Source organism: Chionomys nivalis, chromosome 5 (genome assembly GCF_950005125.1).
Source record: "Chionomys nivalis chromosome 5, mChiNiv1.1, whole genome shotgun sequence".
In the NCBI taxonomy this organism is placed as follows: Eukaryota; Metazoa; Chordata; class Mammalia; order Rodentia; family Cricetidae; genus Chionomys; species Chionomys nivalis.
The window spans coordinates 88352744-88413748 of NC_080090.1; the positions used below are offsets into that span (position 1 = coordinate 88352744).

A 61005-nucleotide genomic window follows, 5' to 3' on the forward strand; every position below is an offset into this window, starting at 1 on the left:
TTGTTTTCCCTGGAATTGAGCATGGTTTTGCTTTGGTTTACTCTGTTTGGAAAAATATGAACCTTGAAGGTTCAGAGTGAATTAAGAAGGTGGCTTGGACGACAGACAAGGGAAGACTCCCAAGTCAACACTACGTGAAATGAAGCTCAATGGTCGCTGTAGATCATTTGTGGAGAGATGCTGATGAGAGTTGTGATGAATTCTTGTTTGATGCTCTGAATCTGACATCCAATTACAGATCAGCTTCCAGGACTCTACGTCCATGGTCCTTGTCCTTGCGGGTACAGAGGTGTAGCATGATGACCTCCTTTAAGACTGCTTTACATTCCTTTCTCAGTCAGCCTGTCTCTGTGGGTGAGGCAGTCACTTAAGTGACCCAAGTATGGGCAGGTGTGTGTACACACACTCACTTTGAATCAAAATCAGTAACGTTGGCTCCTTGGGATTCTTTACAAAGTCAGATTGCAAAGCAGCTGTGGCCTCTATCCAAACTCCTCATACTCGATGCACATCGCCCTGGTCAGTGTCCTTCTTCCTTTTGTCTTAAAGAAAAACTGTTTTCTTCACTCTCAGGACACACTTGGTGTCCTGTCTCATGGTGCTATGTGTTGGGGCTCTAAGTGTGCCCTCTAACAAACTGGCAGGAAGGAAAATGTCAGTTCAAGTAGAGGCTGGGGGAATGAACAGCCGATTTTAAATAAGGAATAACTAGGAATGAGTTCAAAAGGGAGTATAATTTGACTATAAATTCTAGAATAGGCCATAGCTAATAAACCACCAAGCTTTCATCAAAGTATGAGTCTTATTAAACCTAATATAAAAGGAAACTAAGTCATATACAAAGTAGACTTTAGTTTCGGACACTACTTAATTTCTAAGGAGATTCCAGGAGAAGTTCTTTTCTATTTTTGGAAGCTCCACTAGCCCACCTACTATGGAAGTCTGGAGTTAATGTTTACCGATTGTATATGGATATCTTCTTCCTACTGAGCAAGAAGATGGCTTCGTATTTTTTTTACACAGTACTCTTTCTTCCTATCACATCTACGCCTGCATTCCCACCCCATATTCTCTCTCTCCTCTCTCTCTTGCACACACACACTCACAGTTTCCTATTATTGCACACACATTGACAGCTGACTATAAGATATGTGGTCACTCACCTTTCCTATGTACCTGTCTCTATACCTTTCACCCCACCCGTTATGTAAATTCCCTCTCAGTATACTCGCATATACATTGCTTTCTATCAATCTCATCCTGAAGAAAAATCTCATTCAGGCTTCACATCTGTATCAGTTTGGGAAAGACTGTTGTGTAAGCTGGTCAATGGCTGTCATTTTGTTATCTTCATCAATAACTGGGAGAAAGCCCTTTTCCCTTGAGTTATCTGGAGTGCAGACTTTCTTCCTTCTTGGCACAGCAGTTTCTATTAGTTTCTTAAGGACAAATGCTTAAGATCCTGTATGTCTGAAATAACTTTATCTCTATTTGATTGGGTGACTGCATACACAGTGTTGTCTGCTAGCTTCCAGCATTGTTTTTGAAAAGCCCCCAAAGTATTTGACTCTAAATTTTGGGCCCTTCTCCATTTCTAGTACTTAGAAATGATGATGAGATGTTTCTAAGAGTCAAAGACTTTATTTGAAGCTCTAGTTCTAGCCATATCAAAAGCTCTTGGACTTCCCAGTAAGAGCTAATAAAATTCCTTTGAGACAAAGTTCTGATGATTCACTGGAACGCCTTCATGCCCTTTTAGTCATTGTACGACAAACATCAAGGCCAGTGTCTCTTTCCTTAGACCCTGATTTTATTTATTCATATTCATTAATTCAAACATATATATAGAGTCTGTTACGTGCCCAGTATTTTACTAGAAGACAGAAGTTGGTCTGCTCACATGGAGCAAACTGAAGACAAATGAATATGCACACACCCGTATGGACACAAGTGCCTGGAATAAGGGCTTAAGACAGTGAAAGACAGCACAAATCTGGGTCCTTGCCACGTCTAAAAGCACCTATTTTCCTCTCCCCTCACTTGTACTATGGGCAGAAATTAGGGAAATACTTGGGTCCCTCTCACAGTACTGAGTTTACAGATGCTGCCACTTCCCAGTTGGGTGCTCCTCCTACTCTTTAAAGGACTAATTACGACACAGAGTTTAGCTTTCATCCTTAGTACTACCTTTTCTAAAAGGCTCTCCCAGACTCACCGATTTCAATTTGTTCTTCCCATTCCATTATTTTCTTCATGGAACCCACATTCTAATTTCTTTTTTTTTTTTTTTTTTTTTGATTTTTCGAGACAGGGTTTCTCCGTAGCTTTTGGTTCCTGTCCTGGAACTAGCTCTTGTAGACCAGGCTGGCCTCGAACTCACAGAGATCCGCCTGCCTCTGCCTTCTGAGTGCTGGGATTAAAGGCGTGCGCCACCACCGCCCGGCTCTAATTTCTTTACAGCATTGTGTCTATTTTTCCTTTCAGTGCATCTAGCATCCAGGGAAGTTTCTGACACAATAGTGCCATTCAAGAATGCTCATTAAATGAATCTGCATTTTTGCTTATTTTTAGTAATCCTGAGAAATGTGACATTGTGCCCCACAAGTAGAATTACCTGAAATAACTTAGCTTCTCTTAGATAAAAATCTTCTTCTCAGTTTTCATCTTTATAGTAAGAAAGACAAAACTGGAGAGTGTATGCCTATCCTTGGCACTCCTTTAGGAAACATAAGGCAAACTCAATGAGGTTCTCAAGTGTGAGCCTACAAACACACAAACAAAACCACAAATGGGATGTTTTGCTATTAAATGAACCTAGAGGAAGGGCACTTATGCAAAAGGTCCTAATTCAGTCTGTCTCATACTCTGGAGGTTTAAGAACCTGACTAGTGTCTCCTGTAGTAGTCATGTTGTGGGAGAAGGAATTCATGAAGACCATAGCGAACACTGATTTCCTAGCCCCAATAGGAAGCAGTTTCACTCATAAAAGGACTGTGGAATTCTAGTATCCGAATTTGTCTACAATTTGGATGACTATTTCAATACAATAGCCACAAGGATGAATGTGAACTGTGATATGTTCATGTTACTTGCTAAGCACTTTTCTTTCTGGACAACTCTACATCCCAAATTGACAAATTGTACTTTTCTCTTTCTCCTCCTCTGTCTGCCATTTCCAAGTTATAATCCCACCCCCAGCTTAAGTTTCATGATGGTGGTCTGTTGATAACCATAAGGTAATGTTACAGGCATCCATTTCTAGAAACTACATTCAGCAATGAAGAACCAAAAAGGCAATAAAGAATTTGGTAGATTACTAGGCCTGGGACAGGGAAAAGGAAGGTATGGTGTGATATGCCTAATACTTGGGGCCAGGTTTCTTCTGGAGATATGTCTATTCCAGACTGGGTAGCTGCCGTGCTGAAAGGTTGAGTGGTACTTGTGGCAGTTGAACAGAACAAGGGGAACAAGGACTATATACCCAGTGTAGGTTAAACTCCCGTGTGCTACACCCTGAACTGACCAGGACTTGTTTGATCTATAGGGTTATTTTCACATTTAGTTACTCTGTAACCTGGCCATTGCAAGAGAGACAAAGACAACCAGATCAGAACAAAATTTCAAAACAAAGTATGTTTGTGAACCTTCTGTTCTTGATTGCCTTATTTCAGGTTTGGAGATGTAAAATCTGTATCACTTCGGAAAGTATGCACCTGCCACAAACGGATGTCCTGCTTTGCACCTCTACCACAGCCAAGACACTCTTTTCCCAACTTTATCGGGATAAGGGGAAGAAAAACCCAGATTTGCGTGTGTATATTTTAATACCATTTGAAATGAGGAAGGTTTTTTGTAATTATTTTATAGCAAATATTAAAATATTTTTCAAGATGGTACAGACCGACTGACTTCTAGTATCATTCCCATAATGCAAAAATCTTCACAGTATTTGAGTCTTTAAAAAATATTAAGGCATCCATTTCTTTCTATTGTTGGTTTGTGTGCTGTGTATATTTGTGGACTCAGATCAAGTTAGAAAACCTAAGCTCTGGCCAACCCTAACAACTCCAGGGTTTCTAGTATTTAATTGCTGACACTTAAAAATTATAGAGACGTCATCATTTTCAAATAGGTGGAAGCCCATGCAGATCCTATTCCAGCATAAAACAGGCACACTCAACCTTTCCATTTAAACAATCCATCAGCAAAGGGTTTAAACTGTATAAATACAGTCAGCGAAGAGAAATTTTGAGTGACTTTCCTGCATGAGAAAGAGAAACACTTAGCTACTCAAAGGGCGTGGGAATCAGGTACACAAATCCAAGCTGTGGTCTGGGTTGGTAATATGTAACTTGAGTGTAGTATTCTTTGCTAGCCCTTTGCCCCAACCCCAAAACATGCTCACACAACAATGTTTTTACTTAATTTATTCCTTTAAAACAAGTCACTTCAGACATTTAGATATTGAAAAATCACATGTCATAAACAAAATGAATGCATCTTAATAACAAAGGCAAAATCATGAGTTATATAAAATGAAGCTAGACATCTTCCAGGCTGCAGCAATGCATGAACTTTGAAAACTTGCTGGCAAACAGACAAGGGAACATTTTGAAAGCAATACTGTCCATCTTCACTAAGAATACATTTTCTTATGCCAAGAAAACAACTCCTGGTTGTTTGGCCCCTTTGCAATTATGTTCTAGAGCTCTGTATTTCAGGCTTTAAGATTATTTTATTATTTAAGGAGCTCTGCCTCTTCTGTGTTAATACAGGCACTACAGACTATTTTTCATTCCTTATCATTTTAACATGCTATATGTACTTTTAGGCATTCTTAAAGGAAAAATGAATTTGGTATAAATATATTTCTTGTGACACCTTGAGTCCTGAATGGCACAAAATGTGAAATGGAAACTCTTGTCCTTTAAATAACTTGGGATTACACTCAACTAAACATTCTATACCAGTTCTGGTGGCAAGCCACATCAACTCAGTAGAAATTCTCAACCTCTTGACCTATAACTTAACCAAATAATACCTTCACTATCCTTACATTCCTACATACAGGCTAATGTGTTTAAAAACAAAAGTAAAAAGAGTGCCATGCAAAATGCTTACTTACATTCATTACCTTGTACATTTTCTTTTTAGTGGTACTTTTTTCTATTAAATTAAGACATATATCCATAATTCAGTATCAACATAATACTTTGTTTTCCTAATGAAATATTCAAAGCACTATAAACAAAATGCTAATTTTTGACAAAAAATCCTTTATTACAATCGAGGATATCTTCCATTCATTGAGTGGGATGTGCTGACATATTACAGTGGTTATTAAGAATACATCCTGGGGCTAGGGATGCTGATCAGCTAGCATTTACTTACCCTAGCAAGCACAAAGCCCTGGTTTGATGCCTATCTCTAGGAGAAACAAACTAGCTTATTCAAATCAAGTGTTCCTTAAAAATGCTGCTTGCATATCCTACTCAAAAAACAATCTCCCTAAAATATGCTTACTTTAAAATGAGCTATTTGATGAATCTAAAAAAGGTTTGATGAATTTTAAAACTCTGTGCTGTAAACAAATTTTGAATACTGTAAAACAAGTGATAGCAATCTCATTAGAGAAGTAGCATTTCTTATGTAAGGGCACAGACCACGCTCCCAACAGTGACTGAAATTAGACTTTCTCATAAGATACAGCAAATACTGATGGTAATAACTGATGAAGAGCTGATGGCTGGCAGCTCAAGGTTGCATCTTTCCTGTCCTCGGGATCTCTAGAAGGCTATGTAAACTCCTATTCTCTAATTTAAAGTGCTGCAAAAAAAAAAAAAAAAATTTCAACACATGAAAAATGTAATTCTTAGTATATGTAAATTTAAGAAGGCCACCTGATTTTTAATATATAACATGTTATATAATTTGTGTCTATGGATCATTGTTACTTAATTTCACATATATCCTACTGTATATTTTCCAAAAGGACAGAAAATTAAGCTAGGGCAGCTTGAAGGGAGGAAGCTAGACAGACAAGCAAGTTGTGCATGAGCAGTGAGGGGAATATATAGGTAGTAAGTAATGCAACTTTTGGATTCTTGTTTTCTGGGACTGGAACTCGACAGAATATTCAAACGGCATAATGGTATTAGTTTCTAAAAACAGGGTTAGGTTGGCCAGTAGCCATTTCATTATGCCCACTTCTCATTCATGGAGGTCAATTAAGAAATCAGCCATGAATCACTAGCAAAAGATGTGGTAACACCGACGTCTTCCTGTGGCTGCCACGTCACAAAATTTCCAGGTACATTAATTCGGGCCAATACCATGACTAGGGAGAGTATCTTCATAAAAACACACCGAGTCTTTAATCCAAAGAAGAGTGTGGGAAGGATGGGGTAGCAGGGGCAAGAGTATAATTTTTATTCTAGCACTAGTATTCTACCACATTAATATAAGTTGTGTCATTTTAATTAAAAAAGAAATTCTTGCAGGACAGACAACAACCTAACAAACAAGAAGGGTTTCAGTAGGACAAAGTTTCTTTTAGTTATGGTGCAACTAAATTCACAGATTCTTCAAAATTCTCAAAATGAGTTTACTCACATTAATAAATATTTCAAGAGCTTAATAAGCACAAGAAAAAATACAAAACAACAAACCCTTTATATTGAGACTTACTAGCTTGTATTTAGAATGAACATAAATTAATAATTAAATAATTTGCATATAATGCTTCACTTTGAATGTTCTACAACCAGAACACTACTCTAACACCAGTTCTCATGTCAAATAATTAAAACACTGTTTGAAAGCCATTTGACTATCAGTGCCTCCCTGGAAACTGGACAAACCAGAAAAGATTAAATAGGATAAGAAATTGTCCCTAAATAAATACTAAATAAGATGTATAAAAAACACTTAGAACGAAGGGTTTGATTTTTAAGACACCAGTGCTCATTTTGTTTCTTTACATTTACTAAACTAATCCTCTGTAGATGACATAGACTCAAATTTAAAGTGACAGGAATTTATTCTCAAAAAATAGAACATGCCTGACACATTATAAGTTATTCAATAAATACTTGTTGCATGAACAAAGGTCTGGATCCAAAATTTTAGAAACATTAAATTTGGATGCTCAAGTGGTACAGGAAGGAAAACTTTTTAAATATGAAGCAAAAAACTCGATTTGATGGATGTTACCCAGTGCTATATTTTTAATGTACAGTTTTAAATTAAATATCTTATTAAATTAAATTAAATATCACGAATGCCAAATGTTCAGTGTTCTAAGCTCATTGGTGCTATCTTTAAGGCTCAGTGAAAAAAAAAACAAAATTAAATATTTTCAATTTATATAGTAACTGTCATTGCCTGACTGGCTATGTGCACAAAGGGTATTCAAGAAAAGTCATCTGGCCAGGTGTGGTGGTCCCTGCTTGTACTCTCAGGAGGTTGAGGCAGAAGGATTACTTCAAGTTTGAGGAGCCTGGACGATATAGCAAATTCCAGGCCAGCTAGAAACACATGGGGAGACGCTGTCTCAAATCAAGAAGGACTGTCTGTCACCTGATGACTGAAGCGTACTTTGTGACTTGTTCAACTGTTCCTTAAAGGAACTTTCTCTAAAGTTAACATTCCTTAATTTTACATTAAGTTACCATTACCAAGTAAATGGCTAAGGGTTGACCTTAATTTAAAAACATTTGCTAAGATAGACGGGAAAAGATGCGTCTAAAGTACACCAATGTTTGTCTAAGCTACTTAATAAATATGGGATGGAAATAAGAAAACTTCACAACAGTATGCCTCTTTACATTGTATGACAGAATGCACAACACACTATAACGTAAAGATCCCTGATCTTTACAAGAATTAGGAGGTAGAAGATTTTACCTGGAAGATTCTGTAGAGAAGCTAAGTTTTGAGTGGGTGTGCCTTGAGGATCAATCCATCAAGCAAATGGCTACATATCTGATCTAGGTAGCAGGATTCTCAGAGAGCTGTATAAGGCAAGGATTTTATAACTTTTCATATTTTGGAAGCGAAACAAACCCAATCAGTTATTTAAAAACTGAAAGTCAAAGATCACAGGTAAAGTACTAACTTGCAGAAATGTGGAATGTCGAAAAGAACAAAGTGGAGCTAGGAACACTGCTATCTATGAAAAAGACTGTTACGAAGTTATCAAAGCCTGCACAGCATTAACACTTTAGAGGAAGACCTGTTTGGAGGCTTTGAGCAGGAAGGCTGAGGAAATGAGATCCCTCCAGACAAACTGATATGTAGCACAGCAAAAGAAAACAAAAACAAAAAAGCCACCACTCAAACTTCAAGATACTTCTTGAATTTTAAACTAAATTAGCAATTAAAAAGGCATACCCTGCTCATTTAAAAGATAAAATTATCTAATGTGACAAACAGCAACACATGAATTGCATTAAAACAAGAGGCCAACAGTCTTTTAAAGCTTCAGTAAGCTGCTTCAGGCACCTTTCCCTCTTATACATTCTACTTTTATATGCCAGAAATCTCAAACAGGACCCCATTCCTGTTTTAGACAACATTCTCAAGAAACACAGGCATCCCTGTAAAATTGCTTTTTATGCACTCAGAAGTTGTTAGATACACTTATAAAGTCTACCAAATTGCAATATAAAAAGTTTTGACAATTCTGAGCATCTTCATTTGATGAATCAATTCAGAATTTAGAAACTACCAACTCATTCCAAGTTATTAAAAGGAACCGATTACTGGAGACACTGTGGTGCATGTCCAGTGACCCTCCGCAAGGCTTTCACATTACCTACAATAAGATGTTTTCTTCTGTAAGTTAAAGCTGCTGGGTGCTGGTTTATAATAGACTTCAGTCTTCAGGTGGCCCAAGCCACCTATTCCATCACCCCAGTAGAAAGAGGGCATGCCACTAGCGTAGCCACACACCTGTAAACTTGCACACTAATTTTAATCTTAACAAGGAATTTCAGCGTCAGCCTTACTGGTTTAAGTCAAAAGGATGGTCCAAGCATGTGTTCTTCTACTCTGTAGGGTTATGAATAGCTTATTGGAGAACCCAGAGCCTTCTGGATCTGTGAGGTAGTAGGCTCCAACTCTTACCATGAACAGATCACACCTCTCCAAAGTTGGTGTGGCCTGTCTCCCTGGCATGGTCCCTTGCTTCCGCTTGTCCAGTCAACCCCTTCTGACATATCATGCATCTCAGGGTGAAGCGGTTTACGTCAGTAAACTGTCTCTTTCTTCTAGCTTCATCAGCTAATTCCAGTGCTTGGACAAGAACAATATCATCATTTGAGGAGAAAATGGTTAGAGGAGGAGTGTCTGGATCAGGGAAGTTACGCTGAAGTGGATCATAGTGGATGCCATCGTAGATGAGCAGAACCCTTTTGGTATAGCCCGCATCTTCCCCAAAACGATCAATTCTGACTGTCTGTGTATCTACTACACATATTTCACATTGGTAGAACTTAGACAGAATGGATATCTCAATCGCGCCCCCCCAAGTGTCATCCCTTTTGATCCATTCACAGTACTCTTCGTTTGTCTTTCCCAGGATCGCCTCGCTATACAAGTCTGGATTACTGGCTACAATTTGTGCTATGAGGCGTCTCATGTCAGGGGCACAACCTGGATTCAAGACTCCTCCTTCAACGACATAGTACACACTGGTAAAGAGGCAAGAGTTGTCCGCCGGGACTGCGGTTCTGGTAAGCACAGGCAAAGCTTCCCTGCCATAGCTAGGAGCACCACGTTTTGACAATGTAGGTGAAGCTTTTGGTCTGGTTTGGTCTTCTTCAACAATCAGCATGTCACCTGTGAAAAATAAAGCAGACCCAGAAGTGCAGAGGAATTACAGATGGGGTGTTTATTAGCCAACCTGGTAAATTATGAGCCAAGTGAGTTAAAGCATAAAGTGGGTTACCAAGGAGAACCCGATTCTGTAAACAAGAGTCCAGTAACACTTAAGTTTTGTTTGTTGTTTAGTCCACTGTGTCTTTGGCAAGGAAAAAGGAGCAAAATGCTTCAAGCTGCATCTCAACTTAGTGACAAAAACTCTTACGTATAAAGGTAAGCTGAAAACAAAATCTCCTGTATTCTGCAATTAAAAACCACGCACTTTTCAGATGTTCACCACAGACTCGGTAGGTGACTAGGGTGTTCTCCTGGCAGTTGGCATGACTAAACCAACTGATGTTTAGAGGGCCCTTGACACAGACTGGAAAAGCTCTTGATCAACACTGATGTTCAAGTTTTAATTCTGGGAACGAAACTCTACAGCTAATACAGTCCGAGAAAAGTTGTACACGTAACAAACTATAAAAACAAATTAACAAAAGGGAAAAACAATAAGACAAAATCGGTATCTCAACTGCTGGCCTGCTGACCAGGACCAGGGGGTAAAAAATCCAAACAAAACAAAAAACAAAAACATCGTACCACCGGAAAAGGGTCCTGCTGTCCTTTGGAAAAACAGAGAAAACAAAACGAATGAGATGGTCCCGAGGCTGACCTGGAAGCAGGCTTGGGGAACCGGGAACTTCAAGGCTCTGGGCTTTTTCTCCCAACCACACGGAAAGGACTTGACACTTGTCCCTGCCTTGCCGGAGCTCCGGTCCTCGAAGCCCCTAGCTGGCCCACCGGCACCTTGCCTTACTGGCTTCACTCCCCTCAACGTCCTCCAGGACTTCCCCGGCCGCAGCCGGTGCCCGTACCTGACTGGATGGGCAGGTCCCCAAGAGTGATGTCCCGGTCGCTGAGATCCAGGCACTCGGGCGGGTAGCCGACGAGGATTCGCTGACAACCCGGAGCGATGCCGGTGATAGCGGCGATTTGGCCCTGAAGTTCCCGTAAGCGGGTCCGGCTGGACAGCCCCTGCAAAACGTGGGTGCCACCCTTGGCCTTGCAGCGGAGCCGCCACATCGTGTCGGCCGGCCGGCCACCAGCGGGGCCGGCTTTGGTCCCAGCCGCAGCCTGGGAGACGCCGCCGGAGCAACCAGCGGGGGGGACCCCAAAATGGCCGCCTTTCGCGCCGCCAAACATCGCGAGAAGTAGCCGCGGTGGCGCTTCTCGCGACACCTCGGTAAGGGACCGGCTTCGGCTCTTCCCGGAGCACCGGCTCTTAAAGTGGCAAGGGCGCTGGAGCTGGAGGTTGGCCAGCTTTCCCGGGCGCTGCGGTGTGGTGTCCTTGGCGTCCGCGAGCCTTTATGCTCCGGGGAGGAGGGCGGGGAAGGAGTTCCCGAGTCTAGCCGAGCAGAGTGTCACCTTGCAGGGAGGTCGGAAATGATGAAAGCAGCCCTTCAAACACCAGGAAAAGCCGACTCATGGTTGAGAAGGTAAACACGTGCCAAGGAAGGTCACAGGACCTGCCAAGCAGTCAGGGACTGCTGACGAGCCTCGTGGCCGCACCGAACTGATTCATCGAGGCTAAGAGGACTGGACGACCGGACTTCCTCGGTGAGACGAACTTGAAAGCGTCCATCTGCCACCTCAGAAAGACTGTATGAGGTCAGCAGCTGTGCCTAGGGCGATTGCCTCACTCAGGTGGTGGCAGTGTCAAAGAGGACGAACTGCCGCCACCCAGATTCCAGTCCGATTCCTGGGATCCCGACAGGAAGTCCTCATTGTGGCTGAGAGGCAGAAGACGGGGAAGAAGACACACCAGGCACACTAGCCAGTGTCCAGCTTTGTATGCCGAGAGGCCGAGACTGAACACTTAAAAAAAAAAAGTGTGCAGTAAACGCCAAATAATGACAGGGTTTATAGCATGCTCTAACACGCTGGGGTTGTAAAAACGCATACTCGGGCTGTCTGGAAGATGACCTGATTCCCAGGTAAAGAAGAAATGAGTAAAAACATCTTCGTTCGTTCAGTTTTCAGCCTTTTAGTTAAAGCAGTAACCACCCCGCCCTGCTCCCACACGGGACTGTCATGGAATCAAGCACCAACGGTGTGCTGAGGGTAACTTTGAAAAGCAGTTCTGGAACGTGGAAAACCCACTGAAACAGCCTCCCCCTATGAATCAATTACAGCCAATCTTTTTCTCCCCACCCCGACACCAGGAGCAGGTGCACTTTTCCTCCTTGGTTCTTCAATACGACCATAGATAATATAGTCTGGGTCGGGGTAGTGGGAGGAAATAAGGAACGTGATTTGGAGTCACCTGGGTCCAGGAAAGCTCCCGGTTCCAAGCATGCGTGGGTTAGGTTCCAGGATCTAATCATAAGTTGTAGTTAGCTCTTGCACCCTAGTAGCCAGCAAGGCATATTTAAAAGCAAATGGCTACCTCCCCGGTCTTGGGAACCACCAAGTCTAGCTGGGATTCAGGAGTGAAGGCGTTAATCTTCGTTTTCACCGGTTACCCCCACTCAAGATGTCAGTCAAATAGGTCTCGCGAGAATAAGAAAAAAAGGTAAGACTTTTTGTTAACCCCGCCTCCTGCTCAATCTGTTCCCAAGCAACGATGCCACCAAGCTCCACTGAGTCGGCTGGTCTGGGAACTGGCAGCCTTAGGCGGTCACAGGTCCTCCCGGAGCTAGGTCGGCTTCTCCAGCAGCCCGCCTCCTGCCCTGCAGATGCTTCATTGGTCCAGCCTGCCTCCAGGTGAGGGCTGACGCGCGGGTGGGCGGAGCCAAACGGAGCACGTGATTTGCCCCCACCCCGGGAGCCGGGACTTGAGTCAGTCTGCCAGGTTGGTTCGCGGCGCTCCGGTGGTGACGCCGGGTCCACAGCCGGGAGGGCGAATAGGGCAGGTCGAATAGGGTGAGCGATAGTTGAGCAGTCTGGACTCGAGGATGGGGTGCTGTGCGGGCGCGGTTAAGGTGCAGAGCGATGGTGCTCAGCCCATTCGGGAAGTGTAGCTCCCCCGGCACTCCTGGGCGTGCAGACCCTCAGGGACGCTGAGCCCCAGCTGGTGTGAGCGCTGAAGAATCTGTACTGTCAGGCGAGGAGCAGTGCAAGGGTTTTATTTTATTTATTTTTTGGCTTTGTTTTGTTTTTTAATAGTACCTTTTGTCTTGAGTGAGCGAGCTCCTTGGTATCTATCTGGGTTTGATACCTGAGCCCCGGTCCTTCCCTCCTTAGTTGAGATTAGGACCCAAGACTTATTGTGCAGGTAAGTCATTTTCTTCCGCTGATCCCAGGGGGTGAATAGGAGAGGGTAGGGAGGAGGATTTGAGAACAGAGAACACCGGAGGAGAACTGAACCTGCTAAGGATATCCCAGTCCCGTTACAGTTCATCCTTCAGGGAACACGTTTCTGTCCCTGCCCTTCTATTCTCACCACTCTTCCCATTCTCATTTTTTTTCTTTTCTCTGCAAGATTGAGTTTTACCCTTGGCTTGAGATTGCTTTCCTGACAATGCCCTTATTCCCACCTCCACATCACTTCTGGTTGCCTCCTCTGTTCTCTCTATAGCCTTAAAACTAGAATGTGAGGTCAAGAAAATTGGAGAAGAACTTTAGTTGGTTATCTTTGATTTGTCGGTTCTATAAAACAAAATGAAGTAAATTCTGTTTAAAAGATTGTTGGAGACTTGCAGGATCTGAGATATTTAAGTGTGAACAAGGTCAGCAAGTAAATGCAAAGTTGGAGTGCAGCTCTATAGGCGAGCAATCGGGTGTGTGTGTGACTTATCCAAGAACAGGTGTCTGAGTTGGGAGGAAGAGGCTGGACCTGAATCTCCATAAGGGCTCCTTGCTTGTATCACACTAATCTCTGTATTATTTTTAGGGACACTTTCCTTGTATTTTCTTCTCTCTCTTACCCCAGGTGCCTCCTGAAGAACTACCATGTCTGGGAATAGTTCATCTTCCACAGAACACAGGAGCAGCAGCTGTAGCAGCAGCAGTAGCAGGAGCAGCAGCTGTAAATCTCACACCTCAAACCTTCGGAAGGCGGGGAAGAAATGCTGTGAGTTCTGGAAGACTGCCCCCTCGTAGGATTTTTTTTTTTTTCTTTTTGTCCTGGAATTGTATTTGTATTCTAGACTCTCTCCACTGTGGGAGCGAATAGTAATTCTTTGGCATGACAACTTACATTTATTTATTTTGTGACAGGGTCTTACTACAGAGTCCTGGCTTGCTGGGTACTCACTGTGTAACCCAGGTTGCCCTGTGACTCATGCAAGTCTCCTTTTTTAACCTCTTGAGTATGGATGTGTGCCACTGTGTCTGACATATGTTGGAGGGGGCCGCTCGTTGGTTCTCGGCCGCTCAGCTTCGAAATAATCACACAGAAACTCTATTATTTAAATCACTGCTTGGCCCATTAGCTCTAGCTTCTTATTGGCTAACCCTTACATCTTAAGTTAACCTATTTCTAGTAATCTGTGTATTGCCGTGAGGCTGTGGCTTACGGGGAAATGTTCTGGCGTCTATCTCCAGCAGATCTACATGGCTTCTCTCTCACTCTGCCTCTATTCTCCCAATATTCAGCTTAGTCCCCCCCCCCCACATTAACAGGCCAAGGCAGATTCTTTATTCACCGATGGTATTCACAGCATACAGAGAAGAATCCCACATCAGACATAGAATTTAAAACAAAGTCTACAGTGGGCCATTTCCTGCCCCAAACAAGTAGGCTTAGTGAGATGTGTCTTTGGAGCTTGACTGCTGTGTGGTCCAGAGTTTCTTACTGCTTTCATTAGATATGGGAACACCTGCCTGATGTTGGAAGCTTAGAACAAATTGTTATACACGTAGGATAGCCGAGTGTCAAGGTGCAGGACTAACATGGGGCTGTCAGTCTCTCAGTTTCCCTTTATCTCCTGGACTGTGTTCTAGATCCGGGACACTCTATTGCAGGCAGAAGCCAGGCAGGGTGGTACACACCCCTAGTCCAAGCCCTGGTGAGATAAAGGCAGGGTCTGAAGTTCAAGGTTGTACTCAGCTACGTACTTAGCTCAGAGTTAGCCTGGGCTACTTGAGACCTCTTCTCAGAAAACAAGCAAACACGTTGCAGGTATAAACTCTTACAGGTCCTGTTACTTAGGTCCTGAGGGGAATGAGCCCTGACACTATCAGTGTCTTGCGTGCCTTACATTCTTACAGGGTTAGCCTTGCATTTTGCAGATTCTTTCACCTAAGTGCAGAGATGGGGGAAATGGTGGCAGGGGAATGAAGAATCTTTTCTCCTTCCCCTGACTTTACATTCCTAAGCAAGGTTCAAGAGTTCCCTAAAAGACTGGGGCATTGGTCCTCGGATATTTCTGAAACCCTCAGAAGTGTTTTAGCACTCTTGGACTTCTTTATGGAATACACCTTCTTTTGGAACCCTTCTGGTCAGTTCTCGCTTTAGGAAGAAGTGTGTATGTATATGGCGGATGGAAGGAGGTGGGGTCAGCGTGAGACCAGGCACTCTACCCCAGAGGCTCTGTCATGGTGTCATGCTCTTGTTTGTTCCGTGCTCTTTTCTCTGCCATCCATGAGATGTGTCCTGGATAGATGCAGTCATAGTACTGAGTTTGGCATACCTCTGTGGATAGGGTCTCCCTTCTGTGCCAGGGCAGGAAGCCAGTCCCGAGGGCAAACTGAGTAAACTAGGCAGCAAGGTGCTTACTTGTAGCCCCTTCAGTCACACTGCTTGGGTTTGAATAGTGCTTTTACTGTTTCCTAGCTGTGCTCCCGTGAGCAATTTGTTTAACGCTCCTCTCCCTCAGTTTACCCCCACCCCCCCGCCTTCTATCCCCTTTGGCCCCCTTCTCTCCTTTCCTCTTTTCTTCCTTCGACAGGACTCACTATGTAGCCCAGATCAGTGTTAAACATGTGATTTGCTTCCCTTAGTTCCAGAGTGCTAGGGTTATAGGTGTCCACCGCCACTCTTAACCTAGTTTACTCTGCTATGAAGTGGAAATACTGAAACAGTTCTCCCGGGAGTGAGGTGAGAATGAGATAAGTCTATACAGACCAGCACTCAGATGAGCGCCGGAAGTAGCTGCTGCGTGTCATTTTTCACAAGTGACTCTATCTTTTCTATTTACTCTTGAAACATATAAGTAGAATTAGACTCAAATTATACTCATCATTCAAGAGCCTGGTAAAGAAGTGTTTTTCAGTGAAGAATGTTTCCTATTGTTTGGCAGTATTTTTACTCACATGTTCTGACCCAGTGTGGCTCTCTTAAAGGGAATGTACCCCTGTTACTAGAGTATGTAATCCCAAAGACAGTGGAGAGGGATGGGGGTGCCATCAGAGCCAGCTGGCTCACATTTCTGCCTCGCTGTCCAGCTAGCTGTTCCTGCCTCCCTAACCCCTCCATCACTCTTCTACCCGGTGCTTCTGATTACGAAGCCAATTCTAGGTCTCCTTTATGTTCTCTAGACTCCTCCCTGCTCCTGGCCCTAGCTGTTCTTTTCTAATCTCTGCTCTTTTAAAACTGTTCTTTCTCCCCAGCTCAAGGACTCTGAGTTGTCATTTAGTACCCTGTCTTTCTTATCTCATGGTTGGACTGTGAGATTGTGAGACCCTTGGGAGAATATTAGTTTATTTTCTCTGTCCTGCAAAGACTCAGCAGTCTGAACGTCTTGTTCTGGTCCATCCTCCTAACGAGAGTAGATACATAGGCTCCTGTTCTGTTACTGTGTTTTTTTTTTCTAAACTTCACTGAGCAGTAGGTATCATTCCTAAGTTGACAGACCTGGACTCACCATTCCGCATGATGTGGAGAAGGTAGGTTGTTATAGACTCCCCAGCTGCCTCGTGCCGCTTTATTTATAGCTCAGCTGCTGTCTCTTTGCTGCTCGTTACACCTGCTTGCTAATTTTGAGTCTGGGGAGTGACTGGGCTTCGCTTCAAGGCCAGAGAATGACTATAAGGAGCCAAGACCTCCAAGGAGCCTTACTGGGACTTGAGTTGTTCCTGGGATGGGGTTGTAGGTGTGCTGGCTGGGGTCTTTTTAAGGTACCTAGGTGAGTGGTTTCAGGAGTCTCTGAAAGCAGGAAGTGAGGGTTCTGTGTGCGTTCCTTATTAAGTCTTTTTTCTCTTTCATCTTTTGGTTTCCTTTTTTTATTTTTAAAATATTTTGAATAGACCTGGAAAAGATAAGTGTATAAACCCTAATTACAAAAGTAGTACATGTTGAGGAAAACTCACATAATTCCAAAAGGAAACATGGAAAGTAACATCTCTTCCAATTTCTCTTATCTCTGTTAAATTCACTTAGGTGTTTAGTTCTGGCGTATCCCATTACCAAACATAGGTAGACTCATGATATACTTACTCTGTCCTGACGCCATTTCCTTTGTAAGTAAAGTAGTTAGTATACTTTCTGCTCTTTTTTAGTTTTCTCATGTTGGTGAATCCAGATTGACCTCCTTCTACACTGAGTGAATCTCAACTAATTAACTGGAACTTTTCACTGTCCTAAAGAATGCTTCAGTGGACACCTTCATACTTCTGCATGTTCATATCAGCAGTGCTCTCACAGAAGTAAAAGGAGCGTTATAGACCCAGTGGTGTTCCTCGGCCGTGTTGTATGTGTTCTTTGAAGCTTTTGGCCTCAAGAGATGCTTTTGCTGGAGGTTGGCTATTCCTAACTAAGGCTGCATTGCCTGACAGAAACCTCAGTTTTCTTTTTCTTAGTATTTGGGTACAGTTCTTTGAACTTGATTCTTTTATACTTATCAGTTAAAACAGCAGTAGATAATCAGGTTTTATAACTTTTAATGAATAAAATTAATATAGCAGTAATGATAATGTTTTATGGGTTGCACATTCAAAATATTGGGCCTGTTTAATGTGGATAATGGAAAATGTCCTTGGTGATGAGGGGACCAGGAACCGTCCTAATTGCTGGCCCCTCCCAGACATCTTCCCAGATAAGCTGGAGAACATAGTCATGTTTTCCACAGGACCTTTTGTTAGGTGCTAAAGTGATGGCCAAGAACTAGCAGATAAGGCTGAATAGGCTGTCATGAGATCAGTAATGTGGTCAAGAAGCCTGACCTTGACTTTCTTCTGTGGTCCTATGGGCCAAGCTCTTAAGTTCTCTGGGGTTTAGTTTTTCCATTTATGTGAAAGAAACTGTCAGGCTCTCATTGTGACTAGGCATGTTTATAAAGAGAAAATGAGTTGAAGCCTGGTAAAGCTAGGTAAAGGAAGTTTAACTCTATAAAAAAGATAGAAGAATTTCAGGGTTGAAACAGTTTTCCACTCTACGTCAAGAGATGCTGTGTATCTCTAGGTCAATCAGTGTGTGAAGTCCCTGCATTCACGCTCAGGGGTGCTTCTACTTAACAGGACAAGCCCCCAGGGTTACCAGCTGGAGTGTGAGGTAGGAATAGTCTTTGGGTATTTGTCTTTGTTTTTGTTTTTTTTCCCCTAGAAAATGAGAAGCCCTGGTTTTAGCAGGGATGTGGGTGTGCACGCATGCACATTCATGCTTGTGTGTGTGTGTGCTCGCGCACACGTAGCTGCTCTAGGCTGAGGCAGGAGGAGTTGTTGAAGAGTAGGGATATGGAGTGCCTGTGTTCACCCCTGTTTCCTTCTGTTGTTAGCTTTCTCTGTCTAGCATGGGGAACACAGAGCAGCAGCTCCTCCCTGGTTTCTCTCTGAGCAGCTCCCAAGCGTGCTTTCTTTCTGATCTTCAGGGAGGGAAGCAGCTCCTCTGGGGGATGTGCCTAATGGGCTAGAAGATGTGGACAGAGAGGCCCGCAAGTGCAGCTAATGAGCCGAGTCAGCCGAGTCAGAGGAGAATGCATTAAAGCTGAAGAGCATGAAGACTGCTCAGACCTAATGCCAGGCAGACGTTTGCCTGCTGGGGTCTGTGCTCAGGGACTGTTGCCCACACAGGCTACAAGGTGCTGTTTACTCACCTCTTAGCTCCTTGTGTAGATAGAGGTGAAGGCTGCTTAGTCTGCTCCGTGACCTATGTTGCTGGAGCTCCTGTCCAGGGTCAGCAATTTCCCCCGTGCTACAGGGGTTGGACTCTTGGTCAGTGGTCTCCTAGTTCTTGTTGAAGGAAAGAATTCATAGAGACATTTAATAGAATGCTTAAGCAGAAGTTTACTTAGCAAAACTAAACAAAGTAAAGACTAAGGAGACTGAAGTGGCCGTCTTCAAGGCGGGGAGCAGCCCAGTGGGTTCTGAACTGTGTATTAATTAGGTGGGTGCCTTTCTCTTCCCACATCATGGTGGGTCATATCTCCCTTTTAGGATATTTCTTCCCGTGATCCCTGGAAACAGGGAGGTGTCCCAGCAGCAATGCACATATATTGTAATGAGGATGCAGACCCTTAGTACACATGTGTGGGAAAATGCCCCGGTGTCTTAGTTTCTGGCACGGTGAGACCAGTCTCACTGAAGCATCAAAGATGCCTAGCCTCAGAGTGGCATTGTCACCATTAGGTGACACATGTTGCAGGATCCCTTTGGAAAAGGAGCTGGAAGCAGAAGGTTAAGGTAGTTCCCCCCCCCCCCCCCTTTTCTTGTCTTTCTCAATGGAGAGAGCCTACAGTCTGAGCTTTCCCTGATAACATCAGCTTGGGGCTTGGCTTCAAGAAAGGAGTTGATGAGGTGCAAATGCAGGTCTTTTCTCCACCTCAGCTCTGTGGCAGCATGTGCAGGGAGGAGACAGTCCTGTGAGCAAACTGAAAAAGGCCTCTTGCTGGGGAGAAAAACTGTCTGGGAAGCACGGGTCTGGATTCCAGTGTCTGTGCTGTACAAGTCACTAACCATCTAGGCCTGGTGTTTGTAAAGGAGCCTGTGTTGTAAAGGAGAGTGGTTATCCCTATGGAAAGGGCACCACCAGTTGTCTCCCGTCCGTATGAGTTGTCGAGGCAGGCAGGCCTCCAGGTCTTGTGCTGGATCCGAACCTTTATGGAGTCTCTTCAGACCTTTATCCTGCAGGCTTTGGCTACCGAATATCACTGTGGTTTAGAGATTAAAGTGGAGGAGGAGTTCATGACCTGAGTGTTGTGGCCAAAACAGCTTGAGGCAGGGTTCGTTTTGCATCAAAGGTTTGCCTTGGCTCTGGAGAGATTTGTGGGATCCTCCAGGTAGGATTTGGGACTCTCTTAAAGTCAGTCTGGTTTGGGGTGATAGAATCGTAGTTGCAATGTTATTAGTATTCTCTCTCTTCCTATTTTTTTCCCATCTTGGGAACTCTCTGAAGACTTGGGAAAAAAATGCCTGGGTGTGGGTACTTTATGGAAGTCTGCATGACCTTTAACTCTGTTTCAAGAGGATATGCCAAATATAGCCTCAGTTTGCCATCTCATTCTTCCCGAACCTTCGCCCTGTAGATTTCTGAGATGATGACTGTGAAGTTCCTCGTGTAGTACATAAAGCTCATGAGACATGTAGTCATTTAGCTCTGCCTGTTTCATTTTCTTTTAGCATGGGCTTCCTACATGACCAACTCCCCAACCCTCATTGTTATGATTGGTTTGCCAGCCCGGGGTAAAACTTATGTGTCCAAGAAACTAACACGCTACCTCAACTGGATTGGGGTACCCACCAAAGGTAGGTGCAGGCCATTCCTTGGGAAGGGGGTTGATTAGTTCTGGGGCCCCACAGGCCTCTGGGAGACTTAGTTTTTCTAACAGCGAGGTCCTATGATGCTTCTGATGAAAATCAAGATTGCATCCTCATTTACTGGATTTGTTTCCTAACCTCCTCAGACATGTCTCCTCTAGGCCTAGACAGATCATCCTAATTTTGGTAGAAGTTTTCAGAATTAATGAGAATTTGCTATTTCAGAACCCTTGGCATACGTGCCGTGTCTTTGAACCTTAGTGGTACCCTGCTGAGACAGTAGCTGAGGGGAGAGGCTCAGCTTTAGACTTGCCCACGTTCTTCTTGTGAGTCAGGGCTTTAACCCAACTGTCTTAGTTTGGTATTGCTTGACATACAATGGTGCTTTTTCCATCTCATGGGCCACTCTGTTAGGCCAGGACGTCTCCTTTAGTGGGACCATTGTACTGTTTTTCCCGCAGTGTTTAATCTTGGGGTCTATCGGCGTGAAGCAGTCAAGTCCTATAAGTCTTATGACTTCTTTCGTCATGACAATGAAGAGGCTATGAAGATCCGCAAGTGAGTCTTCTTTTTGTTTTGAAAGTGTGAGACTGAATGTGTTAGGGCCCCCATTTTTCCTCCGGAAATGTCTTAGGAGCATTTTAATGGATATGATTAGATTACAAGATCAGCTTGGGTTGGGTGGGTAGCAGACAGGGCTCTAGAAGATGCTTTTGTGTGATGCCTAAAGAAGTATAAGGCCTATAAATTGGACAGGGAGGAAGTTGTAGGACAGTGTGTAAACTTCCGTGGGAAAGCTGAAAGATTTAGCTAGGGGAAAACATATCCGTAAAGAGATCGAGTGGGAAGTGACTCCCACACTGTGTGTGTTGTCTCCAGCCTCGTTTGATCTTAGCTCTTTTCGCTGATTTCCTTTGTTCTCATGGCAGACAGTGTGCTCTGGTAGCACTGGAAGATGTTAAGGCCTATTTCACTGAAGAGAGTGGGCAGATTGCGGTAAGCCTCGTCTGTTTCCCCTTCATTGCCGCTCTCCCAGCATCCTGGTCACTTATCTCCACCTGGAGTCCGCCTTGGGCACTGTTTCATTTTTCTCCTCCTGTTCATTTACTTTGTATGCTTTCTGCCTAGGTGTTTGATGCTACCAATACCACTCGGGAGAGGAGGGACATGATTTTGAATTTTGCTGAGCAGAATGCCTTCAAGGTGGGCTGACTCTATGCTGTAAGAAAGGGCAGGAACAGGGTGGGAGCTAGGATGGAGAAGTGGGAATGTCGATCCCTTTGACTCCGATGAACACAGGATTAGGATAGCTGTCTGGTTGTCCACTTGGGGCATATGCTGAGGCCTCGAGTGTTTTTGTTTAGATCCTTTCTCTGACCTTTATTTAGCCTGTAAGGTCCAGGGGATGTGGTAAGATCTGTTTTTAAAGGAAGAGGCCTTGAAGGCCACTTTATGAATCCTGAAGGTGTGGTAGCTGGGTGGAGTAGGTGAGTGTGTGTTTTCAGTTAACAACCTGACACTTTGATGTGTTCATCATGCCTTTGCTCCATGGCCAGGTATTCTTTGTGGAGTCTGTCTGTGATGACCCTGATGTCATTGCTGCCAATATTTTGGTGAGTGTCATCCCTGTCACCTGTAGTTACTCAGTCTCAGTCTGTGTGTGTGTGTGTGTTATGTGTGGTGTGTGTGTGGTGTGTGTGTGTGGTGTATGTGTGTGGATTCTGGGTAGTGAAAGAAGGAAGCAAACAGATATTCTTTATCTGAGAATATTTTGTACCTTTATACTCTTCTTTTGGGAAAAGAACCTGGGCCTGTGAGGAATACACTAAAAATGAGTTGCTGAATGGGGAACACCTTAGACTGTGGGTGTTCTGGCTTTGTGTTTTGATCTTTCCTGATGGTAAGACCTAGATATTGTGCCAGATTAGACTTTTTTTCCTGTTCAGTCACCTGATAGGAAGGTTATTTATTCAGTAGTTGTCTAATGTTCTGATCAGCATTGACTATTGCACTCTTATGCCCTGTGGGGCACAGCACCAGACAGTACTCGCTGGATAGGCTGTTTTGTTCTGTGCCAAGTAGGCATCTTGGTATGCTTTTCTAGAGGTGTCTTCCCATCATAGGAACTGGAGTTATTTTATTTGAGGACGAGACAGTGATTCCTAAGTCAAATACTGGGTCACATACCCTATTCTGCGAGGCAGAAGGGGAAAATTGGATCCCATTCTGTGTTTGCAGGCAAATACATAAAGGGGCCAGGACTCAGAAGTAGTATTAGCAGCGTGACTCCCTCTGTCCTTTGGCCAAAGGCAGGCACATGACTCCCCAGTTGTCTTCCCTTTCTTGGTTGCCAGGGTCACAGGACAGGATGAGAGTGCAGTGAGTGCGATGCCAGTGCTCCCGTGAGGAGCCGTGTATGGACTGCTTCTGTTCTTGCAGTGGCTGTTTGTCGGAGGGCCGTTAAGAACAGAATTCTGACCAGGCCCTTATGTTCCTGTGCTTTCAGGAGGTAAAGGTGTCAAGCCCTGACTACCCTGAAAGGAACAGGGAGAATGTGATGGAGGACTTCCTGAAGAGAATCGAGTGCTACAAAGTCACTTACCAGCCCCTTGACCCAGACAACTATGATAAGTAAGGTTCAACACCATGGTCTGAGGGTTGAGGCAGGAGGAAAGGTGTCATTCTCCCTGCTCGTCTCTAATTGTTTCTGGTAATCTAAACCTATGATATTTATGTCATTTCACTGAACAAGGTTTTTATCGTGATACTCTCTTAGTTAGGTTACCATTGCTGCGATGAAACACCGTGACCAAAAACAACTAGGGAGGAAAGGGGTCATTAGACTCACACTTCCATATTGTAGCCCGTCACTGAAGGAAGTCAGAACAGAAACTCAAGCAGGGCAGGAACCTGGATGCAGGAGCTGACTGATGCAGAGGACATGGAGGGGTGCTCCTCATGGCCTGCTCAGCCTGCTGTCTTATAGGACCCAGTATCACCACCCCAGGGATGGTACCAACTACGACGTGTTGGACCCTTTCCTGTCAATCACTAATTAAGAAAATGCCCTACAGCCTGATCTTACTGAGGGATTTTCTTAATTGAGGTTCTTTCCTCTCAGATGACTTTAGCTTATATTAAGTTGACATTAAACTATCCAGCACAGATACTTATGTGTGTTGTATGTTTTACATAGCCATACTTAACCTGGGGTTGGGACCCCTTTGTGGGTAGAACGGCACTTTTACAGGGGTTACATATCAGATATCCTGCATGTTAGATTTTATATAATGATTCATAACTAGAAAAATTACAATTATGAAGTAGCAATGAAAATTTTATGTTTGGGGGTCACAACATAAAGAACTGTATTACATGGTCTCAGCATTAGGAAAGTTGAGAACCACTGCTCGAGAGCAAGGGTTTCCATCTAAGCATTAGTGACATTTTGAACTATGGAATTCTTTGTTATAGGGACTACTTCGTGTATTCTTGGCCTCTGTCCACTAGGTGCCAGGAACACCTCCAAACTGTGACAACTAAAATGTGTTCAGATATTGGCAGATGTCTCCTAGGGACCCAAATCATCTCAAGTTAAGAAGCACTGCTTCAGATTTAGCAAATCTGAACTAGAATGCTATAGGATATCTCTTAGAGATGCATCATCATTTTAAAGCTTATCATACATAATTTGTATTTTATTATATATGCTTATTACATATATATTACATAAATTCAGGGACACTGCCTGGATGAAGGAGAAATGTCTGATCAGTGCTAGCCATCATGACTATGGTAATGTCTCATGGCAGCGAGGCATGGACTATAGATTGATTTGCCTGGTGTGGGGTATAGTGAAATGTTAAGTCCATCTTGCAGAAAAGCAGTGTATATATGGAAGCCTGTGAGAACACTGGCTTACGAGATCGTGTGTTTGAGTTTTTGAGACGCAGTCCATGCTGCCTTTAACTTGCTATATATTATATAGTATAACCTCGAATTCCTAACCCCTCTTCTCCCACCTCCATAGTGCTGGGATTATATTTCAATGAAATAATATTATACCCATTACTTTTCTCATCACGGTGCCAGAACACTTGGCATAGAAACTCTGGGAGGAGAAGTTTGTTTTGGATTGCTCGTCAGCATGTACAGCCCCCATGGTAGGAAAAGCATGGGAGCAGGACTGGCTCCCACCCGTGCTAGTGGAAGGGTGCTGCTTGCTTACCTCAGAGGCTCAGGAAGCAGAGAAGTAGCGCTCACCTGACTTTGTCTCCCCTCTTACTCCGTTTTTTGAGTCAAGATATCACTGTGTATGTGTATCCTTGTGCGCAGGGCAGTGCTAGTGCTGGGGTCACAGGTATGAGGCCTCATGCCTCGCTCCATTTTCTCTCCTGATTGAGTCCAGGACCCTCGAGACCTGTCCAGTCAGGGTGAGGGTTCCTCCCCTATTTAGTCTCTGTGGAAACACCCTCAGACACATACCCAGGGGTGTGTCTCTTGTGCCCAGTCAAGTTGATTATGAAAACCAGCCAGCACAAGTGTGCATAGCACAGTGTTAGATCACTGCAGCAATCTCATTAGATTTTTGAGCTTTTCATTTTCTTCACATGGAGGGAGTTCCCAGAATACAAATATTGAGGAGCATTTCTATAATAAGTGACTGAACGGCACTGCTCTAGATGTGGCATCAGGAGATATTCCAGAAGGATATTTATGTTTATAAGTATATGTGTTTATAGATTTTATCTCTGGTGGTAGGTCAGTGGGTGATTTACCGTATTGTACCTTTTTCTCCTGATCATTATTTTGAATAAGTGCTCATTACTTTAATTTTTAGAAAAATCCTATGGCCACAAAGCAAATAGCGGCAGTGTCTTTGAGAGAGGTTGATTAGGTGGCTCAGGGTGCAACAGGTACCCTGGCTAACCTGCCCCCCTTTCCAGTCCATGCTCTGTCTAGATATTGACCATGTCATGTGGGGGCCCATGTGTCTGTCTCACCAAAATTTGAAGTTAGCAAAATCTTCAAGTCACTTAGTCTAGGTCTGGGAAGCCTGGATTCTGTTTTCCATACGTACACATATTTCATGGTACAGGATAAACACCAAGGAGAGAGTATATGCTTGTTGGATGTTCAATAAATTATATGCTGTCTTAATTTAAAGATGTAATCTATCTCTTAACATTTGGTTGTTCTATAAATATGGCAGTGGTTGGGAGAGAAGGAAGGGCTAATGGGGGTCTACCAGTCAGTATACAACTCATTCTCCCCATAGACTTTGTTCATTTGTTTGGAGTCAGGGTCAGACTCGAGCCCCATCCCCTTGGCCTCCAAAGTGCTGTGTTTGTCAACAGGTGCTGATAGCCTTGCTCCCCTGCCCGCCTCACTCCTGGCTTCAGATGTTCTTACTGTGAATTTCTGCTTTGTACCCTATCCCAGGGATCTGTCTTTCATCAAGGTGATAAATGTAGGCCAGAGATTCCTGGTCAACAGAGTCCAGGACTACATCCAGAGTAAAATTGTCTACTACCTTATGAATATCCACGTCCAGCCTCGCACCATCTACCTTTGCCGGCATGGAGAGAGTGACTTCAATCTCTTGGGAAAGATTGGGGGTGACTCTGGCCTTTCGCTTCGAGGCAAGCAGGTGAGCAGTTAGCCACCAGGCTGGATTTCCTGAGCTTAGAGTTAGAAGGGCATGGTGGAGGTCATCTGTTTTATCCCCTCCTGCTTAAATCCCATTTGGGCTTAGGCTGTGGTTTTACAGACAGTGCTGAGGATGTTCTCTGCTTACTGTACCTAACTCTGGATTAAAGTGTGGGTCACTTGAGACCCTTTCTGCTGTGATCATTCAGCCATCAGAAATTACTGGGCACTGTGTGTGACGTCACACAGTCCTCCAGCTCGATTTCATTTCCTCTTGGGTTCATAGTTTGACCATGGCTGGTAGTCTCTGTGTGTACTGTGTGTGTGGTGTGGTGGGTTTTCTTTGTTTAGCTTTTATTTCCGAACCCTAGTTTGCTCAGGCTCTGAAGAAGTTTCTGGAGGAGCAGGAGATCCAGGACCTCAAGGTGTGGACGAGCCAGTTGAAGAGGACCATTCAGACCGCTGAGTCCCTCGGGGTGACCTACGAGCAGTGGAAGATCCTGAATGAGATTGATGCTGTGAGTGGGGGTTTCTCATCGACACTTCCAGAAGTTACAGTTTGGGGAGCTTAGAGAACTAGAATCATCAACTAGAAACTGAGGAACCTGAATCGAGCCATTTCAGAGGTTAGACGAGGAAGGGGTTAACTACTCCTCATCAGGGCTTTCTGACTGCTCTTGTACCTGAACCCAAGGTGAGATCCACTCCAGTCTTTAACTGAACCGCTGGTGCTTGCAGAGACTGGAGCTAACAAGGACTTACTTTGTAATTCCTAATTACCTAGTTCCGTAATACTTGCTTTAATCATTCAGCCAGCAGTTCTGAGAAAATACTTACCCAAATTTTTCTTGGCATTCTTTATTGCTTAGCCCAAATATATATTTCTTTCTGTTTTATTGGTACCAGGACTCACTCTAATCCAGGTTGTTCTGGAACTCATGATCTTCTTGCCTCAGCATCCGAAATATTGTGCTGACAGGCATGAACCACCATGCTCAGCTTAGCTGCTTCTCTTTCCCTCCTTCTCTTTTATTCATTCCACAAGGGTTCTCTTCCCTCAGTTTCTCTCCTCTGGTTCTTGCTCCTCTTGTCCTGCAGACTCTTGCTGACCTGTGGCTTTCCTTGCAGTAGTAGGACAGAGTGGCCGCTCAAGCTAGAGAAACCACCTCTCTCTGAAGTGCCTCGTTTCCACGGCACCTAGTGACCCCTGACTTGTGGCCACAGGCAGGTGCAGCACATGGCGTCCACACACAGTGAGGCACTGCTGTTCTTCGGTGTCCTGATGCGTCGGTGTGGCTCTTGCAGGGCGTGTGTGAGGAGATGACATATGCAGAGATTGAGAAACGGTACCCAGAGGAGTTTGCACTTCGCGATCAAGAGAAGTACCTGTACCGATACCCTGGTGGGGAGGTGAGGCTTCGTTCACTTGGAGCAGCTGCCTGCTGCTTGGCTGGGCACTTTTCTAAAGGGGAGGAGAAGGGGTGACTTGACAGTCCTTTGTTCAGCCACACCTTAATTCAGCCTAGACTGTTAGTGCTTTACATTTCATTAGCTTTTAAACTCTCTAGGGGACAGGGTGACAGAGAATGTTACAGAGTGAGCATGATCATGTTGCCTTTTTTGTTCTATTCCCTCTACTCCACTCCTACAGCAGATAGAGTGACCAAGTAAGTGTAGGGCATGGGTTTCTTCCTTACCATGTTTTAGCTGCAGTCCTTACTGAAATGGCTTCCTAACCTAGGGTATGTGTGCCGAAGGTAAATGACATGCAATGGCAGAGGTTCAGGAAGCCTGTTAGTGTCTGTGAGTAAAAGAGAAGTACATTGAATTCACACTTGCATTTCTTGAACTGTGGTTTTGAGTCTAAATATTGCTCTTGAAAGCTCTGGATAGTCTTAGGGAACCAGGACTGGAGCCATTAGGCAACACAGAGGCACCATGCCTCCCAGAGTAGTCTCTTGATTCTGGAGCATAGCCAACTACTTGGCTGCCAGCATGCATCTGGCCTCTCACCAGTTCTCCTTTCTTCTCCCGAAGTCATACCAGGACTTGGTGCAGCGACTCGAACCTGTCATCATGGAGCTGGAGCGTCAGGGCAACATCCTCGTCATCTCCCACCAGGCTGTCATGCGCTGCCTCCTGGCCTACTTCTTGGATAAAGGAGCAGGTGCTGTCTGAGGGAAGGGAAGAGGGAGGGGATAAGCACACACAGAGGGACAAAGCTGGACTTGGTGGTACCAGGATTCTTGGCCACTGGCTCTCCTTTTCTTACTCATATTAAAGTACATTTTTGAGGCTGCAGTGTGGAGCTCCCAGCAGCCATTGGTCAGCCACTCCAGTCTGCTGCTACCAAAGCCAGCAGTGAGGATGACTGATTTGATGCTTCCTGATGTGCCTAAGGGCCAGCTCCAGCAGACACTACTGGCAGCATCCAGGCGGGCGGCTGAATAGTGCAGTTTGTCTAGCTCTTGCGGGTTGGTCACTAGAACTGTCTTGAGCCTTCAGGTTGGGGTTGAGCACTTGTTTTAAAACAGCAGCAGGAAGCACTGCGGTGGCCTGGCTTTCCTCAGTCCTTCAAGTTCAGGCTGCTTGAAGCCCTTGACTGCTTTTGAGTGCTTGGGTAGGCCATAGTCGTCCTTTCCAGGATGTCTTGGCTGCAGAGCCCCTTTCTTTTAACTTGCATTTCAGATCTACATTGGCCTTATTTCCTTCCTTATCACTCAGCAGTTTGCCGAGTTTAGGGGAGGGGCTGTGCTGCTCCTGGGGATGGTGAGGGTAAAGAAAGCTCATGAGCCCCTTAGATTCTCTTTTCCTCAGATGACCTTATTCTGTATACTAAGACTTTGCTCACCGGGTCTTTCTTCTTCCAGATGAATTACCGTACTTGAGGTGTCCTCTCCATACCATCTTCAAACTTACTCCTGTGGCCTATGGTAACGATGAGCTTGAGCTGGGGAGAGGTGGGGACTGAGGAACATCAGGATAGACGGCTCTATGTAGAGCAGGGATGCTCTGTTAGTATCTTGCACTTGAAAAGAGCATATGCACGTGCGATTCTCTGGGAGTACACATATGCCCCCAGCATATACTCGACCGTGCTGGGACTGAAGTTTTCTTTGAGCTTCTTCTTGGTGGCTTTCTCTCTTCCTTCTTCTCTCTACCCCTAGCCTCTTTTAGTTGGTTGTTTATTTCTTGGTTTTATTTTGTTTTGTTTTTTGGGACTAGTTTGGTCTAGCCTGGCACTCCAGGTAGTATGGAACTCATGACAATCCACCTGCCTCAGCCTCCAAGTGCTAGAATTTCAGGAGTAAGCCACCATGCCTAGCTCTGACAGCTTTTCTTTCCTGCTTTTTTCAGGTTGCAAAGTGGAAACAATTAAACTCAATGTGGAGGCTGTGGACACACATCGTGATAAGCCAACTGTAAGTATTTCCTGTTGCCTTGAGTCTTTGAATCTTTGTATCCAGAGACTTGGGTTTCTTTTATGTACAGAGAAAACAAATCCAGAATTCGTGGCCTGTAAAGGTCTCCTTACTTCTGAGAGGGAAAGATGAAGGGATTTTTAGTTCTTTAAATGAGTGTCTCGTTCATGAATCTTAGCCCTGAGAGTTAGCTCCTGGGAATTGAGTTCAATATAGAAAGCGTTTGGCTGAAGTGAAATGTATCAACTCCCTTGCTGCACTCCCAGGGATGTCTCCATTTATAAAGCAGGGTCCAGGGAGTCACTGCCAGTATAGTCAGCAAATGCAGGTCAGCTCCTTGGTCTGGTCTTGGTAACTTGTATGGTCTTAAGCAAACGCCTTTGTTGACCCCCTTACTGCTCTTCAATGTGGTCCCCAAAGGTCTTCTTGATGACCCTTTTATTCCTCTGGGGCCATGGGCCCAGACTCTGCCCTGCTTGGCCCCGTGTGTGGAGAAGCAGGAGGAGGGCGGTTAGGCTCAGGAGCGTGGTAAGGTTTTGGTGTGGCTTTCACGTGTGTGGTGTCCCTCCGTTTCCAATCAGCACAACTTCCCCAAGAGCCAAACCCCTGTAAGGATGAGAAGGAACAGCTTTACGCCTCTGTCCAGTTCGAACACAATAAGGCGTCCAAGAAATTACAGTGTTGGGAGCCGGCCCCTCAAGCCCCTCAGCCCTCTCCGAGCTCTGGACATGCAAGAAGGGGCGGACCAGCCGAAGACCCAAGTCAGCATTCCGGTGGTGTAATTGTGTGTTTCCCTCCAGCTTTGGCCTCTTGCCCTTGCCACTAATCAGCCAAGAAGTCATTTAACTTTACCCCACTCCCGTCCCAGCATTAATCTGAACGTGGAATATGAGCTCATGCGTGTGCAGAGCAGCCTTATTCATTCTCTAGTGTAAACACCTCAGCCGGGGGCAAGATGGCAAGTTGGGTCTTTTTAGGACAGGTTCCCAGATGGGATGGTCTGAAGGACGAGGAGCCAAGCATGAGTCATGGACTTGGTTCTTCTGTTTCCTCATGTCTGACCCACTAATGTCTCTGTGAAGTGTGTGTGTGGGGGGGAAGAGGATGGGAGGGAGTGCTGAATAGAGGGAAATAGAAAACCCATGTGTCCTTCACCTGTGTCCTTTAATCTGTCCCTATACTCCATTTGCCTTCCGTGTCTTATAGCTTCGCTTTGGGTTGTCTGGGCTGATGCATGGCATTGTGGTGTCTTAAAGTAAGGGATGGCTGATAGGAGTCTGAGCCCCATTGTTGCTGTCTGCAAGTGGGTCTGAATCTGCACTGGGAGAGTCTTTTTCCTTTCCCTTCTGCCTTCCTCTCCAGCCAGGTTCTGCAAGGGTCAACCCAGGCTGCAGAACATCCACAGAAAGCCCTGGAGTTTGCAAGTGGACAGGGTGAGAGCTCTTGCCTCTTTCCATGAGAAACAGCCCTGAGTTCTTGCTGCCCTGGGGAGCTGGCTCTAAGGATGTGGACATGTTTTGGGTTGTGTTACTAACTCGAGGAGCCAGACAGTCCTTTGTTGGCTGTGGAGTGGGGCTGGGTAGGGTGAAGTCTAGTTCTCACAGATTCGCGGGTCAGACTTTTTGTCCTGTGGCTCTCAGTTTTTTCTTCACAATTCCAGTAACTTTCATGCAGCCCATGACCTTTGGGGTTGTGTAAAAGCACCAGGATCCAACATTGAGCCCTGAATTTCTCCAGGCAAAAGGCAGGGTGGTCAGTAAGTTCAGTAAAGCTGCTCACCATTTACCGATACTTTTTAGAATGATTTCCTTAAGCTAACTTTTTACATGAAAAATTATTTTTTGAGCATAAAAAATGTTTTGAATTTAACCTCTCTTATTGGGGTATTTTGTTTATATTGAGAAACTATCTCAGTAGTCCAAGGAGTCTCCTGAGGGTTGGCTCTCGGAAGTTTATGTGTATCTGTTGCTTAAGGGGATTCTCTCTACAGTGGCCCAGGGGCCTGTCTATTGAGCTCAGTACCAGTCCACTCGAGTTCACTTTTCTAAGGGACAGATCTAAGGGTCTCAGGAGACTCTTCAGAAGAGACGGGTGACTCCCTACCTCTCAGTTTGTCGTGTGGGGCCAACTGGTGAGAGTAGGGTAGCAGTTTTCTATGAGGTTTTGTCTGGGGATAAAAGCTTTTTGCATGGTTCTTATCCAGAGACAGACCTCAGACTGTTCTGGAGAATTTTTGAAAGACATACTTGCCTGGGTTCCCTTGGTCAGGCTGAGCACTGCCTCAAATCTCTGTATTGGTGCCTAGATATGTGGGTGTTTAAATTACTTCCTTAGTGGTCAGCCCACTAAGGGTCAGAAGGTCCTTGAGGTGTTGGGGAGATGGCTCAGCTGTTAAGAGCACATGCTGCTCTTCCACTCTAATGCTCATGTCGAGTGGCTTACAGCAGCCTGTAACTCCAGTTCCAGGGAATCTGATGCTCTCTTCTGGGCTCCCTAGGTGCTTTCATATGTGCAGCTCATACACACATAGACATAAATAAAACTAAACAAAATATTTTTTAAATCCCACTTTATGAAGCTGGATAGAAAATACCAGCATATTGTTATCTTAGATAAATATGTATCAGACTGGAAATTCTGAATTCTTGGTTCTGATGCTGGAGCAGAGCACAGTTTTGAATGAGTTACCCCCTCAAAGGCAGGCTGCTTTGTTAGAAAGGTATTTTAGGTTCTAGCCCCATCTTTTCCCTTGGCATTACAGGTGATGTGCAACGCATTACTGACTTAAACACGTACCCTTGGGCCCACACTGAGAACTCATGCAAGCTGAAGGTACATGGAGATAGAGCCATGAGCTGATGGAGGTCGTCATCACAGGCTACTGACTTCTGGCCTTGAGCCCTCCACCCTTCCATCCCACATAGCTGCTTCAGTCTGTTTCAGACTGCCTAGATTCCTGAAACTCGTCCAAGACTAAGAAACTGGCAATTCCTGTTAGGTAGTGCTCATTGTCCCCTCTTGACCTCTGTTTGTGGGCACTGGCCTTAGTGAGGAAAACACATGCAAAAAGATAAAACAAACATTTTCAATTTCCTTGCCCTGGAGATTACAAACAAAACAGCAACAACAACAACAACAACAAGCCAACCCTTAAGAGCCAGGCGTGTGTGTGTGTGTGTGTGTGTGTGTGTTTAGGGCCGATCAATAGGGACTGGATAACCTATGGGGGCTTGTTCTGGAGAAGACTGAGTCTCCCTCTCTCAGTAACTCTTCATCTAGAGGGACGTGTGTGTATGTGTGTGTATGGATATGAGTGCAATAACAACTGGGAGGGATTATGAACTTGAAAGAGAGTAAGGGGAATTTTGGAGTTGGACAGGGAGTAGGAGGGCTAGAATACAGTACTCATGTATGAAATACTAAACGTAAAAATAAAAAAGACAGGAGATGTAATTGATAAATTAATATTTGTAAAAGAAGCAAACAGGCTAGAAGAGCTGATTTGGGGGTAGAGGATAGCCTGCCTTTTGGCTGTTTTCTTGTTCTCTGGCTGTGAAACCCCAAGGTTTGGGATGTCCTCTCACAGTGTGAGAATGAGATGTGGGCTGGGCGGTAGGTCTGGCACTTTTACCAGTGGTTCCCTTGTCTACTGCTTAGTCATTAGCAGCTCTGGTCTAAATTGGCGTCCAGTCCTTTCTTCTTTTGCCAGGTAAGAGTAATTCAGAGCTACTGAGTGGGGAGAGGGAGAGCCCTGACCCAAGAATTAAGGATCTAGTTGCAAGGGGAGACTTGCTGACCACCTGGAGCTAGGCTCCCCTGTTGTAAGTACCGTCTATAGGGGCGGTTCACTGGGTGATCATTCTGACTCTGTCTGCTCCTCGCTCTTTCGGTTTCCCCTGTGTTAGTTCGCTTCTGGTACAAGAAGAGCTGGGGTAGTCTTGTTATCCCTGGCTAACAGGGAGTGGAAGTTGCAGCTGAGAAGCAGCAGGGGTTTCAGCATCCTTGAGCTTTTAGAGCTAGATCCTTCAGAGGAGCAGAGCGGAGAAGCAGGAAAACATTGGAAAGGGCTCTTTTTCCAGAGTTGAGAGAAGTCCCTCTTCTCATCTTTCCCGTTCCCCTGTTACTTGCAGGTAGGAGATTGCCCTGCTATGCTTGTGTCTGTGTCACAAGCCCTACAGAGAAAAGATGACTTGTGGGTACCCTGTGTTTAGACTTTCAGTTTTGTTCTGGAGGGAATAGGTGAAGACTTGAATCTACCTGTGTAAATTCTACCTGTGTACAATGGAAGAGAAAGGAATATTTTGCATTTATTTGTTCATATATTTATTTTTAAACTCAAAGCTGAATGAAATCCCAAAGAATCTAAATTTAGAGAACTTTTTCTGTCCTACCTTGTTTCTAAAGTAGAATTTAGACTTACTGGTCATCGATGTAGGGCCTTTTCTCTTGGTAAACGAGTCATCGCATCATCTCTAGACACGCGTTATGTATGTGCTCGCCACTCCTGCTGGCTCCTAAGAAGTCAGAGTTCGGCCAGCAGCATGTTTGTGTTCCTAGACCTAGTGGTGGAACTTCAGGCAAGGATCTGAATAGTCCTCTTTGAAAGCCACAGTTAATCCTCAGGCACCTCATTTGAGAAAACTGTAATTGTTAAGGAATAAGTCTGCCTGATGATTCTTCTGGGACACATGTGAGTTCTCTGAGTTCCAGAGAAGCTCTTTAGCCCGGAGTGACCGGTGAACAGGGAGTCCCATGGGCAGTTGAGGTAGCTCCAGTGATGGGTTTCATGTGCGTCCCCCACCTTCCAGTCTCAGAAGAACATTGTACTTGTTGAAGTCTCAGTCACCCAGTTTTCCTTGTATTCCTTTTGTTTGTGTTTTAAAGCCTTTTTATTTTAAAATTATGTAACAGTTGAACCAGGTAGCAGGCCTGCCACGCAACATCTTGGCTTTTCCCTAGAAGTGATGAACACTCATTGGAAGTGTAGCTAAGAATTTTGTTTTGTAGTGTCCAGAAGACGAGAGAGAGGTCTGTTTGCCTCCTGTCTCTCATGTCTCTGTCCTGATTGGTAGTCTATTTACATTACTATAGTTCCTTCAAGGAAGGAAATGAATATTTTGCATGTTTCCTTTATGAAGAAGTTCTATACACTGGACTTTTTATAGATAATTATTATATAATAGTGACCAACTTCTCATTATTTTTTAAAAGATGATTTTGTAGATAGCGTGTGATTTTGTGAGTCTAGCTAAGGTATTGTAAGAGCTGTGACTTTTGAAGTCACAGTAGCAGTTAAGTTTTAACTCTGCTTGAAGTTACTTCATCCAGTCTGCTGCTTCAAGGCAGGACTTCCCTTTTCTCACCGTTCCTGAACCTAATGTGTCCTCAGATGACCCTGTCAAGGGCCACTGTGTCCTCACTGAGAGTGCTGTTGGTTTTAGTCTGCTGTATTTGTCCTTAATCTTATACAAAGGGAAGTGTACATCCACAAAGTGATCCCAAGAGTGGGCCAGAGTAGTTTTTTCCTTAAGCCTTTCACCGGGTGTGACTAACAGTCAGGTGACTCGGTTTTTAAAGAAGCATCTGAATTGGGTGTGGTTTTTTTTTTTTTTTTTTTTTTTTTACTCAGATGTGGTGACTTCCCTGTGGCAAAAGCAAAGGACCAATCACAGTGGGGAGTGTGATACAGAGAGGGGCTGAGCACTGCTGGTTTGGATGGAAATGGGCTGAACTTGGGAAGCCCAGTAACAGAATTCATTGCAGATTTCTTAGGCACAGCTCTGCTAAAAGTGAGGATATTAATCCTTAGTAGCATTCTGATTTATTCTCGTGATATTGATTATGAAATATTGCATTGGGTCCATTTAAAGTGTATATAATTGTATTTAAAATGTGTTTTATGTGCATGCCTGTATAGAATGGGTTAATAAAGTTGTTGAATAACTTGACCTTATCTGAAGGCTTCTGGTATTATTTTTATTATTATTATGCTAATGATGACGATGTTTGTATTTTGAGTTGTTCTTCTCATCTACTGTCTTCCAAAACTGTCTCATACTGGACAAACTGATACTTAGCAAACCAGTGTAAGTTCTCAGAATGCCTGGCGTCCAGGGTCATAAGCATGGCTCTCTACCACCACCTTCTGGGCGAAAGTGGGAAGGACATTATTGGCAATGCATCAACTTTAGTTGTCAAGTCCCTTGCACCTTCTGTACTTGTGCAAGAATCAAGAACCATAATAGAACACACTACATGTAACTTTTGTTATATTTTGTAAAGAAAATTTTGGGAATTTTTAAAGAATTTGCCAAGCAGTTGTTTCTAAAATATGTCCTGCCTGTTTCTAAGCATACTTCAGCCAATGGTATGAGATGGTACCTAACTCCTCCTGGAGCAGAAGACCAATGGGTGTCCACTGTTCTCTTGCCTTACCCTACAGGGCACTAGGAAGGACCCAGAGCTCACTAGTAATTCAGAATAAGAGGCTTCCTTCCAAACTTACTAAGCCAGGATTTTAACAAGATCCCTGGGTGACTGAATTCATAGGCACATTTAATATTTCAGAAACAAGCTTTCTTAGGGAAAGAATTTCTTACAAGGTAAACATTAAATACCAGTTCATGGGAAGAAGTTAATCTACTCTGGCTGCTGATTTCAGGGTGAACTGGGGTAACCACAACAGTTGTGACCCTCCTCAGAAGCCGTATAGCCTGTGGCTACATTGCTACTGTGTGTGTGTGTGTGTGTGGTCTCTTGGCTGATACAGCATTCATCACCACAGAGATCCAGTCCACCTCTGCTTTATATCTCAGATGTGTAACCTAGAGTCCAGTTCTGGAACAGATGTGGACCTTACTGCTGTCATAAGGTCAGCTTCTCTGTGACTAGGTCATTACATGGCTAGGTCATTCAAGTTTACCTGAGTCCCCAGGGTCAAGGTGTGTGCAGGCACACCAGTGTGTCCTCACATGTGTTTGGATGTGGGCACAAGGGTTGGGGATGGATTCTTCTGGCTTTTCTTTGTTCATCTCTTAGCTGTGGTGTAACGGCTCTGCTTCTCTTTCTGACTCCTAGGAAGTACAGAATGTGCTGACTGAGCCTAGACGCCCCTCAATGGCGTCCCTCACACTGCTCTCCTGATTGTGTGAGCCGAGGCCAGACCTCTCCGAGGAACTGGATCTGCTAAAAAGCCTGGGATGCCAGCATCACTGAGGCTAGAACAGGAAATTAAGCAGGAGCTTCTCATTTGAGGCTTCCGGAAATGAGGCCTGGAAAACCTTCACTATGTTTCTTCCCCTCCTGCGTCACAGGCTCATCACTGCACGGTGCCTCAGAACTCTTCAGCAGCTGGAACAGTTAACTCTTAACCTCTGTTGACCCAAGTTTGCAAATGCCATTTTACTTAGGCATTCAATATTCTACCTAGGACCGCCTGCATCCTTAACTGGAGATTTGCCCGACCTGCGAATGCACTGCTTTAGTACTGGTTTCTAGGTGAGGATGAACTTCAGGAAGGCCTTTTGCTCAGTGAGAGCATGCGTTGGAGGCGAGCAGGCTAGCGTGCAATAAGAGTGCCAGCGGTTACCTCTTGCCATGTGAGAAGAGACAGGTGACCAGGTGGATAGAGGCTGTCAAGAACTCGGCTCTCACGTGCCTCTTCTCGGTGACAGGAGAGTAGCATCCATGGCTCCCTTTTTATTTGGAGACGTTTTTCCTGCTCCATATTCTTGGCAGGGTCTGGCTGCCAGGCTTCCCCAAAGGGGACCAGCCTTTACATTCTCGTGTGGCTACTGTTTTCTCTCTGCCAGGCTTGTGCCTCACACGGCCAGAGAGGACTGATTCCGTACCTCCTGAGGGTCGGGAACGAAGGCTAGATGGGACCACCTCTATCCCACAGGGAAATAAAGATGCCTTCTTGATAATAAGTTACACTGGGGATTTTTTTTTTTTTTTTTTTTTAATTTCAAAACGGGCAGAGGCAGACATGGCCCTTGTGGTCTCTGGGAAAGCTGTGGCCATGACTGCAAGAGCAGTGGCCCTGCGATGGGTGCCTCTGTTCTGGCTGCCGCTACTGTCATCAGCTGGTCTCCCCCATGATACTTGACAAATGCAGCGTGGCCTCTGTTCGTCAGTGAGTGGATGCCCCTTCCAGACGAATCCAGCTGCTGGAACTAGATCACTGTCAAACGTAGGCACACTGTCACTCCTGATGCACTTCTGTTATTTATCTCTGAGGAACAATGCAGAAGCCACCGTGTATGGTACCTTACAAATAGAATCTAGTGTGTTGTCATTTTATTTTTGTTTGTTTCCTTTTCACTTGAAATGCTCACTTGTTGGGCAGAGAAATAGTATAGCAAGGAAAGTCCTGAAACGCAGCTTTTTCTACATTTTTTTTTTATATACTGTGGACAATACTGGAGACGGTTACCCGAGTGGGATGGGAACTGCAGGCAGTTCAGTGTCTCCCAACTTGCAGCTTGCTTTATATGCGCATCACCTGCAGGGAGGCCCCGTGTTCTGCTTGGTGTAGGCAATTTTCCCTGGGCTGCTTGCAGCACGTTGTAGGACAAGGGCTGCCTTCTGCATTGAAGTACACTCCTTTCCGATGATCAGATGGTATTTTTATGAAGCTATTTATTGTGTGTGAGGATTTTGCATGTATTTAATCAGAATGTCATGTATGTTCTGTGTGCTGCTAGCTGTGTAGGTGGCTTGAATCCTAAGCCTAATATCTGTAGTATTATTACCTTAAGTTAAATTCGCAGAGCATAAGTGCCGATGTGTGTAAAAGAATGACAATTATGTTATGACAGTGCATTTTTAAATTTTTTCATTGGTTTTATTACAAACCAAGAACTGTATTTCTCTGGAGAAAAATTCTCTCTTGTAAAACCATGCTGAAATGTCTGAGTTACGTAAACTGCTTTTGTAATAAAATAAAGTTATTTTTAATTAAAAGGTGCAATGAAATGTTCAATTCATATACAAAAAGGCATCATTTGGTACATTACAGATAGACAAATGTTAGTATTTTCCGAAGTGTACTTGAAAGTTTTTAGAGAAATGATTCTGAAGTTATTAAATGGTATCTATGTCTCCAGCTATTATAGTGTCTTCAGTTGGTGACTGTCGAGATCCTCTAGCAGTTCAAAGTCAGCAGGGTGTGAGAGCCATGGCTAGACATTTATTCACTGATTTACAAATATTTAATGACTGCCTATTGATTGCCAGCTGATGACTCAGTCCATTTTTGGGAAGCCACAGACAAGCAGGTTAAATGTACCTCTTTAAGTTGGGGCTGGTATTAATAGCCTTGGAGGCCTTTGAGGATGGGCTCTTCCCTCCTGGTTGACTTTTGAGCCCATCTCTTGTTTCCTTGGTAACAGTAGAAAGGCAAGCACCACAGGATTTAAGTCACTGTATGAAAAGTCATTCTTGAGGTCTATTAAGGTAAAGCTACTCCTTCCTGACCAAAGTAACAGGGTCAAGGTTTTACCTCTGTCCCTGGGTGGAGAGCTTGCATTCTAAGGCTCTCCAAACATTATATACAATAGTCTTAAGAGTTAGCCAGCTGAACCTGTCAGTCACTGGGCCAGGAGTCCACCCCACTCCCGCATTAGGAAATCTGATTTGCTTGATGCCCTGTGAAGGAGAGGGAAGAATAGTAAATGGAACCAAGCAGCACCCAGGAAGAGGCGGGTGTAGACAGGGAATAAGGTAAAACCCTTGCAGGAGCCCCTCCTTCAGGCAGACTGCTTCCCTTAGAACACTGCAGAGGCCCTCTGCTTTCAGAAACAGACACCTTTCCCTTCCTCTTCCAACCTGCCCAGAGTGAAGCATGTTTTCCCAGGCACTCTGGGATTCCTCATTCTTCCTCTGAAAGTGCCCCACCCCCAGCCCCCAGCAGCTGCTCCCCAACCTCCTTCGCAGAGGACAGCTTTTCTTCCTCTCGACTGCCTCCTGCCTCTCTGCAGTGACTTGTTCTACTGTTCTTTCCTTCACACTTAAAACTGTTCACAAGTTTCCTCCTGACTCTGTTTTAAAATTCTTTTATCAGTCAGACTAAGAACTCAAAGAGGAATTTCGGTTTCCCAGAAGCACTTAAACTTCCAGTCTTCAGTACCGAGACAGGCCTGAGGTAGCTGGAACGTGGAAGCTGATCTGGTATGGATGGATGGACTGAGGCATTCAAAACAAGGCTGCCTTGGCTCAGTGAAGGCTTGACTCAGAGCAGGGCCACACTGCTGCCTCCAAGGAAGACCGCTACTAGAGCTATTAAGAACAAGCTCTAGCTAGAACGTGGATGCCAGCCCAGGATAGGTGGTTGTGCTGAGCCATTTCTGATCCAAGCAGAAGGCTGTCATTGCTTCTAACAACACTTCACTTGTTCCAGAACACTGTAGCATTGAAACAATGGCCCGTGGAGAAACGCCTACCACCTGAGAAAAGTTGCTCCTTCAGTTGCCTCTGGGTAGACTTTGTCTCTCTAGGCCTTTCCACTGTGACTGTGCTGCAGTGTCTGACGAACTCAGCTTCCCCGGTCTTGTGTCTTTGGTGCACTCATTCACAGCTTGCGTTATCTCACCTGCCCATCAGCGCTATCCCTGGCACAGAAGAGAATTTAGAAGAGCGGGGAGGAGGCAACACTCAGTTTGATCTTCACTTTGAAAGTGCCACTGATCATTGCCCCATCTTCTGTCCCCAAAGCTGGAGAGAGCTGTAGGCAGTGGACTAAACACTGACAAATATTGACAGAAGTCAAGGTTGTCCAGGACCATTCGGCCCATGCCTGCTGGGGAAGGCTAAACCTGCAGCTCAAAGGAACTGCTCAACGGGTTTGTATTTCTAGAAACTGGGAAATTTCTTAAAAGTTTGAATATGGCAGTTCTGTAATCATCTTTTGTGGTTTCAAAGCCACTGGACACACCGTTTTCTCTCTGCTGTTCTTCCCTGTTACAGGAAAGTCTTTTTTTATTTCACGTTTGTTCCAGGAGGAAACTGTAACTCCTTCTCTAGAAGGAAGCTGTTCTGATTGTTAAGTGGTCAGAAGGATGCTTTTGATCGAAATTACGATTTAATTTCACCCTGGGTCAAGTAACTGCTCACCAAATGCTTTGTTGGGTTGTATGCTGTCTCGTGTGGCTGATTTCTGCCTTAGATGGTAAGTGTGATTTTCTTACAAGATATTTCATGTCAATGTGTGGTTTAAGAGGCATTCTGTGTAGGGTTTTAATGAAATTTAGATTTATAGTATTTATTAAAAATTCTCAATTAAGGTATATGCTCTATACTCATCTGGGACCTAGTTTATATTAATGGTGATCTTGCACCCTGGGATGGGTGGTCATTGGTGACTTGCTCTTTTTATTCTGGAACCCCCCAAAGTAACAATTTCAATATCCTGAGATGTCAACTATTAAAAACTCTAGGACTGAACTTGGGGAGGGATTGCTTATTCAGGAATGGATATATTGTGGCTGGATTTGACTACAGTGCTGATGATCTGTTTGGAAACATAACTTTAGAAATTCTTGGAGAATGGGGGGTGGGGATACACATTCCATGGAAGAGAGAGGATTAGTCTAGCACAGACTTGGAGGGAGGAACACAGTGAGATGTCCTTGCAGCCAGTGAGATGCCAAATGATTCCATTCCTTTCTTCCTTCCAACAGAGAGCTGTTCAGAACTTCCTCCAGTGGATAATAGTGTATTTGTTGCAAAGGAAGTAGAAGGACAGATTCTGGGGGATTACCTATGTATCAAAGGCTACCACTTGGTGGGAAAGCAGTCTTTGGTCCTCAATATCTCAGAGGAATCGGATGTCTCCCCCCCTGAGTGCCGCTGTGAGTTTGGTTTTGCTGTTCATATCACCATCTCCTTATCCTGTTATATCCTGCTTCCTGTAGGCCATGCTAAAATTGTACAAAAAAAATTAAACAAACAAAACCCCCTCAGTTTCTATGATGCTACTGTGCATTTCTCCCAGGTGATTCTGAGACAGGATCTCGTTACGGTAGACCATCATGTTGGCCTGGAATTTGATTTGTAGCCCCCAGGGACCTGGAACTTCCAACCCCAGCCAGTGCTGGGATTTCAGGCACATCTCCAATGCCTGTCCATCATCTTACTTTTAAACTAAAGAAAACTATATCCTTAGTTTATGTATCTGATAAGTGAGAGTCAGGTGGCTTTCTCCAGGTGACAAAACTCATTGTGTAGTCTTCCACAATGGCAGAGCATAATTTTTCCAGATTGCTCCTATTGTAGCCATTTTCTAATAAGCTGTGTTAATTTTATGTAAACCTAACATTTTAAACTCTCTTTCATATGGAAAAATTTGCATCCCTCTCCACTGACTCCTTATTTTCAACAAGAAAGAAACAACTAAAACAGATAAGAAAAGAGAAAGTAAGACACGAATAAGTATATATATTTGGCCAGATGAAAGAAAAGGAAAGATTTGCTTGAAACACAGACTTAAGATGTTTGAACAGTGTTCAATAACAGCAGTACAATGAACATGTTACTGGGCATAGCCCGTCATATGCTTCACTATGTGCAGTTCAGGTGTCACTCATCATTCTTGTGCATGACCATGTTGCTTGACATTGAAAAATGCCTGCCCATCCCAGATACGGAACTAATGACAGACTGAAGTTAAGCCTACTACCAAAGCCCAGCTTGGTGAATCAGTGAGTTTATTGAAGTTATTTCCAGAAGGATGGTGAGGGCTTACTTACAGGAGCAGAGATGACTCCAAGACAGCTGCATCACTGAAAGCCCACCAGCTGCGATGGTGGCTCACAGAAGCTGGGAACCTGCAGCTCTCTCTACAACTTGCATCTGAACAGGTTGAAAAATCTCTTTCAGACCACTCAACTGGCATGAGCAGCTCCCAGCAGTCCTTTTTATTGCTGATATAACCGTAGCGAGGGAAGAACCTTGTGAATTTGGTCAGGTTCAGGATCTTCCAGAGGCTTCTTAGCTGTTTTCTTGCTGAGTTCTTTCCCTTTAGAAGTTCCAGAGTCTTAATGAGCCTTCTTTTGAAGGCCGTAGGTCTTAAGGAGCTTTGGAGGAAATTCCCGCACAGTAGTCCACTCCTTTTTCCACAGTTATGGTACCTTGGCCTTTATGGTTTGACAATACCTATCCTTTTAGATAGACGGGCACCATTCTGTTCTGAGTTACTGTTATCTTTATGAAGCTTGGGGGACATGTGACTTTTACTTCTTCCTAGCCTCTCAGAGCACTGACTGTTCTTTTCTTCAGTGGGCCACTGTCCCGAGCCTGTACTGGGAAATGGCACGGCCAATTATTCTGGGCCTGTGAGTGCGAGAGACAAAATCACGTTTAAGTGCATTGATGGTTACATCCTCAAGGGAAGCAACTGGAGCCAGTGCCAAGAGGACCACACCTGGACACCTTCCCTACCCATATGCCGAAGTAGTAAGTACTGATTAGTATTGTCACTCTGGGTGACTATTGCCTTGTGCTGCCATGTTAGTATATACATTGAGTAAAAACTTCACCTGCCATATGAATTACTTCTCCTTCCACTGTGACCCAAATTTTCCTCTTTCCTTTCTTCCTCTTCCCTCCCCTCCTCTCCCAACTTCTGATCCTCCTGCTTTCACTTCAGGAGGGCTGAGATTGTAGGTGTGCCACCATTCTTGTTATCCCATGCTGGTGCCTGAACCCAGGGCTTCATGCATGCTAGGCAGGCACTCTGCCAGCTGAGCCACACCTTCTGCCCTAATTCGCTGTCTCTTGCACCCCACTCCCGGTCCCCTGTAGCTCAGGGGGTAAGCTGGGGGAAGAGGCTTTTCCACAGATGATTATGATTTCATGAGAACAGAATGGAGAACATGCTCCTGGGTCCCGCTTGTACCAGCATGAAGATGGGGGACTCTAGAGCCCACGCAGTGTAGGAAGCACTGCCCTGTGAACTGCACCCGGCTCTCACAAATCTCACTCCAGGCCGTCTTCCCTTAGGAGACTGTGACCCTCCTGGGATTCCGAGCCATGGCTATTTCGAAGGAGGCTCTTTTACTTCGGGATCTGTTGTTACCTATCACTGTCGAGACAGGTAAGCACAGAGCACCTTCATGTCCTTGTGCGAGTACTTCCCTTCCTATTGCTGGGACAAAGCACCATGGCCAAGGCCACGTGTAGACGGAAGGGTTGGTTTGGGTCTGTGGTTCCTGAGGGTAAGAGTCCATTGCTGTCACCACAGGGAGCATGACAGCAGGTGCATGGTGGCTGGAACAGCAAGCAGAGAGCTCACGTCTTCAACTGCAGGCACTTAGCACAGAGCATGAACTCAAAATGATATGAGTCTTTAAACCCTCAAACCACCCCTCTAGTGACATAATTCCTCCGACAAGGGCATACCTCCTAAGCCTTCCCAAACAATGCCACCAAGTGAGGATGGAGTATTCAAGTGCAGGAGACTATGGGGGACATCTGATCCAAACCACCACATGAGGAAAAGTGTTCATTTTTCCTGGTTATTCAACCAGTGGTCAGACTGGGACTCGGGAGAGAAAGCAAAAGGGTCCTGCAGGGAGATAGAGTTGCCATTTGTTTATATGGCATGCCCCTTTGTAATTCCTATTATGGCACACACTCGCTAGACCATCTTCCTAGCGTGACAGACATAGCCATGGTTGGGCCTTCTAAGGCTATATGAGGTGATCTGTGAATGGCGTTACTTCATTTTGGTTTGAGAAGAGCGAACTTCTGTCAGGTGTCCGTGCTGGCCGAAGAAATCTGCCCCTTTAATTTGTAGTCTCAGTGCTAGGAGCTTGTGTTGGGTGATTGCGACTATTGCTCTATCGCTGCTGGATTTTCGTCTTTGTTTTGGCCTTTGGTTGAGCATTCTCAGTACTTTAGGGAGGTAAGTGGGAGTCTACCTCGAATGGCCGATTCAGTTATTTAGTGTTTGATGGGTCCTGCTCCCGATGAGTCCTGATCCTATTGGGTTGAAGGGTAGATGGAAGACCCACACTGGGCCTTGGCTCCTCACCTACTGTTTCACTTCATGACCTATAAAATGGTCTTGGCAATTTTAATTACCTAGAGGGTCCCGTATGGAGAGTTCAGTCCAGTGGTTACTACCTCATGATCTTTTGGTTGATTGACTCTTTTCCTGACAAGCTTGCAGAAGTCTAGAAACAATGTTAGCAATGTCAGCTTAAATTGGGTAGAGGGCTGATGTAGTGTATTTTCCGTCTGAGCTTGTGCTGTGGATATCACTGAGAAGATCCCACGCATTTTTTTGTAAGTAGGTACAATGTCTGTCCTGAGGGTCTCCATTGTGTTGTGACAGCCTACATGACTGGCCTGCGTGCCCCATTCAGCCATGTAACCTGGTGGGGACTTTTTCAGTGTGACCTGCCTCACCATTTCCAGGTCATTGTAAGGATAGCCGAGCAGCACATGCTATGACGTTTTTGGTTTGTGTTTTTTGTTGCCCCTCATATCTCTCCGTGGCTCTTGTCCCCACAGTGGGTGTCTGTTAATGGAGCACTGCTGACTCTGCCAGTGAGGGAGCCAAAATGGAAGGCTCTGAACATGGCCCAACTTCCTGTGCTATGACGAGGACTGCTAGGACCTCACATTGCTAGGATCCATGCTCCTAAGTGCTATCAACTTGACCTTCATCAGCAGAGAAGCTTTCTGTCTTTCAGTAGTACGTTACTGCCCTCTGTTAAGGTGATTTCACTTTGCCTCTCCACCAATTTATCATTGCTTCTTTTTCCTTCACTGATGAGTGTGGTCCAACATTTCACTGGGCATAGTCATGCCTTCTTTGCTGTGGAAGAATCCTTTTGTACATTGTAAAAATGCATTGCTGTCATTGTTAATAAAAAGTTGATTGGCTGTAACTAGTCAGGATTTTCAGTGCAGAGAGAATGCTGGGAAGAAGAAGGGCAGGATCTGAAGGTCTTGAGCCAGACCAGAAGAAGCAACATGGGAAGTTTATAGATGAGGTAAATGTGCCTTGGGGCAGCACATAGGTTAATATTTACTAAGAAATTAACTTCTATTAAGAAATAGATTAATTGGATATATGAGCCACGGGGTCATGATGGGGGAACCCATAGACAGAGCTGACCTGAGCTTGTGGGAGCTCATGGACCCTGGACCAACAGTTAGAGAGCTCCATGGGACCAACCAAGGCCCTCTGCATGTGTGTGACAGTTATGTAGCTTGGTCTCTTTGTAAGGCTCCTAATAATAAGATCAGGAATTGTCCGTGGCACTTCCCTGGTTTTTGGGAACCTGTTCCTTATGCTGGATTACCTTACCAGCCTTGATGTGAAGGGAGGAGCTCAGTCCTGCCTCAACTTGCTAGGCCATGCTTTGCTCAAGCCTGTGGGAGGCCTGCCCCTTTCTGAATGGAGGTGGAGGAGGAGCGGAAAGGGGAGGGGTGTAGATGGGAAGTGGGGGGTCTTGGAGGAGAGGAGGGAGGGGAAACTGTGGTCAGTATGTAAAATAAATATAAAAACATGTTATTTTTTTTTAAAGAGCTGGCTCGAGACAAGCGTAAGCTATTGACTGAATATTTATAATTAATATTAAGTCTCTGTGTGGTTATTTGGGAGCCGCTGGTGGTACAGAGCTGATCAGGGTCCCAGAGATAAACTCCACCTACACTTCTTCTGTTGGTAATTAATGCGGGTACCAACACTGTTGGAGTTCTCTACTGAGGGAGAATGTGCTCTCTACATATCTAAGATAGTCTCACTTAACCCAAGTGGTTATCAGCGCTGTGCCGGCTGTGGCTGGGCCCACCGCTAATGTATCTAGCCTCCAGTGTCTTGACAACAGCTTCTGGGCCAATGGGTTTTATGGCTATTAAGACTTCGTAAGTAGTACACCATTTTTTTTCCCAACAGACACATGCATGGTCAGGACATTATTGGGTGTAAACTGTCTTCACACTCTGTACTTGCTCCATCTTGTTTTGCTTCCTGAAATGCCATGGGATAAGCTTCTGTACAGCCTCATACCTCTTTCTTGCTTGGCATTTGAACTGTAGTGTGGCCTTAGGTGGGAGGGACCAGCTATGGGAGGGAAGCCCTCTAGTCGTCAAGTAGCCCTACAAATTTCTGATTTGCTTAACCCAGACGAGAAGGAGGAAAGCTTGTGCCTCTGTGCCTTGTCTGTTACATCTGTGGCAATACTTCCTTTTTATCGTAATAGACGACACTCAAATATTTCATAAACAATCCAGGTCCTTGGACCCTGTTTGGATTAATGTCTCCTCAGCGTAATGCAATATTTGAACAGTTGATGGTTTGGTCCATTCCGCTAGGTCAGATATTGCTATCCCATGTCATATTGTGAAACTGTGTAAATAATCCTGGAGAAACGTGGTGAAAGTCCACCGATGGCTTTCCTAGAGGAAGACAAAATATTCTTGCCTTTCAACTACTGTATGAGAGCTGAAGAAATCATTGGACAAATACAGTACATAGAACACAATGGTGATGGCCCCTTTGTGTTTCCAAGACTTAAACAGTAGAGCAGTGTTAAGTATGGGCAAATACTGAAAGACACTTAAGGAAATGTTTCAACATCCTTAGTCATCAGAGAAATGCAAATCAAAACAACTCTGAGATTCCATCTTATACCTGTAAGAGTGACCAAGATCAAAAACACTGATGATAAACTATGATGGAGAGGTTGTGGGGAAAAGGGAACACTTCTGCATTGCTGGTGGGAATGCAAGCTGGTACAACCCCTTTGGATATCAGTGTGGCAATTTCTCAGAAAATTAGGAAACAACCTTCCTCAAGACCCAGTAATACCACTTTTGGGTATATATCCAAAGGATGCTCAGTTGTGCCACAAGGACATGTGTTCAACTATGTTCATAGCAGCTTTGTTTGTCATAGCCAGAACCTGGAAACAACCTAAATGTCCCTTGACCGAAGAATGGATAAGGAAAATGTGGTACATTTACACAATGGAGAAAAAAAATGACATCTTGAATTTTGCAGGAAAATGGATTGAGTGAGGTAACCCAGACACAGAAAGACAAATATCACATGTACTCACTCATAGGTGGTTTTTAAACATAAAGCAAAGAAAACCAGCCTACAAATCACAATCCCAGAGAACTTAGACAACAATAAGGACACTAAGAGAGACTTACATAGATCTAATCTACATGGGAAGTAGAAAGTAGAAAAAAGACAAGATCTCCTGAGTAAATTGGAAGCATGGGGACCTTGGGGGAGGACTAAAGAGCGAGGGGAGAGGCAGGGGAGTAGAAAAAAATGTAGAGCTCAATAAAAATCAATAAAAAATATTTAAAAAGTATGGCCAAATACGTCTTAAAGTTCCCAGTAACCAGTTGTCTTAAACTATGTCCCATCAGGCTTTTGGATAGGTCATGGCAACAAACTAAAAGGGTTACATACAAGGAGAGTGATGTTCACTCTCCCCAATTCATGGATTGTTTCTGTGATCTCTGGGTGCTCCCCCATACCTTTAGAAAATACTGGTATATGGTTTTAGACTCAGTGGGGTCACTGGTATGGTTTCTTGAGATTGGCTTTATGGTCAAAACATGTTTGTTTGCCATGCACCCTTTCCCATGGTAGTTTTCAAACACTTTCCCGGTAGTATGTCCACTCTCACAGTATATTCAGGGATTATGGTGTAGACCGGGGGGCATATGACCCAGTCTCAAAGTAAGCGCTGGGGCTATTTGTCTTCCGGAGCTCTTAGCTCCTGTTAAATGGTTCTTAAATTTATCTGGGTTTTTAGAAATGTGCATTTTTGACACCAGTAGCTATCTGCAGAGTGACTCTTTCTATGCTACAGGGAACTAGTATGCAGCCAACTCTATATGAGGAGTCTGTTTCAGGGGTGCGGAACCTTGGAAGAAGCCTCTGTTCTCTGTTTTCTGCAGAACCAGAGGCTCACTATACTGTCTGGCTCAGGGGAAACCTTGTCTCTCGTGGCATTTCCAACTGGAGGATTGGCCCAGATTTTCCCTTTTATTTCCTCGCACACACATGGGTGGCTGTTCTGGAATTCTAAAGGTACACGCTGTCTTAGGAGTTTGGAGTCTTTTCTTGAGGGAGTTCATTTCCAAAGTTTTATCGTCCAAATTTGGCCACTTGTCTGTTTTTTTAAAAGTGCATTACTGCCTGATGATTTCATACATGTAAATCACGCATTCTCATCATTTTCTTGCCCCCCCTCACCTCCTCTCACTCATCTGTCTCCCACTCCAACCAAATTCCTTCTTTCCACCAAGTTTCCCTCACACCCCTGTGTTGTGCTGGGGGACTCCCTCTGAGTTTAATTAGGGCTGTTTGCATCTGGGAGACTTCCTGGGCCACCTTCTTTCACCGAGTGGCCCTTTAGTCTCTCACCACTTTCACATTTACTTATTCAGAGTACAGCACACCCCTTTGTCTCTGTCTCCACCGGATCTGCCTGAGCTCCCTGGTATTGGTATTGTTGGCATAGCACAGCAACTGCGTGGATATCGGAGCTCATACCTGACTGGAGGTACCCAGTGCAAGACGACATTTCTCATCTCTGCTTTACAAGTCATTATAAGCACCAGATAGAGTCAGAACACACATTGCTTGTTTCATACCAAGTCTCTTCAAACATGACTGCAGTTCCTCTGTAGATGTCTCTATTTCCCTTGGCATGGGAATGTCTTTGGACTTGGACCAAGTATATCTAATGGCTGTTGTTAACCGCACTGCCGGGAGCTCCGCAGTTACACTTCATGGCTAACGGTTGCTGTTGCACAGTCCCACGGTCTCAGCAGGAGGCCCACGTTCTGTTTCTGCTTGAGCTTGGCTCTCAGTTCCACTGGAGGAGTGGAGGGTGTTTTAGGAGGATGCGGGCAGCTGAGGCAGGCAGATTGAGTCCTTATCTTCAGGGCATCTTAGCAGTAGGTCTTCTGAGTCTTGGCAGTCTCCTGCAGAATCACACTGTAAACTTGCATCTGCCAGCTCCAGCTTCTTTGCTGTTGACTTGTGCCCCTCTGGCATCTCTTCCTAACTTTTTTTCTTCCTGTAATCCAGCACGATTGTCATACATTGGCTGCTGTGGGCACTCAGGTTTCCTTTTGCTTTCCCACAACTGATTTGTCTGTTGCCTTCAACTTGGCTAGCAATCTTTCTTGGACTTTTGAGGTCTCCGTGTACTCACAGGGTGCTTCCTGTAAATCACATAATGGGGACACACTAAATCACATAGGTGGTATAGGACAGCCTAGGATTTCTCTGGTAGAACCCGTGTCTGCATCCAGAATTTCCTGACTCTGTTCTCTCTTGGAATTCTGCTGACAAAACTGATTTTATAAAAACCCTCCTAAGGAGGGCCTCAGAGACTTTAGGGGTGACAACTATTTCAAGATACCAAAGAAAGAAATCAGAGGACTCAATGGGAGTTTGGACATCTTTGATTATCAAGCAATCCTTGATAGCATCAGGCTAGAAAGCAAGGATCCACACCAAGCTAACAAGCATAGCAGCACCTGTATACAGAGGGAAGAGAGAGAATTCGGTTTCCGGTACTCAACACTGCAGTGACGAACTTTTCATGAGTGTTATCCGCTTGTCCAGCAGGCCTTGCCTTCCTGCTCTGTCTCCTGTCTCCAAAGGAGAGAAATGGCCAATATCCACTTCCTCCACATCAACAGGTGTGCCTACAGTCTGAGAACGCCTGCAGGAATGGAGTTGCTGACTGTCTCAGATACAGATAATGGAATATTTCCCACAGAGTCCAAGAGCAGAAGCCGTAAAGAAACCAGAAATGTAATGATTTAGATTTTGGACTCTTAAAGCATTGTAATAAGGGCTGGCCCTCCTTCAGGTGGTCTGGGCTCCCTCCTTGATAGGTTTCCTGCTCTTTCTTTCTCTTGACTTAATCCAGGTCATGTAACTTCATCAGCCTTTGAGTCTTAGTTTTGGATTCCCTTCTGTTTCCTGATCACAAACCACCGCTCTCATTTATCCATTCATCTGCGCCTGCATTTTAGACCTTAATACAGATGCCTGCTTAGTTTATGACCGATCAACCACTTCTTCCCTCGTCTGTGCCCCCCTAAAAACAAACAAACAAACAAACAAACAAACAAACAAACAAACACCCACCGGCCCAGAAATTCACACTTTCCTCCGTGTTATTTTGGGTTGACTCATCCCTTGGGTTTGCCCATCATTTCAGGAGAACTGTTTTATTTCCTGGCTGTTTTGTTAGGTTGGAGATAACTTAATCATACTCTAAGGCTCAGGGGGCAGGAAAGTGGATTTAATCACAGTTTGAAACACTAAAATACAGTGACACAAAACCTGTCTCCATCACTCACCTCAGAAGCTGCAAAGGCTAAGTGTTGTTCTGGCATCTCCAGGTACCACTTAGTGGGCACACAGAAGCTGCAATGCATTGATGGGGAGTGGAACAGTTCGTACCCTACCTGTGAGCCCATTCAGGAAGCCCCCAAACCGGCTGAGCAGATTGCACTCGAGAAAGCAATTGTAAGTAGGGGCTGTTTTCCATTTTGTTCTTAGCTGCCGTCTCGAGCCTGGCATTGCTATTGGCATATGCTTAGTGAATATCTGTTCAATGCTGGGTAATGCTTTAGAATGGCTTAACCTTGGCCTGATTGTGGAAGGGACCTCATGGAATACCAACCCATGTTTCTAGATAGCATTCCTGTTCATCGCCATTATCAAAGCATCTCACAAATCCTTCCTATGGGGTTTATTGTACTCAGTGCCTGAGATCTGTAAGTGCTGGCCACTGTGAGAAGCTGTTCCAAGTCTAGATTTGAATATATTCTGAACACATTTATTTTCCTTCAGACTAACTTTGGCCTGTATTTATTTTTGGAGAAATATTAATGACTATATTAAACCAGAAAACGTAAAGGACTGATCATGTCGAGGACTCAGACCCTAGTGAAGTTCCCTGGGTTCACAGCTTCTTGGTTTCAGAGTAGAGATCTGAATCTCAGATCCCCATTTATAACTTTAAAAGTTTTCCTTTCTCTAGCTTGCCTTTCAGGAGAGCAAGGACCTTTGCAGTGCCACAGAGAACTTTCTGAGAAGACTAAAGGAAAGCGGACTAACGATGGAGGAACTGAAGTATTTCCTGGAGATGAAGAAAATTAAGTTGAAGGCAGATTTTTTTACTGAAATATCATAGCTAAACAAAATAGTAACAGAAATACACGTGTGAATAAACTACTTCTGAAGGTGCTTGCAGGTTGTTCCTTGCTGAGCTGAAATGGCAAGGTCGTGTGACCATACAATCGATGTACTCTGGGGTATGCATGGGAATTTGACTTAGAATGTAGAAAGGCCAGCTATGGGGGTTATCTGCTCCAGACCAGAGTTGGCAGCATACTAGAGCAGAATGCAGACCTTAATTCTTTGGCTGTGTGGAGAATAAGAAATCATGTACCTGATCTGAGTGTACCTCACATAAGACATGGATTATTAGTCAAAAAATTCTGAGACAAGAACTAACCTTTCATTCTGGAAAAATATACTTACAACAATTACATCTTTAAAATCACCTATTGAGTCCCATACAGCCCCAAGCACTAGAGATGATTACCCGTGCTATTGATTGTTCAGACAACTTGATAGTAAGTCCCTATTGCCTGAGGCATCACATACTTATGACATACTACATGGAGAAAAATATCTGGTATTTAACTGCAAGCTTCATCCCTTCTGGATAATATTCACAGTGCTGGAAGAGGTGCTATACATGCTCCCAGAGGAGACAAGTAATCATTAATATCTCCTTCAGCTATGAACCTGCAAGCTATAATAACCATCTATATACAAGATATGCCCCTTGGTATAATAGTGGCACAAACGTTAGGGGAATAACCAACCACTTTTTGATTGACTTTAAGACCTATTTCATGAGATGGAATCTATCCCTGACACCATGTAAGTAGCCAAGACCCTGAGACTAGATAGGTCCTAGGTCTTAGGGGAAAATGTACAACAAATATTCTGCAAAAGGACCATAGCAATAAAATGACTCCCAATAACACACTGCTGTACCCATAGATCAGGGCGTCACTCAGTCCTCAGCAGAGAAGCTTCTTAAAGGAGGTGATAATTTGCACAGACAACTGGATAATATGCAGAGTAGAGACTTTGCAATTGCTCAGCTCTGAATGGGATATCTTTATCACACTACTACCCTTAAAACTCAGGCATTATGCAGAAGAGAGTTGAAAGCTTTAAAAACCAGGGGTGGTAAATGACTTTAAGGATAAAGCCTTTTCAGACACAACAGGAAAGATGCACCTATGAACTCATTGAGGCTGTGACAGAATGCCGAGACCTGCACAAACACAAGCAGGACAAGATCCAGCATAGAGGAAAGGAAGTAGGCACAAGTCCCACCCTCAGCTAATAAGCTGATCTCAGTTCATAGCAGCTGGGAGAGAGGAAACCACTGTTTTCAATGGAGTCACACTGTGTAGCAACCACATTCCAGGGCAGGCCCCATGTTCAGGAATAGTTAGTACAAATCAGAGTCCATGGTTTTAGTAATTTCTTTTCTTCTTGGTTTTTAAAGACAGGATTTCTCTGGTGTTGTGCTCACTCTCCTTGAACTCTATAGATCAGGCTGACCTGAATTCACAGATCCGCCTGCTTCTGCCTCATGAGTGCTAAGATTAAAAGCGTGAGCCACCATTGTCGGGTATCTTTTATTTTTTTAAGAGAAAGAAAGAACATGAAGTCTTGTGAATGAGGGGAGTTAGGAGGAGTGGAAGGATGGACAAATATTATAAAAATATACTGTGTGAAATTCTCAAGGAGTATTAACATTAAAATGTTTCCAACAAAACGCAATAAATAAAATGACCCATTGGGACAGAAATAGAATTAGGCCCCAAACTCTTCCTACACCGGGTTTATGAAGCCAGGTTTCTAAACCTTATGTGGCAACACTGTTATTGCCTTTTCGATAATTCCCAGCCCCCACATCACCACGGGTCTAAGATGGTAGTGTACCACAGGTGTATTTTCTTCTCCTTATTTAAAGAGTAGGAGATACAGGAGCCCCAAGCCTTCCCTAAGGCGCTTTAATGTTTTAAAATGAATTTTTGATTCACTTTTTTTTTTCCCAGAAAGGGTTGCTGAGATGCAGGAAAGATGGACTGTGTTCAGGCAACAGCGTGTGACTCGGGTTGGCTTCGATGAAACATGAGCAATGGTTAAATCCAGCCAACAGCGAGTTTTAGAATGTATATTAGAGAATTTGCACTTCGTTTTTAGGCAGAATGCACATGGTTTCCAAGCAGTGAAATGAGAACACAGAGGATGATTTCCTGACAGTGGCAAGGAAAACCCTCCGTGGGTGGAGGTGGAAAATAATCGAGATGGAGAAACAATAAAGGGTTACTGAAGTGGTTCAAGTATGTGCCCCAAAGTTCGTGTTCGAGACTACTCCAATGGGGCTTCTATTGCTGTGGTGAAACGCCATGACCAAAAGCAAATTGGGAAGGAAAGGGTTAATTTGGTTTGCACTTCCATTCAGTTTAATCACTGAAGGAAGTTGGGGCAGGAACTCAAGCAGGTCTGGAACCTGGAGGAAGGAGCTGATGCAGAGGCTGTGGAGGGGTGCTGCTTACTTGATGTGGGATTCCCCTCTGTATGCTGTGAATATGTTTTATTACCCTTGGTTAATAAAGAATCTGTTTGGGCCTATTGCAGCACAGAATAGAGCAAGGTAAGAATTCCAAGCAGATCGAGGAGAAAAGAAAGCAGAGGCAGAGAGACTTTATGTAGCCGCCAAAGCTGACAGATGCCAGATGGAACCTTACTGGTAAACCACGAGCCTTGTGGCAAAATACAAGATAACAGAGATGGGTTAATTCAAGATGTAAGATGTAGTTCATAAGAACCTCGAGCTAATAGGCCAAGCAGTGTTTTAGATAATATAGTTTCTGTGTGATTACTTCGCGTCTGGGTGGCCAGGAACGAACAAGTGACCTCCGCTACTTTGTTTCTCACGGCTTGCAGAACCCAGGACCATCAGCCCAGGATGGAGCCCCCCACAATGGACTGGGACCTCCATTGAGCACTAATAAGAAATGCCCTACAGGTTTGCCTAAAGCGCCTTCATAGGGAAACATTTTCTTAATTGAGGTTCCTTCCTCTCAAGTGATTTTAGCTTAGCAGTTCTCAACCTGTGTGTCGCAGCCCCTTTGGGAGTCCGACAGCCTCTCACAGAGCTTGCATTTCAGATGCTCTGCTTCTCAGATATTTACATTATGATTGATACCAGTGTTGTAAAACTGAATGAGGGAGGACCTGGGGGGGGCGTGACAAAATACACCATGCAGAGAGAGCTTGAGTGTGGAGTTTATTTAAGAAGAGGGTGTTGGTTTTCTATTTCCATCCATTTGCATGCAAAATTCAAGATGTCATTGTTTTTTACCGCTGAGTAGTACTCTAATATGTATATATTCCATACTTTCTTCATCCATTCTTCCATTGAAGGGCATCTAGGTTGTTTCCAGGTTCTGGCTATTACAAATAATGCTGCTATGAACATAGTTGAACAAATGCTTTTGTCATATGATAGGGCATCTCTTGGGTATATTCCCAAGAGTGGTATTGCTGGATCTTGGGGTAGGTTGATCCCGAATTTCCTGAGAAATTGCCACACTGATTTCCAAAATGGTTGCACAAGTTTGCATTCCCAACAGCAATGGATGAGTGTACCCCTTACTCCACAATCTCTCCAGCAAAGGCTATCATTGGTGTTTTTGATTTTAGCCATTCTGACAGGTGTAAGATGGTATCTCAAAATTGTTTTAATTTGCATTTCCCTGATCGCTAAGGAGATTGAGCATGACCTTAAGTGTCTTTTGGCCATTTGAATTTCTTCTGTTGAGAATTCTCTGTTCAGTTCAGTGCCCCATTTTTTAATTGGGTTAATTAGCATTTTAAAGTCTAGTTTCTTGAGTTCTTTATATATTTTGGAGATCAGACCTTTGTCTGCTGCAGGGTTGGTGAAGATCTTCTCCCAGTCAGTGAGTTGCCCAAGTGAGGTATCCCAGACCCAAAAAGATGAACATGGGATGTACTCACTCATAATTGGTTTCTAGCCATAAATAAAGGACATTGAGCATATAATTTGTGATCCTAGAGAAGCTAAATAAGAAGGTGAACCCAAAGAAAAACATATAATCATCCGCCTGAATATGAACCTTCATCTGGCAATGGATCGAGATAGAGACAGAGACCCACATTGGAGCACTGGACTGAGCTCCTAAGGTCCAAATGAGGAGAAGGAGGGAGAACATGAGCAAGGAAGTCAGGACCACGAGGGGGTGCACCCACCCACTGTGACAGTGGAACTGATCTATTGGGAGCTCACCAAGGCCAGCTGGACAGGGACTGAATAAGCATGGGATGAAACCGGACTCTCTGAACATGGTGGACAATGAAGACTGATGAGAAGCCAAGGACAATGGCACTAGGTTTCGATCCTAATGCATGAACTGACTTTGTGGGAGCCTAGCCTGTTTGGATGCTCACCCTCCTGGACCTAGATAGAAGTGGGAGGACCTTGGATTTCCTGCAGGGCAGGGAATCTGGACTGCTCTTCAGTCTCAAGAGGGAGGGGGAATGGAGTGGGGGGAGGGGAAGAGGTGTAGGGAGAGGGGGAGGGGAGTGGGGGGAGGGGAGTGGGGGAGGGGGTGATATGTGGGAGGAGGGGGAGGGAAATGGAAAACGGGGAGGAGGCGGAAATTTTTTTCAACAACTAAAAAAAAAGGAAAAAAAAGAAAAAGAAAGGGAAAAAAGAAGAGGGTGTTGGGAGGGTAGGGGGGGGAGAGAGGGAAGGGAGAGATACAGAAAGGGGGGTGGACACCAGGAGCTGCTTGCTTGGGCAAAAGAGAGATAAGGAGTAGGCGGAGCTTGTCTCTTAAAGGGACCTTTGCACTATATACAGTTGAACTGCTTGCTATAAGCCCATGGGTGACTGTGCCCAAGGAGCAGGGCCAAAGTGTTCCTGGATACTAATACCCCCCCCCCCCCTTCTTCTTTAAAAAGGTGAGGAGTTAGGTATGGCAGATTATGGGGATGAGGGTGTGGAGTGGAGTTCTCACAACTGCTTCCTGCTGATTTGGGACATGGGGGGACCTGAGATAGCTGGGGTGCTGCCATGTCCTGAGGTAACTGGTTGCTTTCACGGCTGTCCAGGCTCTGTGGAACTGTCCAGTGTCTCTTGAGCCTGAAGGGGTACTGGCAGAGGAGAGGACAAGGTTAAGTTTAGGGAAAAAAATTCTTTAGTGATTGAGGGAGGGGTGTCAGGACTAGGGAGAGGTGGGGGAGGCTTAGGCTCTTAGGGCCTGGTAATTGAGGGAGGGGTACATCTGACCTGTTCCAGGTGAATCCTCCAAGTTGGCTTCTAGAACTTACAAGAATTCTTTGAGCTTGTGAAAACCTAAGTTTTAGACCCATTAGTGTTTTTACCATTTATAATCTGTACTGAAATTTGTTTTGTAGATACGGCAGCATACTCATGTCAGAAATGATGGTGACAAATGTTTTTGCACAGTGAAAAGTATCCTTTAGGTCTATAGTTAGAAAACGACCAAAGAGAATTTAAAATCTTGATATTGCAGTATAGTAATAGCAATACTCTGTCAGAGCTCGATTATTGGCTTTCCAGAATTCTATTGGTTAATGTTAAGACTATGGGCCCTGATATAGCAGTAGTATAATGAAAAGGAGATCTGAAACAGGTCTTTTTTTTTTAGACGTCTCAAATCACTTGCCTTTATCATTACTTAAACTTTTTATCCTAGACCTTTATATCTTGCACGTACACACCTTAGTAACTTGCATTTGCACGCCTTAAGTCCCTTTCTTGGACCCTAAGACATCTTAGATCCTCGCAGGTTCAAGAGACACTGGACAGTTCCACACCACAAACCCTGGACAGGAATAAAGCTACTGGCTACCCCAGGATGCAACCAGCACCCAGCTTTCTCAGGCCCCTCCCCTCCAAGACGAAGCCCACAAATAAGCAGGAAGCAGTCTTGAGAATCTGCCGTCCCAGTTCCCTAACTGCCATGCCTAACTCCTGCATTTTTATCATAGGAAAAAGATGGGAATGTTATTATTTTGCTAACCTTCCCTGTCACCTGTGTACCCTGTCCCTTTAAGAGACAATTTCTGCCCACTCCCAACCTCCCTCCCACTTTTATCTGGGGCAAGCAGATCTCCCCCTTTCCCCCTTTCTCTTTTCCCTCCATAACCCACTAAATAAACTCTATAACCAAACTCTCTCTTTGCATGATTTATCTGTCTGTCTCTCACCTGCCAGGGTCTCCCACCTGCCTAGGGGGCTCGCTGATGCCCCACTGAAGCCTTGGGTGGCCCACTGCTGCCCCTCATGGGACAGGTCTCCCACCTCCCATGCATTTATAAACAATAACACAGAGTTTTATATATGCACAGTTGAATTTAAGTTGCATATGCGGATACACATAGATACACATACAGAGTTAAAGCTAGCTCACATTCACACATTAAAAATGAAAAGTGAGCAAGAGGAAGCTGGCTTCTCCATCTCTGATTCGCATTGTATGACAAGTAGACAGACATGTGCAGGTCTTTGGAGCAAAGAAAAAAGTGGAGAATTAAAGCTACCAGTGAAAAGCAGATTTGTTAAGGGGAGAGAGCTGTTACAGGCAGATAGAATCCCTGTATAGGGGTAGACTGTGGTGCTGCTGGGATTGGGGAGAAACCACATGAGTCTGTGGCTCCTCCCAGTCCCAACCTGGTGAAGTGGTGGCTGGGCACATGGTCACCCATAGCAAAGATGGCAGATAGGTCTTCTGACCTTCCCTCTTTGCCCTTAGTTAAGATGGCAGTGGTCACATAGTCGCCCATAGTAAAGATGAAGGTTAGGTCCTCTGACCTGCCTTCTTTGCCCTTAGTCAAGATGGCAACAGTCACTGGTCACCCATATCAAAGACGGTGGTGAGCCCATCTATCCTGCCCCGTGCCTGCCCATGTGTTGCAAGGCAGTTAGAATCTATGTGTCTCTTAGAGCAGTTGAGCAACAGACTCACAGGATGCATGAAACATACATTTAAAACAGAATCACATCTGTGTGGTCACACACATTCTTTCATACATGAAGTAGACAGGAAAATTCCCCAGCATAAACTGCCAGCCCACCCTCCAGGCTGGATGGTACAGCGGTGACAGAGACAGTATAGAAGAGAGAAAGAGAGAGAGAGAGAGAGAGAGAGAGAGAGAGAGAGAGAGAGAGAGATTTTGAACAGAAGAGTGAAAAAGAATGTTTCCAGCCAAAGGGAGGATCCTGCCCCAGATAGACTTAGACACAGTGGGAGGAATGTCTAAGGGAAGGAAGTGCAATTTCCATGAGCGAGATAGGAAGAAGAGTCCAAAAGAATGAACTCCAGCTTCCCAAAGGTTCAAGCTGGCCTTGGGTCGTCACCTATGAGGTTCAGGGGCTGTGGGAAAGGGTGGGCACAAGCCGTACCCCTAAATGGTCACATGGGGTCAGGGCCCAAAGGGTTTTAAGCCCAAGAGATGTGTGGTTGCCTAGTACAGTTTGCTTTTTAAGCAAACCACAGCTGAGATGAATCCATGTGGAGAGAGCTTGAGTGTGTTTAAGAAGAGGATTTGGAAGGGTAGGGAGAAGGGAAGGGAGAGGAGAGAGAGAGAGAGACGGAGACAGAGACAGAGAGACAGAGAGAAGGAAGAAGAAGTAGAAGAAGAAAAAGACAGAGAGAGGAGAGAAGAGAGACAGAGAGAGAGAAGAGAGACAGAGAGAGAGAGAAGAGAGACAGAGAGAGACACTCTTTGCTTCAGCAGGAAGAGAGAGAACAGGAGTGGGCAGAGCTTGGAGCCTGTCCTGGAACTAGCTCTTGTAGACCAGGCTGGCCTCGAACTCACACTGCTTGCCTCTGTCTCCCGAGTGCTGGGATTATAAAGGTGTGCACCACCACTGCCAGACCAGAGCTTGTCTCTTAAAGGGACCTTTGCACAGTGGAACTGCCTGCTGTCAGCCGAGGGATGACTGTGCCCAAGGGGCAGGGCCAAAGTGTGCCTAGATACTAATAACTAGTGACAAGAGAACAGTTATGAAGTAGTAACAAAAATAATTTTAAGGTTGGGGGTCACCACAACATGAGAATTGTATTCAAGGGTCCCAGCATTAGGAAGGTTGAAAACACGGCTTTGGCTTGTGTCAGTCTGACAGGAAACTATCCAGCACAGGAGGTCATTAGGGTTTATGGATTAGTGTCCTCAGAATGGATTGGTATTGAATATGTGAGTTATCACAGGAGAGCCGATAAAAGAATTGAGTTCAGTTCCATTCCTTCTTTGCCCTGTGCCTCTCCTCTTGTCCTTCGCCTCCTACCATGAGACAGTTCAGGCCCTTCAGTTCTCGACTTAACAGACTCCACAGATGTAAGAAGTAAATCTCTGTTCTTTATATGGTACCCAGTCTTGGACATTCCGTGATAGGAACAGAAAACAGACCGAGACTTCTCCGTCAGCCTCCACTGTCAGCCACATTCAGAGAGTCCGGTTTGATCACATGCTCCATCAGTTCCAGTCCAACTGGCTTTGGTGAGCTCCCATTAGATCAGTCTCACCATCTCAGTGGGTGGAGGCACCCCTCGTGGTCCTGACTTCCTTGCTCATGTTCTCCCTCCTTCTGCTCTTCATATGGACCTTGGGAGCTCAGTCCAGTGCTCCAATGTGGGTCTCTGTCTCTATCTCCATCTATCGCCAGATGAAGGTTCTATGGTGATACGCAAGATATTCATCAGTGTGGCTATAGGACAAGGCCAGTTCAGGCACCCTCTCCTCTGCTGCCCAAGGAACAAGCTGGGGACATATCCTTGTGATGGAGGAAGGTCATTTGTCAATAAACAAACTGCCTTGGCCCATTTGATAGGCTACCCCTTAGGTGGGTGGAGTAGACAGAATAGAATGCTGGGAGGAAGAGGAAGTGAGCTCAGACTCGACAGCTCTGCTCTCTGGAGCAGACGCCATGCACCATGCTCCCCTCTCCTCGGCAGATGCGATGAAGCTCTGACCCAGGATGGACGTAGGCTAGAATCTTCCCGGTAAGCGCTCCTTGGGGTGCTACATACATGAACAGAAATGGGCCAAGCAGTGTTTAAAAGAATAGAGTTTGTGTGTCGTTATTTTGGGGCATAAGCTAGCCAGGCAACCATGAGCCGGGCTGTGGGAAGAGGCCCACAGCCCCTACTACAGATGGCGCCCACGTGGATAACTGCATCCACAGAAAGCCTGAGAAAGCTTGGGAAAGAATAGAGTAAAGCATGTTTTCTTGGTAGCAACAATTTCTCGGGTCTGCTCTGCTTGCTAGAGGCAAGCAAGTGCTCTCAT

The 61005-nt window shown here is 44.7% G+C and overlaps 3 protein-coding genes across 11 annotated transcripts; 2 read left to right on the plus strand and 1 right to left on the minus strand.

Annotated features, from left to right (window-relative positions):
- Nucleotides 1-4419: 4419 nt before the first annotated feature.
- Nucleotides 4420-11148, minus strand: Yod1 (YOD1 deubiquitinase). The gene is made up of 2 exons (XM_057769959.1): nt 10740-11148; nt 4420-9840 (listed from the first exon to the last, which is right to left on the minus strand). The coding sequence occupies exons 1-2, from the start codon at nt 11065-11067 to the stop codon at nt 9137-9139; spliced, it is 1032 nt and encodes a 343-aa protein (XP_057625942.1). The 5' UTR covers nt 11068-11148; the 3' UTR covers nt 4420-9136.
- Nucleotides 11149-11287: 139 nt separating this feature from the next.
- Pfkfb2 (6-phosphofructo-2-kinase/fructose-2,6-biphosphatase 2) lies at nt 11288-38515 on the plus strand. 9 transcript variants are annotated; one of them, XM_057769950.1, is made up of 17 exons: nt 11288-11858; nt 12483-12627; nt 13796-13936; nt 20359-20484; nt 20958-21054; nt 21426-21492; nt 21625-21699; nt 22053-22109; nt 23003-23127; nt 25939-26146; nt 26517-26663; nt 27451-27555; nt 28183-28312; nt 29016-29078; nt 29503-29567; nt 30149-30328; nt 30934-35963. In XM_057769950.1, exons 3-17 carry the CDS (start codon nt 13816-13818, stop codon nt 31024-31026), a joined length of 1659 nt encoding a protein of 552 aa, XP_057625933.1. In that variant the 5' UTR covers nt 11288-11858; nt 12483-12627; nt 13796-13815; the 3' UTR covers nt 31027-35963. The 9 variants fall into 9 exon arrangements, with proteins under 9 accessions (XP_057625933.1, XP_057625934.1, XP_057625935.1 ...); XM_057769949.1 differs by lacking the exons at nt 11288-11858; nt 12483-12627 and adding exons at nt 12722-12786; nt 13030-13138; XM_057769956.1 differs by lacking the exons at nt 11288-11858; nt 12483-12627 and adding exons at nt 12733-13138; nt 36645-38515 and having other exon boundaries at nt 30930-31000.
- Nucleotides 38516-40359: 1844 nt separating this feature from the next.
- C4bpb (complement component 4 binding protein beta) lies at nt 40360-51763 on the plus strand. Its single transcript, XM_057770757.1, has 7 exons — nt 40360-40408; nt 40565-40734; nt 41246-41416; nt 42843-43019; nt 43566-43659; nt 50967-51093; nt 51611-51763. Exons 2-7 carry the CDS (start codon nt 40683-40685, stop codon nt 51761-51763), a joined length of 774 nt encoding a protein of 257 aa, XP_057626740.1. The 5' UTR covers nt 40360-40408; nt 40565-40682.
- Nucleotides 51764-61005: the final 9242 nt, after the last annotated feature.

What these genes read in the sequence shown, in the direction of transcription:
- Pfkfb2 (XM_057769950.1), top strand. Translation starts at nt 13,816, where the DNA reads ATGTCTGGGAATAGTTCATCTTCCACAGAACACAGGAGCAGCAGCTGT. An exon ending in GACCCAGACAACTATGATAA is followed by an intron (nt 23,128 to 25,938) that starts GTAAGGTTCAAC and finishes ACCCTATCCCAG; the next exon opens with GGATCTGTCTTTCATCAAGG. An exon ending in CACATCGTGATAAGCCAACT is followed by an intron (nt 29,568 to 30,148) that starts GTAAGTATTTCC and finishes GTTTCCAATCAG; the next exon opens with CACAACTTCCCCAAGAGCCA.
- Yod1 (XM_057769959.1), bottom strand. Translation starts at nt 11,067, where the DNA reads ATGTTTGGCGGCGCGAAAGGCGGCCATTTTGGGGTCCCCCCCGCTGGT. An exon ending in GGACCTGCCCATCCAGTCAG is followed by an intron (nt 9,841 to 10,739) that starts GTACGGGCACCG and finishes TATTTTTCACAG; the next exon opens with GTGACATGCTGATTGTTGAA.
- C4bpb (XM_057770757.1), top strand. Translation starts at nt 40,683, where the DNA reads ATGCTTTGTTGGGTTGTATGCTGTCTCGTGTGGCTGATTTCTGCCTTA. An exon ending in CCTACCCATATGCCGAAGTA is followed by an intron (nt 43,020 to 43,565) that starts GTAAGTACTGAT and finishes GTCTTCCCTTAG; the next exon opens with GAGACTGTGACCCTCCTGGG. An exon ending in ACCTATCACTGTCGAGACAG is followed by an intron (nt 43,660 to 50,966) that starts GTAAGCACAGAG and finishes TGGCATCTCCAG; the next exon opens with GTACCACTTAGTGGGCACAC.